Source organism: Schistocerca gregaria, chromosome 7 (genome assembly GCF_023897955.1).
Source record: "Schistocerca gregaria isolate iqSchGreg1 chromosome 7, iqSchGreg1.2, whole genome shotgun sequence".
Lineage (NCBI taxonomy): Eukaryota > Metazoa > Arthropoda > Insecta > Orthoptera > Acrididae > Schistocerca > Schistocerca gregaria.
In genome coordinates this window covers 38,610,810-38,682,898 of record NC_064926.1, presented here as the reverse complement: position 1 = coordinate 38,682,898, position 72,089 = coordinate 38,610,810, and positions in this window count along the sequence as shown.

The window sequence follows — 72,089 nt, the reverse complement described above, 5'->3', positions numbered from 1 at the left end:
CAAAAAGTTAACAGCACATAGAGGATGCTTCACTGAACAATTCGAGGTAGTGAACCTGGAGTCAAAGATGCCAGCTTACGAAGGTACCAAGAATACGACTAAAAACACATTACTGTGTACTTTTTTATTTACATTAGTTACAATTAACTGCAAATACCATCAATGACACAATGATCGTACCATTTCTATTGTACCTTACAAAATGTGCTGAGATTGACTGCCATGAACCTCAATGCAAGCATGACATCGGCGAATAAGAATCTGACGCGCCTTGACAAATGTTCTTCGTGTGTTTTTCCAGTCACATCACAGGCAGCTACAATTCTGGCAACTAATTCCATTTCTGTATCCAATGAGGTCTCATACACAAGTGACTTTAGATATCCCCATAGCAAATAATTAAGGAGATTCAGGTCAGGTGACCTCGCAGGCCATGGAATAGGACCTCCCCTTCCAATCCAAAGACCAGGAAATACAGGATTGAAATGGTTTCGGGCATCCACTCTGAAGTGAAGCGGTGCTCCGTCATATTGTACCCACATCCTCTCATGAACAGCCAAGAGTACTTTCTCCAACAGCTCAGGCAGAGCTCCTTGCAAGTACCCCGAGTACAGGCGGCCATTCAGACTTCCTAGTAATGAGGAGCGTCCGCTTTGTTTCCTTGCAGGAAATAAAAATTGTAAATAAACAGCACAGTACATGTGATGCTGGAAAACAGTATTGTTAGGCAAAGCGATAGAGAAGTTTACCTCCACATCTCCTCAAGATGGTTTCTCCGACCCCAGGTTCCCTAGCTTAAATTGTTCGGTGGAGCATTCTATACGTCCTCTTTCATTTCTGCACACTCTTACAGAAATACCCTGTATATGTTAGGTTCTGAATTGCCTGCCACGCAAAGGTTTCCTCATGCGACCAATGATGAGGAAGTCACTGAGTGCCTTATCACGAGAATACGGGGAGGGCCGAGAGAGGAGCTTTAAACGAAAATTTAATAACTCAAATACACAGATGGTAAATTGTTTAGAAGTGTAGTAGATATTGGTGGCGAGGTACAGAGAGAAGCAGGTTGGTATGCCGCTTGCACATCCTGTGATAGTGATGTGGTGCTGGGCGTAGTGTAGAGGCGTCGTCTCATGAACGAATCCTCTGCTGGTCCCATTGCGCATCAATGTTTTCCCTGGTCGACGGCAGAGATAATCTGATCCCTGAACTGGGGTTGGGTTCGGTGTCCATCTGGGCCTGAGTCCCAAATCCGCATTGCAGCTCAGAAAATGACTTCTTCATACGTTTCACAGTAGGTTCAGGGCGCAAGGGTGCCGCAGGGAGTAGTGGCCGCAGTTGATGGAAATCTCCGCCAGGTGGCATCTGTTGTTGGAGGGGAGCGGCATGGGAGGTGGAGGGGTGCGCATGCAGGAGAGGGAAGGAGTCTGTCAACGCTTTATCCTTTGCTGTCATCTGAAATTACTTCTGCAGCTGCATTTCAAACGTCCTCTTGAACGGTTCGCCTACAGTTCGGATGTAAGATGAAACGGTGAAGTCGTCAGGTGTTGATTTCTGTTCTTGCAGCACGAAAATATAATTTGGGTAGACGTTGATTGTGGGCTGTGATAAGAAACAATGTTACGAGGTGTATTTCAGCAGTGTTGGACGCTTTGAAGGACACAAACAAAAGTTAGTCCAGGTTCGAGTGGGTCTTGCGCACTGAGGGTTCCCTACAAACTTAATTATTTATACAGACAGTTAATCCATTCCAGGAATCGAGAATCTCGACGTTTTATGTCAGTTATCGACATCGAGACTGGCAAGATATCCGTACCAGAGATTTCAGTACTGTCGATAATGTTTTAATTCCAAGTTTAAAGTTGGAGAACAAATGACAAAACAACTTTTTCGTGTAGTATTGTTACAAAATAATTATTTTCTGACTTTTTACTTTAATTGTACTAGACTAGGAAACTGTTCTTCTTGCCAAATTTCATTATTGTAGATAAAGAAAAAGTAACCTACAGGTTTTGGTGACAGTTTGAGAATATTGAAATATGTCACATAAATGGATGTAACTTTTGACTGCAGTTACATAGAAGCTTCACTTTTTTACACCTTAGATCTTGATATGTGACATAAATTTCAACTTGATATGTCTACCCCACCGTACACCTTAATATGTGACGCAAATTTCAACTTGATATGCCTACCCCACCGTAGGCCTTAATATGTGACATAAGTTTCAACTTGATATTTCTATCAATTCCTGACGAAAATTGGGTCTTAACAGACGAACGGATGGACGGACGGACTGGCATGCAGTGATGATATAAGGGGTCCGTTTTTATCCACTGAGATGGGACCCTAAAAACCGACCGAGGGTTATTGGCTTACAGTGTTTGCGTTCACCTATCGACCATTTCACAATTACTTATTTTATTTTCGCTTCTGCCAACAATTCAGATTTTTCAACAATTTATCTAGTGGACTGGAAATTTACTTCCACTGCTTATCATGTCGTGTCTGATGTTAGAGATGGGCAGTTTTTTTTATGTTGTGATCCTTGGATCTGCTCATTTGTGTTAAATCTGCTTAAGGTACAATTCAGGATAAATCCTCCAAGGTGGGCACTACTAATTCCCTGGACCATCCTCCCCACATTCGAACGTAAGTTTCACCTTTAATGAAGCAGTTGACGATGGGACGTTAAAATCTAACATATTTCCTTTCTGTTGTACTCCATATCTCAACATTCGGTATTATACTGAGTAATGATAACTGTAATAAGACAATATTTCAGATATTAGCTTACCCATATGTTCTGATTGTTACAGTAACTTGAATGTACTCTAGGCTGTATGTTATATGACATTATTTCGAATACTACCAATAAACTCCACAAACCATAGATCTTGCTGCTATGAGTGGCTTGTAACTGAAAGATACAGATGGCTGTACCATAGGTGCAACTTTTTAGGAACGAAGTGGGGATGTTTATGGAGAGCTCAAGCTGACATATGATTCCTGAAGAGCCGCAGCAGCCTATTCAATAGTTGCATGGACAACAATATGGAAAATTGACTTATCTCGCCTTGTTATGTTAAGCAGTATGTCCTTGGAGTGTTAGTACTGTGAAAGGCTGCAACCAAGGGTACATAGAGCTCTGCTGTGTCCCTTACTGATGGTGGCACCCTCTTGGGTAAAGACTTCTCTATAAAAAAAAAATAAAAAAAGCACTTCCTGAGACACTGAGGAATGATCATTTTGGTAACAGAGGGAAGTGTAGAGGGTAGAACTAAAGAGAGAGACCAAGTCTAGACTACAGTTAGCAGGTGTTCACAGTGACCCTAATTCAGTAGTTATGCAGAGAGAGACAGGTTTGCACAGGATAGACGAGTGTGGGGATCTGCATTAAACCAGACATCCCACGAAAGATAATAGCAACAACGCCACCAAAATCTTTACTATTTTTTTTTCTTTTTGTGACTGGTTCCATGTGACACAACACAAATTTCTTTATAATGTAACCGCCTCATCTCAGAGCAGAACTTGCACCACACATCGTCCTCAGTTATTAGCTGGCCTACTCCACGCTCTGCCTTCCGCTACAGATTCGCCCCCTACAATTCCCTCTAGTACTATGGATGTTCTTAACATATTTTATATCATCCTACCCCTTCTTGTTGTTAGTGTTCCCCATAAGTTATCTTATCTGTCGACTGCGTAGAGAACCTCTTCACTCATTATCTTATCAGTCACTTAATTTTCAACATTCTCCTGTAGTACCACATCTCAAATGCTTCTACTCTCTTCTCTTCCAGTTTCTCCAAAGACCATGATCAACAACTATAGAATATTGTGCTCCAGATGTACTTTCTCAGAAATTTATTCCTCAGATCGAGGCCGATGTTTGATGCAAGTAGTCTTCCCTTGGCCAGGAATTCCCTGCTTGCCTCCTTCACGGGCTCGCTTTTCTTCTTAGCGGTCGACGAAATGTACCATCTGCCACATACCACGAGCTGTTGCAATAATGTTAAATTCGCAGCACAGGCCCACACGACTGACCAGTTCCACAGACAAATTTTAATCAATTTCCAGGTCCAATTCTAGCGGTCTGTCAATGGCGTAAGCTTGTTTGTTTCAATATCTTTTGAAATATTTGTGATTATAAAATCGCCTTATCACGATCTCTTTGATATATTTGTTGATATAGTAACCCACGGACATTCACTTCATGTGACAAATAAGCTGTAATTGTCTCTGGTCTATCAGTATTTATTTGTGGAAAAGTTCATAATAAATCTGCTAATAATGATTTCAATTGGGCTGCGCTATTTGTCTTAGTTAATGCTTTAACTTCTGAATATTATTGATCAGAGTTCTTTACTTAATGCGATACCATTTTTATATTAATATTGTATGCAGCGTAACTTATAACATTCAGAGATATTAGTATTGTCGCCAGTATCACATACATACATTAGTAGGCTGGCAGTACCGTGTTCGGTATCATTGGTGCCAATGAAGCCAGCGCTTTAGAATCGCAATATGGCGACGAGCGCCAAGGACGTGTCAACAGCTGTTTGTTTACTGATAAAATAGTCGTAAGAAATGGGAATAATCTGATATAGCTACGCTGCCTTTAGAATTTCTACATAATGGTCAACACATGCATCGTGTTTGGCAGTAATTTTTCGTGCGGCAGAAATAAGATTCGAGGGAAGGAACATCCCTCATTGCCAACACAAATAGAAACATCTGTCGGTGCCGGCCAGAGCGGCCGAGCGGTTCTAGGCGCTTCAGTCCGGAGCTGGGCGACCGCTACGGTCGCATGTTCGAATCCTGCTTCGGACATGGATGTGTGTGATGTCCTTAGGTAAATTAGGTTTAGGTAGTTCTAAGTTCCAGGAGACTGATGACTTCAGATGTTAAGTCTCATAGTGTTCAGAGCCGTTTAACCTGTTGGTCAACTTCAGCTTTTCTTCGAATCGCATATTCGTTATGAAAGGCTCCTATAAGTATAACGTGCTATTTGTGGTTAATAACAAGTGTCTTTATTCATCTGAATGCTATAACTATAATTACAGTCTGCTTTAAATGTGTGTATATGCAACCTGATGTTCTTCTCGCGATACGATTCTAACTTGTACGCAAATATTTGCATAGCTGCAGAACTTATTAAGACCATCTCGTGAAGTTTAAAAAGTCTTTTTGTTCCAGAAAATCGCAGTGGTACCATTAGCAAACTCCCTGTCGCCACTATCTTACCTCACCAAGCGTCATGCATCAGTAAAAGATGCATCTTTACCAGTTTAGTAATGTATGTCTGTGGTCAGTATTAGCTTCGCAATTATGGCAAAGATTGTTTCTGTCTTGTGAATACGAACTGTAACTCGAAGACTAGGTTTAACATTTATCTTATAATTATTCACATCGGAAGGGATATAAAGTTCGTTTAGTCTTAGAAAGATTTTAAGTAGCTCAGTTTTGTTTAAACTGCCATGAAATAAAGTTCACAAATCTCAAGTACGTAATGTCAGTACACCAGAGATCTTACTATCTCTTATTTAAGCTTGAAATGCGTAATAAATGAAAATTCAACGCTTCAACGCTTCGTATGACTGACATACAACTTACTTTTCAAATCATTCAGTCACAAACAATCTTCAAGTAAATCTCCAAAAATCTTCAAAATTATAATGTTATTTTGTTAAGACCTTTATTACAACAATCGTTACACCTCAGCAGTATTTCCGCGCATTAAGTGTGAACCACTAACATGTACAGATCTCATCTGGTTGTGCCTAAATCTTAACCTGAACTGTTTCCTTTCGTTACAATTTACAATTATTTGTTTCATTTGTTTCAATTATGACGTAGGGTCGTGCTAGTCGCTTCAGGAGGTCTTCTTTGGAAACAAGCTGTCGTTTTGACGTCAACGGTGCCCAGCAAAGAGGGCATCTGGATGACTGGAAGACTGATCCTTCTGCTACTGTCACGTGCCACGCCCGAACCATGAAGCAGAAAATGGAACAAACATCTCTTACAGTATCATATTACAAAACACAATATATAAGATCTTTTCATTTCAACATCATTAGGAAACTTTTGGCTACTTACAAGCCATGTGTTGCATGGCAGAGATTGCTCGATAGTACAGTGCACTAACCAATGTTTTATCACACCATGCTGATCTCTTTTCTGTACTTCTTTCAACACTCAACACGTGTTATTTTGTTTTCAGGGTAGCAGGTTTCCTTAATTTCGTGCTGCATAATTTTGAAGTTAATTTTGTCACTAATATCACTTCTACTACTCCACATCACTTTCTTCTTTCTTTGGTTTACTCTCAATGCATATTCTGTTCTCATTTATTTTTCGTGACATTCAATACGTTCTATAATTCTTATTCACTTTCACTGATAATAACTTAGTCATCGACTCATCTTATCATTGACATCCTTTCAACCTGAATCTTCATCCTATTGTTGAACCTTTAATTTATCTCCGTTATATCTTGAAACTTCCTGGCAGATTAAAACTGTGTGCTGGACCGAGACTCGAACTCGGGAACTTTACCTTTCGCGGGCAAGTGGTCTACCATCAGAGCTACTCAAGCACGACTAACGCCCCTTCCTCACAGCCTCACTTGCCCGCGGATGGCAAAGGTCCTGCGCTAGAGTCTCGCTCCAGCACACAGTTTTAATCTGCCAGGAAGTTTCACATCAGCGCATACTCCGCTGCAGAGTGAAAACCTCATTTTGGAAACACCCGCTATTTCTTCTTATATGGAGAGATTCAACATTAGGGCAAAAAGATTCTTGGTTATTGTTATATTAACCGTCTTTCCATATTGCTTTATTGTTCTCAGTATTTCGAACATCTTGTACCATTTTACATTGTCGAACGCTTTCTCCAGAGCGGTAGATCCTTTGAACATATCTTGCTTCCACTGTCTACTGAAAAGTCAGAAATGCATCTCCTCTGCCCTTATCTTTCCGAGAGACAAACTGAGCGTCATATAACTGATCCTCTGTTCCTTTCTCATTCTTATGTTGATTACTCTTGTCAGCAGCTTGGATGCGTTAACCATTGATCTGACTGTACGACAGTTCTCGCGGTAATCTGCCGTCGCTCAACTTGTTGGTATGTCCCCCCAAACTCGCACAATCTGTATGTCTAAAAGCTGCTATAACAATTTATTTTGTTGCAAATACTGCAGTTCCGACTATTAGTAATCGTCTGGTCTAAAAGCTGTGTGGCACAACTGAAAGAATCTTTTGTGGTATACGACGGCGACGGCCTCGTAACCTCTGTCTCTGGCCGTATTCCTCGGAACAGCAGCAGCTGGCTGCCGCCACGTCGCCGCCGTCTACATCGCTCTATCCAGCGCTAATGAGGACTCCCGCACGCCCAAGGCGTGTCGGATCTCACTTCTAAGCCGTCCTCTCACAGGACGTGAAAATGTACTTGGGCGAGGAGCTGGTGACGTCACAGCGTGCAGTTCTACTTCACTACATCTCGAAGCGTGAAACGAACAATCTGGTATGTCAGATTTTTGCCACGTGGAGGAGAATATGGCCATTGAGATGCTTCGTCAGATTTACGTCCCAAGCAGTACTTATACGACGCCATATTGTATTTAGTTGTTCTACATTTGGTGGCTTTTATTATTATAGAGCATGTGGTAAGGACATAAGCTGCTTCAAAGCATCAGCACATTGAGGATCTCAGGAAACCGTGTCATTTTAGGCACCATTTGTTACGATAAAATGACAGAAAACTAGTAGTTTAAATTTCCCATATTTGATGTTTTTAGTATTCTAACATTCATGGTGGTGTCTGTTTGTTCTATATCGTGTCTCCCTACCACTTTCGCGCAACGACGCTCTGAGCGTGTTTTTTAGGGAATTGATTAGTTTGAACCTAGGAACTGTTGCTGGTAAGGAGACGCCAGACCACACATGGCATGTAGAATTCAGAAGAGTTCAGTGAGACTAGCGATGATATAACCAAACACTTAAGGATCTCAGCGTCAGCTCCACTGCCTGTAAAAGGATATTAATACTAACTAAATTTAGTGGAAGGGGTTCAAGGCAGTTAAGTTTACCATTGGAACTTTTATTCTACTCACAAAACATTGTTTATAAATTGCACTATTGATAAAAGGAAGTGTTTTAATACAGGATGGTAAAAAGCAACTGTGTTCAACAAAAATTTGAACGAATATTCCCTGAATGGGTTTGCAAGTTCTACAATGGATCGAAGGATGACCTGTGCCATATCACATCTATAATCTAGGTTTAAATTAAGTTTCACAGAAGAGAAAACTATCAAAATGGTCTACAGTGACCCTCAATTATCTTTCATTACTTATCTAACTTGTCGTAAATTACAGTGGCTGATGTGACTTCTCAATAATTATATAACAGAAAAATCATCGATCTTCAGTTTTTTACTTCAAGAGGCAAATGTAAACACCATGAGCTTTAATTTACGATCGACACTAGTATTACGCAAAAAGGGGGTGTAACAGATGAGACTTCTGCAGTTCTGAGTGGAGCTGTGAGTGCAGAATCTCGTGGTTTACTGGCTTTTTATGCGTGAAAGTCATCGTTATGTGTCGCTGAAAGCGGTCGTTTTTCGCTGTAATACTAGTTTACAATAGGATAGGGATTTGAGAAGGTATGTCGTCTATTCTTCACCCATCTTCTTTCTTGGTCTCAATCTTGCGAATCTTCAACTTCTGATCTTCCTGCTTTTTCTCTGCTTCTTACTTGCTTCTTGGTTCTTCTCTGGGCAGGATATGGAAATATTTATTGATAACTAGTCGCTTTGAAGTTCTCCTCCTAGTAACAGTTTGATAAATTGTTTGGGAGCGTCATTTTTACTTTGTGGAAGTTCTTCTTCAGTTTCGTGCATCAGTGTGCTGTTTAATAGCAGTAATGTGACTTTTACACATATTTTTGCAGCCTTGCCCAAGCAGTCTTCTCGTTGGGCCGTTTTTTTGCTCGCTCCGTTCATTCGGGGCTCGGAGACTCTTCTGGCGTTCGGCATCCCATCGTGTCTTTGCAGGGCCCTGTCACTGTGCGGCTCCGCGTTCCATCCCAGCAGGGTTCTGCCTAGTGGGCAAATTTATTGCCCACTTTCTATACATGGGCCTTCTGTTGGTCTCGCTGTTCTTTCCTTTCTCTCGACGCTTCTACCTTGTAGGAATTGTGTCTTGCTAATTACGTTCTTTTCTTTCTTGATACTTCTCGTGTTTGCAACTTGTGGGTCATTGCATCTGGTCTTTGTTGGAGTTTTTACAATGGTTCTTACAAAAAGTTTTACTTATAATCCTCTAACATATGTCTAGCACCTACATTGTTTTGCACCTTTTTTAAAAAAGCTTTACAAATTTCGGCGCCCTTTCTATGTTTCCATTCTAAGATATTTTGAGTCTTAACGTCTACTCAAGAATCCTCAAATTCGTTTTTTATTTTTGTGTAGTGTCGTGGTGTATAGCATTTTAGTATTTAATGCTGTTAGACTATCTACACTTTATCCCTTCACCTTAATCTATGGTACTATTGGTGTTATTGAAACTACTTTCTTTTTCCCCCCTTCCTGTCTCTTCATTCTTCTTTCTCCTGACGATCTTATCTGCAACATAATCTTGAAATATTGTGCTGATTATTTACCAGTAATAAAATTAATCTTCAAACTTTTTGATATGGCTCACATGGCGAAGTCCTAAGGTTTTGCCTGTTTTGGGGTTCATTAGTTCCACAGCATTATCATGAGAAATTCGACTAATCATGACAGGTCCTTTGTATGCAGCGTAAAACTTATGTAGTTTGTGTTTCTGTTTGCTGGAGAGATGGTGTGTTTTTACAAATGCTTTCTGGCCTACTGAGAATGTTCTTTTAATTGCTGTTCTATCTCCTCTTTCTTTTCTTTTAATGGCTGTCTTTCTGATGTTGGAGAGTGCTGTTGCTATGACTTGTTTGTGCTGTCTACACGGTACAATAGGAAATCTAACATTTCCTCTGGTTATGTTTGGGGGTTCAATATTTTTAAGTACAGTAACTGGAGGTAGTAGTGTAGTGCAGTGTGGCATTTCACTTATTAATTCTTGAAAATCTTTAAGTTATATATCCCAAGTGTTGTGTGTTTTGCCTGCATATAATCAGCATAAAGTGTCTGTGTCCTTCATAGATCGTCTGCTGGATTTACACTAGGTTTTTACTTAGATAAGTAGATGGGTTTTATTTTGTGTTGTTTTAACATGTTCTTCCATTGCTCTGATTTGTATTGTGGGCCATTCTCAGAAATTATTCGTTCCACTCGACCTACTTGTCTGAGAAAATCTTGTCTAAATGCTTTACTTGTAGTAAGACCTGTTGCCCGTTTTAATGGTGTCGTGGTAACATATTTAGAAGTAAGTTCCAAAATGACAAATATGAAAATATACCCATTTTTGTGTGTGGGAGGGGCCCCATCAAATTTGTTGCAGCTATTTGTTTTAATCTTTTAGGGATTGTTAGAAACATAGGTGGTTTGGTTTGGAAAGTGACGTGTTAAGCCATCATACATTTTTTGCATTTGACTAATAGTGTTCTAATTCGTCTTTCCATATTATGAAAATGGCTTGTTTGTTTTATTTTTAAAAACCATTTCTTTGGTCCAGAGTGGCCATTTCTTAAATGTGTATACCACATGTACTTATTAATTAGTTCATCTGGGATGTAAATTAACCATTCATTCGTTGCAACATTTCGTGTAAAAAATAAAACATAGTTTTTTATGAGATAGTGCTGTCGAATGTCGAAAATCCTTACTTCTCCACTTGTGTTTGACTCCTAGTATTTCGGGATCCTTGTCCTGTTCTTTGCCTATGTTTTTCAATTCTGTCGTAATGTAGTTTTCGAAAGGTACTTGTTTCATATACTACATTGTAAACTGGTCTTCTGCTGCTTCCAGACCTATGTTATTGGATGCACCCTGTGGACATCGTGATAAAGATTCTGCTATTACATTCGCTGGTCCTGGTATGTGTGTAATAGTGAAGTCAAATTCTTGTGGTATTAACATCCATCTGGCTAACCTCCCATGAGTTAGTTTGGCGGATAACAGAAATTCTAATGCTTTGTGGTCAGTGTATACTTTTGTTTTTGTTCCGAATAGGAAGTATCGAAGACGTTGGAAGCCCCATACAATGGCCAATGCTTCCAGCTCCGTGACTGAATAGTTTTTCTCGCTTTTTGTGAGTACCCGACTGGCAAAGGCAATTGTTCTATATGATCTTAGCCCTGCCTGTTCGTATTCTTGGAACAAAACAACTCCTAAAACTGTTTTCGCGCTATCAGTGGCCATACAAAAATGTTGTGTTAGATCAGGATGTGCTAAAATCGGTGCTGTTGTTAGTGCGTTTTTCACTTTTAAAAATTCTTCATTGGCTTGTTTTCCAGTCAATGTACATAGGCGTGGTGTTGCGAGAGAGTCGATCGAAATAAATTTTTTATAGAATCCGGTGAGACATAGAAATCCTCTGAGAGTTTTCTTATTATGTGGAGTACAGAATTCTTTGATTTCCGTTAGTTTTTCTGGGTCGGGCATTACCCCTTTCTTGGAAATTATGTGTCCTAGAAATTTGACCTCTCGCCTTCCAAATTTGGATTTTGTTATATTTACTGTGACCCCATGCTCTTTCATGATCTGTAAAAACTGGGGGTGTAACAGATGAGACTTCTGCAGTTTTGAGTGAAGCTTTGTGCGCTGTTATGCGGCATCGCGTGAGGTGATTACCTTGTCGTTGGTAAGGCAGCTTCAGGGGGACAGCGGCCGGCGCAGCAGCCATCCAGCTCGCCGTCTCGGAACTAACTACCTTCTCCTAACTTCTCCTTGCTACCATTTACCGAAGTTGGTTTAAAGAAAACTATCTGGCTGTGTTTTCATCTGACCAATCAGGGTCTCAATGTTAACCTTAAGCTCCGCCTACAAAAATTCTGTCTATCCAATGAGAAACGTTATACTTTTCGTGCTGGGGCAATGTTTTTAAAGTTTGCAACGTAACAGAGACGCGAAAAAGTCTCACGCTAAAACTTACGACTGGTGTCGTCCTTTTAGCATTATCGTAAGATCTATACTGTTCTTCTGGAGGGCTGTATCTTTTAACATGAGCTTGTGGGTGGTCCTAGCGTAACAGAGACGCGAAAAAGTCTCATGCTAAAACTTACGGGTGGTGTGGCCCTTTTTGTGTTATCGTAAGATCTATACTGTTTTTCTGGAGGGCTCTAGCTTTTAACATGGGCGGAGGGGGGGGGGGGGGGGGGGTGGTCCTTGACATAACAAAGACGCGAAAAAGTCTCACTTGCAGCTGGCGTTGTCCTAGTGGTTATCTGGTGACGTGGGTGTCCAGTCCGTCCCCTATAGTAGGGCCTTCTAGCTTAATACGGTTCTGCTCTCGGCTTCTGTTCTCGTTTCTCCCCTCTGAACTGCGTCTGTCTCACAGTGGGAAGGTATGACATGCATTTAGGCATTCTTGTGTTAGTCTGTGGTATTCCATTTGCTCACTCGTTACTCGTATTACTTTGGTTAATTTAATGTCACGATTTATTCGGAAATATGTGACATACTACTGGATTTGCTTATCATATCAGGCTTTTCATGGATGGTGTTGGATTTGTCTGACACCTTACAGTATTATAACTTGTGTGCTATGACTGTATATCGTTTCAGTGCTAAAACACAACATAATCTATCACATGCACATCGTTCTGGGTGCAGTTTGTCATAGATAAATATCAAACAATGACATTTTAATGTACAGTCATTACGCAGTCTACACCATATGACTGAGGGGCTGCAGCTGTGACAAAGCTATAGCGTAGTTAACAGAAAAGATAGCATGTTCGTGTGAAGATATTTCCAAACTTTTTCACTTGTTTTCTAAAAGTTTCTAGGCCTTCCTTATTAATGTAATAGTCCACCTCTGCAGCTGAGAGATGCAAGCATAGTAGCCCAGCATGTTTTGTCGGAGAACTGACCATCCTCTGTAATAGAAAAACAGAGTCAAGTTTTCATTGACAGGACGAAATAGCTGTCATGTAACATCTGCACAGAACTGCTATCGACGAATGACAAAGATACTGGCAGATACACGTCGTCAGCACGGCTGACTGCTTTGCGGGGGAGCTGGGATCGATTGCCAGTACGGCTAGGGATTTTTCCTTTCTGGAAGGACAGGTACGGAGTGTACTCAGCGCGTGAGGCCAAGTGTGGAGCTACCTGACCGATCAGCAGCGGTTTCAAGGTCGAGCAGTCAGACAACAACTGGTAGTGTGGTGATCTGACCACGTGTCCCGCCTTACAGCATCTGATGACGCCATTAGTAGAGGATGACACGATGGTCGGCTGAGCCCAATTGGTCCATCTAAAGCCAGAACGCGGAATTTTACCTCGTTAACGTTATTAAATTAACTTAAGTATCACCTACGATAGTCCAACGTTATTTATGACAAATAACGTATTTGCTGAAATTATTGTCCAGTGAGTCAACGACTGGTGTGCTTTCCCAGTGGCCAGATATCTTGACCGCGGTTTTCTGTCAGAAAGCAAACACAGGCTACAAACAGAAAGTTTCATATTATGGAACTTTGTGTAAAACATATGGGGTAATTCAGCTGCCCCTCTCTGTGGGTTTTATGCATCTCTCAACGCTTTCAAATACCACGAACACGACTTCCATACTCTCCTACTAGCTATGTGCGAACTGTTAGTCTTAGAGAAAAAATGTTTGTTTAATTTTGTGCTGGGATGCGAATTCGCTGGAGGTCACAATTTTCGAGTTATTCAGGAAGTTGTCTCTTGAAAGTTATCTTTGTACGTAACTTGAAAACTATGGCCTCTAGGAGAAACGCTTTCCATACAACGTTAATTACAATGTCCTTCAAAAAGGCCCTGTTCATTTTTTCTGTGAGCTAATAGTTTGTGCACAGCGAGCGACAGAATATGAAAATCTTGCATGTGATATTTGAACGCACTGCGGGTTGCACAAAACCCAGCTGCAGGGGCCGCTGAATCAAGCTGCACACTGACGTGACACAAATCATGGGATACCTCTTAATAGCGTGTCGGATCTGATTTTGGTCCGTGTAGAGCAACAGTTCGGTGTGGCATGCACTCAACAAGTCGTTGGAAGCCCCTGCAGAAATACTGATCCATGACGCATTTACAGCCGAGCATAACTGCGAGAGAGTTGCCAGTGCAGGATTTTGTGGATGAACTGACCTCTAGATTATATCTTATAAATGTTCAATGGAATTCATGTCGGGCGATCTGGAAGGCCAAATCGTTCGCTCGCATTGTCCACAATGTTCTTCAAAAGTAATTGCGAACAATTGTGGTCTGACGACATGTTGGATCGTCAGTCATAAAAATTCCATCGTAGTTTGCGAACATGAAGTCTATGAATTCCTAAAAATGGTCTCTAAGTAGCCGGACATTCTCAGTGAATAATCAGTTCTTTTGGAACAGAGGCACTAGCCCATTTCATGTAAACTCGCCCCTGCTTACACAGTGCCTTGTCAACAACTTGAGCCCATGTCTTCGCGAGGTCTGCGCCACGCTCGAACAATACCATCAGCTCTTACCAACTGAAACCGAGACTCATCTGACCAGGCCACGATTTTCCAGTAATTTAGGGCCCACTCGATATGGCCACGAGTCCAATAGAGGTGCTGTAGGCGATGTCGTGCTTTTAGCAAAGGCATTCGCGTAGGGCGTCTGCTGCCATAGCCCATTGATATCGAATTTCACCGCACTGTCCTAACGGATACGTTCATCGCACGTCCCACGTTGATTTTTGCGGATGTTTCAAGCAGTGTTGCGGGTCTGCTAGCACTGAGAACGTTATGCAAGCCGCTGCTCTCGGTCGTTAAGTGCGGGCCGTCGGCCACTGCGCTGTCCGTGGTGAGAGGCGATGCCTGGTATTCTCGGCACACTCTTCACTCTGTGGATCTCGGACTACTGTATTCGCAAAAGATTTCCGAAATGTAATGTTCCATGCTTCTAGCTCCAACTTCCATTATGCGTTCCAAGTCTGTTAACTCCTGTCGTGTGATCATAATCACGGACACCTTTTGATATGAATCACCTGAGACAGCCCCGCCAATGCTCTGCGCTTTCATACTTGTGTATGCTATATTTCTACCATGTGTATATGTACGTGTCGCTATCCCATGACTTCTGTCTCTCTTTCTCCGTCTCTCTCTCTCTCTCTCTCTCTTCCACCTCAGGGTGCATACCTACCTGTTGGTTTCTATAGACTGCCTCGAGTTTGTGTCTCACCCTTAAATATCTTTTTCGGTGATGGTGAGCGATTTCTAAAAAAAAATTCCTCTTCTATTCGAATGAAATTACGAAATGAATCCCAGTACTGAGATCTGTTGTCTACCTTAGAGTGATGGTAGTTCGTACAACATCGAGAATATGAATATTAGGCATGCGAAAACTGAAATTACACATAATATTTTAAGTGTATTAAATTTAAAAGCGAAAATGAACTGGAGATTCAATAGAATTAACGAATATGTCCTAAGACTACTTCCCCAAGTTAGTTTCAGAGCATTTTGTAGTACTAGTAACTTGCTGTTCAAGCCATCAGCGAGTTGAGAATCATCTTCCTTATCTTCTCCGCCCTTTTTCGACCACCACTGATGGGTTACTGCAGCTAATTCTGGTCCTCAAACTTCTACTTTTCATTTTTTTAAACAAACGAAAGCAGCTGTACTTCATTGATCTAGCTACCGTGAACACAAATATCAAGGTTAAAATTGTCTCCTTGCTCAGGTTTACAAGTAAATAAGGTGTTTACATTTCACACTTATGGTGCTCCATAAGAGCTACACGCAAAGGCATTATGACAAGGGATCAAATGGTTCAAATGGCTCTGAGCACTATGGGGCTTAACATATGATGTCATCAGTGCCCTAGACTTAGAACTACTTAAACCTAACTAACCTAAGGACATCACACACGTCCATGCCCGAGGTAGGATTCGAACCTGCGACCGCAGCAGCAGCACGGTTCCGGACTGAAGCACCTAGAACCGCTCGGCCACAGCGGCCGGCGACAAATGATCCTCTGCCGTAAGTGAGTGAGGTGCGTGCTCCCAGTACAATGAGGTAATACCGCTGTACAGCAGAAGCCATTTACGCAACATAAAATCGAGTGAGCATTGTCGAATGCAGAAGCCAGAAACTAAACTAAAGCCCTCGAAATCAGCCTATGAAAGCCCAACGGGACCTACTGACCACCGTGTCATCCACCGCCCACAGGCGTCACTGGATGTGGATACGGAGTGAAATGTGGTCAGCACTCCGCTCTCCCAGCCGTATGTCAGTTTCCGAGACCGAAGCCGCTACTTCTCTGTCAAGTAGCTCCTCAGTTTGCCTCACAAGCGCTGAGTGCTCCCGGCTTGCCAACAGCGCTCGGCAGACCGACCGGTTGCTCACCCTTCAAAGTGCTAGCCCAGGCCGACAGCTCTTAACTTCGGTGATCTGACGGGAAACGGTGTCACCACTGCGGCAAGACCGTTGGCATGTAGAAACCAGACGCGATTTTAATTGTCGTTTGTCACGGCTGCGTTCTTTTGTGTTGCATTAGTTCAATGATCCTGAAGATGAACTAACTCCCATCTCGATGTGTTCGTGTAGAACAGTGGTGCATTCGGTGATGAGCACAGCGAGCGGTTCCACCAAGATTTTTCTCTCATGGAACAAAGGTTCGCAGGACCACAGACTACTGCTATGTTGGCTGCTATCTGTTGGGTGCTACAGAGAGATGCTCCAGACTGGACCCACAAGGGGAAGATAAAGAAACCGAGCGTAACTTGAAACGTAAAGTTCCAACTTACGTGTAACCCTAAACAAGGAGACAATTTCACTAGTGATATTAGTGTTCAGGGCATCTAAAATTGTATTGCCTGTCTACTTTCGCTTCTGCAAACAATCCACTGTGGACGAGTGTAATTTACGCCTTCCATTTTCGTAAAGAAATAGTGTGATTTTCGCGACAGATACAGCCAAGAACTGCCGCTGGAGAGCTCTGCAGTTGCGAGTCAAAATGAGTAACACTTTATATTCCGCCAGACGTAGCACGCCGTGTTAGAGCATGCAGCAACCACAACAGACAAAACGTCTGGCCTGCTCCCGGATGAGAAACACGTCCCTTCTGAGGACGTACGCCTCCCAAGGCCTCGCCCGAGACGCTGAGACGTCTCCGACCTATGCACACCATTACGCTATTATCATGTGCATCGCCGTGTCACTTTTCCAAGTTTACTAATTTCGTACTTGCGAGTAATTGTAGGGCCCGGCTTCAATATACACCACCAAGTTGTAACATTGTAAGGTGTCAGGCAAATCCAACACCTTACATGAAAACCCTGACATGATAAGCAAATCCAGTAGTATGTCACATAGCTCGGAATAAATCGTGACATTAAATTAACCAAAGTAATACGAGTAACGAGTGAGCAAATGGAATACCACAGACCAACACAAGAATGCCTAAATGCATGTCGTACCTTCCCACCGTGAGGCAGACGCAGTTCCGAGGGGAGAAACGAGGACAGAAGCCGAGAGCAGAACCGTGGGGAGGGGCTGGGCACCCACGCCACGAGCCTACCTGTACATCTATACAACCCGCACGTTTTAGCGTGAGGCTTTTTCGCGTCTCAGGTATGTCAAGGACCACCCCCAGCCCATGTTAAAAGCTAGTGCCCTCCAGAAATGCAGTATAGATCTTACGATAACACAAAAAGGGCCACTACCACCCGCAAGTTTTAGCGTGAGACTTTTTCGCGTGTCTGTTACATTAGGATCACTCCCCAGCCCATGTTAAAAGATACAGCCCTCCAGAAGAGCAGTATATATCTCACGATAACGCTAAAAGGACCACACTAGCTGCAGGTTTTAGCGTGAGACTTTTTAGCGTCTCTGTTACGTTGCAAACTTTAAAAACATTGCCCCACCACGAAAAGTATAGCGTTTCCCATTGGATAGACAGAATTTTTGTAGGCGGAGCTTAAGGTTAACATTGAGACCCTGATTGGTCAGATGAAAACACAGCCAGATAGCTTTTTTTAAACTAACTTCTGAAAATTGTAGTAAGGAGAAGTTAGAGGAGAGTTGCTTCCGAGATGGCGATGTGAGCGGAGCTGTGCCGCCGGCCGCTGCCGCCCTGACGCTGCTTAGACACCGACAAGGTAATGAACGCACGCGATGCCGCATTTTTGAGCGCATAAGGCTTCACTCAGAACTGCAGAAGTCTCATCTGTTACACCCCCTTTTTGCGTAATACTAGTGTCGATCGTTAATTAAAACTCGGGGTGTTCACATTTGCCACTTGAAGTAAAGATCTGAAACGCGATGATTTTTCTATTTTATAGTTATTGAGAAGCCACATCAGCCACTGTAATTTACGACAAGTCAGATAAGTTATTAAAGATAATTGAGGGTCACTGTAGACCATTTTGATAGTTTTCTCTTTTGTGAAACTTAAATTAAACCGAGATTATAGATGTGATATGGCATAGGTCATCCTTCGATCGATTGTAGAACTTGGAAACCCATTTAGGGAATATTCGTTCACATTTTTGTTGAACGCTGTTGGTTTTTACCATCCTGTATTAACACATTTCCTTTTATCAATAGTGCAATTTATAAACGATGTTTTGTGATTAGAATAAATTTCCAATGGTAAACTTAACTGCTTTTTCGACGTTATTTTACCAGCTAACTAAAAATAGGAAAGCCTTGAACCCTTTCCACTATATTTAGTTAGAATTAAGATTCTTTTACAGGGAGTGCAGTGGAGCTGACGCTGAGATCATTTAGTATTTGGTTATATCATCGCTAGTCTCACTGAACTCTTCTGAATTCTACATGTCATGTGTGGTCTGGCGTCTCCTTACCAGCAACAGGTCCCAGGTTCAAACTAGTTCCCTAAAAAACACGCTCAGAGCGTCGTTGCGCGAAAGTGGTTGTGAGACACGATATAGTACAAACAGACACCACCATGAATGTTTAGAACGTGTCAACTACAAATAAGTACATCAGATTATAGTTTCACTTCCTGTCGACGTCAAGTTCATTGCCGACCCATATCGACGACGTATATTGCGTATTTCTACCACGGAAGTGATTAAGATATTTTCAAAACGAAGCAAATACGTATAAAAATCCGTTTGATGTCTCAGGTAATTTTTTTTTCGTCACGCTGGGCCTCATGTGTTTATTCCACACTGAAGTATCCTCGTACTGACGATTGATTGAATACACTTTTAAAACAATAACTTTATTAACAAAACGAAACTCAGTTACAATGTCCTTGCATCAATATCCAAAAAACTACACCCAACAGAAATGTCTCTCCCGTGACATTGTTTGAGATGTTCTTGCACGACGATAGGTAGAGGCATGATATGCAGCATCGTGAAGACCTGGGACGTTACTGGGCTTGTACTGCCGGCGTATGACGGCTGACATGCTGCTGGTGGAGACCTGGACGAATTGCGCCGGGACTGCCGGCGTGGAGCGCTGGGATGAAAAACTACTGCTACCGCCAACTGGTAGCGCTGGAAACGCTGATGCAGCTAGACGGAACTTCTGGTACTGGGTGTGTGGATGTGACGAAGTGCTACCAACTTGGCTAGATTAGCTTCGTAGATGGTCTTCTCTATTGCAGTCTTGATAGGGGCACTGGACTTTCTGTCCTTTGGCCCTTATAAATTGTAGGTGAAAGTTGAGGTGTATAGTCACTTCGATAATCGCGCAAGAGACCCGAAAGTGTTTGTCATCGAACGCCGGTGTTCCTTCCGCGCTTGAACAGCTCATCGACCCCGGTATCAGAACGGATCCGGCATGATGTGCTAAACCCTGTCTGCAGCAACCAGCATACTGACCACAGTCACTGTTACGGGTGTCAGGCATTGCTTTTCGCGTCCATCCAAAATGGATTTCCGAATACACACTGATTGCTTCTTTGTTCGAATTGTGCCGTCCTCCACTTAAACCGGAACCCGTCGGTAAAGGCTGAATCGATGGTGACATATATAACTGTATAGGCTCGTGTACATCTTCCCTCGAAGTACTTGTTTTGAACGCTTGCTCAAGGTGAGAGACTCGATCATCTACTTTTGTGACGTTATTAGAGATGCGCTCGACCACGACCTCACCATCTTTTAGTCGACTGGTGACTGTCTTTGGGTTCTGATTCGCTGTTTGATACGCGATCGTACCTCCCCCAGCTACAGCAATCGCTATCTTCTTTGCTTGTGCCACTTCTATTTTAGCTAAACGAGTGTATCTTTTGCGCTATTTGCAGTTTGTTTGCTTCTGCACACGTTTTTGCTATTTTCAACATATTTTCCCCGAGTTCACTAATTTCAGTGGAAATTCACTTCGTAGGTTCTTGAAAATTTACATTTCGTGGCCTTTCCGTTTCCTCCCTCCTGTTCTCTGCCTCATTCCTCTTTTTCTCCGCATTGAGAACTTCCTCACGAAATTCTTCGGCCTCCTCTTCTCTATTCCTTCCTGCTTCCTCCCGTCTTTTATACGTTCCCTCTCTTTATCTTTCCGTCTCTCTAAGAAGAGGCAAAATAGTATCCCACAGTAGTTCATATGCCATACTGGTAACGGAGCATGCAACTCTGGATTCTCGCGCACTATTATGCTGGAACCGACTGACTGACCTCTTATCTGTTTCTAACGGGTTCTGGATTGTTACAATAGCTTCAACAGGTTCCCCACCGTGTCCCTGAACGGAATCCGCATTATCCTGAATGGAGTGTGTTCCCCGTTCGAGATTGGTCTCAGAGTGGTGATAAACACTGGCATCTGGACCTGTCTGCCCCGTGTTCTCGAACACCATCTCATGTGTTACAGTAACCACAAAAGCTTGAGTGACCGTGGAAGGTAAATAAATAAACGATAAAGGAAACTCAAGGATTAACATAGGCGCCAATAGCTTACTGCAGATCTAAGAAAATAATCTCAGGTAACTGAAGAGCGACAGAAAAAGAAACCAAATTGTATCAGTGTTATCTGTTGGGTACGAATCCTGTAATGACCGACAGTGTGGAAAGTAGCCACATGTTTGGTATCATGTGACTGATAAGTGAGTAAAGGGGACAGAACCAAAAGGGCATGCAAATCACACCCAAAAGAGTTTATATTGAATCAGTACAAGGTGTGTAACACAATCGTATAATAAACCAGATGTAAGTCCTTAATGGGGAGCGGGGGGAGGAGTCTGGCCTCAAATAATTTATTCGTTAAATTAAATTACAATAGTTGCCCTTCAGAAATGAAGGTGAAAAAGGATTCTGGTGAGAGTGACTATTCAGCATATAAATGCCATCCTAAGAAATTACAATTGCATTTATTTTCTTTAAATGGAACACATAATAGATCATGAATTTGCACCAGTAACAATCATGCATACTAAAGGAAATCAAACACGTAAATACTACTCACCTAAAAGAAGTGTTAGTTTTATGACGGCTCCCAAACCCAAGGTCCTCTGCCATACTTTTGGGGCAGCCACCACAAATTGTAGAAAGCGAAGTCACCAGGATGTAGCTATGTCTGTTGGAGGAAAAATAATTAATGACAAGAATTGCGCCAGCTAGAATGAAGAGATAACTTATCATTATTTCTGACGGAACGTGCAACAAGCAATACAAGCCCAAGTAATATCCAAGAGTAATCCGTATACTAAGCCTAGTCGAATACAATAGCAATGGCTCCGCTATAAACTCCACGAAAGGCTAGCAAAAGGCAATCGACAATAAACGGTCCGTTTTGGGGCCAGCGCTCCTCCTTAAATGCAAAAGGCAGAGGGCGGTGCGGACCCGAGATCAACCATGGCGAGACCTCTTCCGTCGGCGGTAACGCCCTGAGACGCCGTCGGCAGCGACAGAAACAGGCCAGCGCTGTCACGCTCAGGGCACGCGTGAGCGAGTTTGTTGGTTAGTTGGGTCCTTGGATACAACAGTAGTGTTGTTGTTGTTGTTGTGTGGTTTTCAGTCCTGAGACTGGTTTGATGCAGCTCTCCATGCTACTCTATCCTGTGCAAGCTTCTTCATTTCCCAGTAACTACTGCAGCCTACATCCTTCTGACTCTGCTTAGCGTATTCATCTCTTGGTCTCCCTCTACGATTTTTAACCTCCACGCTACCCTCCAGTACCAAATTGGCGCCAGCCGCGGTGGTCTCGCGGTTAAGGCGCTCAGTCCGAAACCGCGCGACTGCTACGGTCGCAGGTTCGAATCCTGCCTAGGGCATGGATGTGTGTGATGTCCTTAGGTTAGTTAGGTTTAAGTTCTAGGGGACTGATGACCACAGATGTTAAGTCCCATAGTGCTCAGAGCCATTTGAACCAAATTGGCGATCCCTTGATGCCTCAGAACATGTCCTACCAACCGATCCCTTCTTCTAGTCAAATTGTGCCACAAACTCCTCCCCAATTCTATTCAATACCCCCTCATTAGTTATGTGATCTACCCATCTAATCTTCAGCATTCTTCTGTAGCACCACATTTCGAAAGCTTCTATTCTCTTCTTGCCCAAACTATTTATCGTCCATGTTTCACTTCCATATAAATACTTTCAGAAACGACTTCCTGACACTTAAATCTATACTCGATGTTAAAAAATTTATCTTCTTCAGAAACTCTTTCCTTGCCATTGACAGTCCACATTTTATATCCTCTCTACTTCGACCATCATCAGTTATTTTGCTCCCCCATAAATAGCAAAACTCCTTTACTACTTAAAGTGTCCCATATCCTAATCTAATTCCCTCAGCATCCCCTGATTTAATTCGACTACATTCCATTATCCTCGTTTTGCTTTTGTTGATGTTCATTTTATATCCTCCTTTCAAGACTGTCCATTACGTTCAACTTCTCTTCCAAGTCCTACAGAATTACAATGTCATCAGCGAACCTCAACGTCTTTATTTCTTTTCCATGGATTTTAGTACCTGCTCCTAATTTTTCTTTTGTTTCCTTTACTGCTTGCTCAATATACAGATTGAATAACATCGGGGAGACGCTACAATCCTGTCTCACTCCATTCCCAACCGCTGCTTCCCTTTCATGCCCCTCGACTCTTATAACTGCCATCTGCTTTCTGTACAAATTGTAAATAGCCTTTCACTCCCTTTATTTTACCCCTGCCATACCTAGAATTTGAAATAGAGTGTTCCAATCAACATTGTCAAAAGCTTTCTTTACGTCTACAAATGCTAGAAACGTACGTTTGCTATTCCTTAATCTTTCTTCTAAGATAAGTCGAATGGTCAGTATTGCGTCACGTGTTCCAACATTTCTACGGAATCCAGACTGATCTTTCCCGAGGCCGGCTTTTACTAGTTTTTCCATTCGTCTGTAAAGAATTCGCGTTAGTATTTTGCAGCTGTGGCTTATTAAACCGATAGTTCAGTAATTTTCACATCTGTCAACACCTGCTTTCTTTGGGATTGGAATTATTATATTCTTCTTGAAGTCTGAGGGTATTTCGCCTGTCTCATTCATCTTTCTCACCAGATGGTAGAGTTTTGTCAGGACTGGCTCTCCAAAGGCCGTCAGTAGTTCCAATGGAATGTTATCTACTCCCGGGGCCTTGTTACGACTCGGGTCTTTCAGTGCTCAGTCAAACTCTTCACGCAGTATCGTATCTCCCATTTCATCTTCATCTACATCATCTTCAATTTCCATAATATTGTCCTCACCCTTGTACAGACCGTCTTACCCATAGTGAGATAAGCCTCTACATCCTTACATTTGTCCTCTAGCCATCCCTGCTTAGGCATTTTGCACTTCCTGTCGGTCTCAACTTGAGACGTTTGTATTTCTTTTTGCGTGATACATTTACTGCGTTTTTATATTTTCTCCCTTCATCAATTAAATTCAATATTTCTTCTGTTATCCAAGGATTTCTACTAGCCCTCGTCCTTTTACCTACGTGGTCGTCTGCTGCCTTCACTATTTCGTCTCTCCAAGCTACCCATTCTTCTTCTACTGTATTTCTTTCCCCCATTCCTGTCAATTTTCTTTTACGCTCTCCCTGAAACTCTGTACAACCTCTGGTTTAGTCAAATTATCCAGGTCCCATCTCCTTAAATTCCCACCTTTTTGTAGTTTCTTCAGTTTTAATCTACACTTCATAACCAATAGATTGTGGTCAGTGTTCACATCTGCCTCTGGAAATGTCTTACAATTTAAAACCTGGTTCCTAAATCTCTGTCTTACCATTATATAATCTATCTGATACCTTCTACTATCTCCAGGATTCTTCTATGTATACAACCTTCTTTTATGATTCTTGAACCACATGTTAGCTATGATTAAGTTATGCTTTGTGCAAAATTCTACCAGGCGGCTTCCTCTTTCATTTCTTACTCCCTATCCATATTCACCTACTACATTTCCTTCTCTCCCTTTTCCTTCTCTCGAATTCCAGTCACCCTTGACTATTAAATTTTCGTCACCCTTCACTACCTGAATAATTTGTTTTATCTCATCATACATTTCATAAATTTCTTCATCATCTGCAGAGCTAGTTGGCACGTAAACCTTTACTACTGTAGTAGGCGTGAGCTTCGTATCTATCTTGGCCACAACAATGCGTTCACTATGCTGTTTGTAGTAGCCTATCTGCATTCCTATTTTTTTATTCATTATTAAACCGACTCTTGCTTTACCCCTATTTGACTTTGTATTTATAACTCTGTATTCACCTGACCAAAAGTCTTGTTCCTCCTGCCACCGAACGTCACTAATTCCCACTATATCTAACTTTAACCTATCCTATTCCCTTTTTACATTTTCTAACCGTACATATGTTATCTGTTTTTTAACGAGAACAAAATCTCGCACAATCGCCTAGTATTTCTCAATTTCTTTTTTCTCTCCAAAATATTAATAACAAACAACTTAAGTAATTGTAAAAGCTTATACATCTGTGCATTACATTTTTCTTTTCCCGCTTTATACGTATTTCCTTTGGTTGTGTCATATCCTCGGGTCATCTGTACAGCACTAATAAATTTTCCTCTGAAACCGCACGCGCTCTGCAACGTAATATCCCATTCCCACCATTACTTCTTTATTTACGAGACTCCATTCGGTCTCGTGGGCTTTCAGATACTCTACGAGCTGGTTTCGTCGCAGTTTCTTCCAGAAGTTTGCACTCCTCGAGAAGGCCCGCGAAGGAAAAACAGCGCTTCGAAACCGCACGCATGCTGCGTATACATCATTGTTTACTGCCTCAGGAGGGCTTCCCGCCACACGGAGGCATCAGTGCGTCTGCACCTCTACTCCTCGCCAAGGAGCCGTGGAGAATTTCCTTTCCGTTCTCGCATATCGAAACCCTTCCGCGTCGATTTCATTTGACATTTTCTCGAAATTTCGATGATGGCACGTGTTTCACAAAAATTCGACGATGTCGTTAGTTGCAATATTAATTTAGTAGCGTGAGCCACACTCCTGGTAGAGGATAAATATTCATCGTTTTATTACTAACTAGTTTTCGTTCTTACTGGGACAGTTTGATATCCTGGAATTTGTCCAATGTACTGAGGAAAACGCTAAAGCCTCTCTCAGAGCCATGTCTTATTCTAAATTTGTTATTTCGTTTATTCCTATTTTCTGTCTAAGAATGATTCCTTGTTATGTTCTTTCAGATATTGGAGAGCCATTCCTTATCGTTATTACTGTTTGCGTTTTCTTTAGAAGAAATATACCGTATGTAATCCTTTATGAGTGAAGCAGGCTTTGAATACGTGAAGACGGGGGAAATACTGTACTTTTGTAGTGAGATCTGGGTGATCTGTCCTAGTTTGCCCTATTTTGGCGCTTGCTTTAATCCATATTGATGAGTGTGGATTTGAACAGGATGGCTGTGGTTCATTTCGCTTCCTTTTCCGTATCCTAATCGACCTGGTACTGTTAGGTATTCTCTTGGATTCAGTTTACAAAATTTCAAATACCTCCTTGCTACCAGGTAAAATTTGTAGCACTTTTGGCAGATTCAATAAGTAAGAAGCTGTTAGCTTATTCAGTACATGATACCCCACTTCTTCAGTCTTCTCTTATTTCTTTTACGTTTCCGCATTTGTTAGCACTTGTTATCGAACGTTCTGCCTCGGTTTTTGTTTCTCTGTAATATTTCCGTAATGGCAATGGAGTCTGTTGCAGAATAATAATCTGATACAAATGTTGCAATCCTTTTTGATCAACGGAGACCACTCGCCGAAAAGCAGACGTGTTGGGTCGTCGATAGGCACACACAAAAAGACAGACAACTTGCTTTCCCCCTACATCAAAGAAACTAACCACTTCCTCCACAGGTCCTCCACCATTCCCATCCCTTTACCTCCTGGATCCCTACTCGCCACTGTTGATGCCACCGCACTGTACACCAACATCCGTCAATCGCAATGCCTGCCAATATTGAAGACTACCTCTCACACATTCTTCGGACCCTAAACCCACCACCCAGTTGTTTATACAACTTTTTCCTGATTCAAACTGCTTCTCCTTTGAAAGAATGGTATACAAACAAACCCGTGGTACAGTTATGAGTAATCATATGGAGCCCTCCTACGGCAACCTGTTTATGGACCATGTAGAGGAAACGTTCCTAGCCTCTCAAAATCCCACACCCTTGGTCTGGTTAAAGTTGACTGATGATATCTCCATGATACGGATTCAGGGCCTTGGCATCCTATCTTCATTCTTTCATAACCGTAACACCTTCTTTCCTATCTACTTCATCTGGTCCTCAAACCAACGTACCGCCTTCTTGACGTTGACCTCCGGCTCTCTGATGACTCCATCCACACGTCTGTACGCATTAAAATCACTAACCATCAGCAGTACCTTCCATACCAAATAAGTCCTTCGCACACAGGCTATTCGTCATGGACTATGGATCTGCAGTGACGAGAATATCCTTGCCCACTAGCTGAAAATCTACCGAAGGTCTTCACAGGCAGGACCTACCAACGAAACACACCCCACAAACAGATTTCCCATGACATGTCCTCACACACACACATAATCCTCCCACTGCCCCATTCCCCATTGAAGAATCAACTGCGCAGAAGTGCCATCCTTGTCACCTAGTGTCACATTCAACTGGAGCAACTGAACCATCATGGCCTGAAATGAGGGACATCCTACCCAAGAGCCTCCTCAGCCCTCCAAAAGCGATGTTCCACCACCCTTCCAACCTACACACCATTCTAGTCCGTCCTTTTGCCAGTCCCACTCCCAACTCCTCCGTGTGGTAGATCAATGCGCAAGACTTGACCAGTCCAGATACCCAGCACTTCCTACTCCAGTCTTGTCACTGCATCTGATGCCAAGAAAACTATGAAAGCAGCCATATCATATATCAGGTGCGTCGCAAACACTGTACAGCTCTGTCGGTATTCCTATCAATCAATGTCCAGCAGGCCAATGACCACTGCCATACTGTTGCCGAGAATAAAGTTGACCAACCAATGCCACAACGTGCAGCCGAGCACAACAAGCCGAATTTCAGTGGCTGCTTCACAACTTGAGGCATCTGGATCAACCCCTGCAGCCCCAGCTTCTCTGAACTGCACAGACGGGAGTTATCCTTGCAACATATCCTTCACTCCCGTGATCGTCCTGGTATACATCTCGGGAACCCACTGTCGTCACCCTACACCCAACAGTTTCTCCTTCCTCTGTCCTGCAACCCTCTCCCAATTCACGTTCCCACGTTGCTGTCGGCGTGCAGCACTCCTCATCGTCTCTGACAGTAGTACTTCACATGCGTAGCCAGGCACCTGTCAACCCTCCCTCGTGCATTACTAACTCGAAAAACGACTGTCTCCCTCCGAGCAAGTAGCCACTGATCCCCAATCTCTGTCCCTGCTTTCCTTCGCTCTCTCCATCTACTCATACCCGACACAACCCCACCACAACCCAGTCCACGAGCCAAAATGTAGCACTGGCGTCGTTCGAGCAGCTGGTTCGACGTAGGGGCAGTGATGTGTGTGCTAGCGTGTGTGTGTTTTTTACGCTAGGTCGGAAAAGGATACTGTGAAAGCTAGGAAGCTTTCCTACTTTTTGTTTGTGCCTATCAACGATTTACCACTTATTTTTCTCAGTGAGTGGTCTCCCTTAATCCGAAAGTGTTTACAGCCCACCAAAACATTCTTAGAACATCTATCAAACTTTTGGGCGTGCGATTTGTTAAAGAGAACCTTAAAAAAAGTTTAAAAGATGACAAAAAACGATCTCGGAGTTTTTTTCCAAGCGGAGATATAAATTGTTACTTAGATGTTCTGTGTTTTAACAAACCGCTAAGAAACAATAACGATTCACCCTCCAAGGTCAGGTTACACTCTTCTTCCTTCGTTCCGGATTTGACCCGAGGAAGTGATCAGGAACGCACGAGCGCTAGTTTTTGAGACACCGTGATTATTACCTACAGGGCTTTTGACATAAAGACATGGTGGAAAAATGCAAAGGTTCACAATTATTCAACCATACACTTTCCCAAATTTCCTCATTTAAGTAAGCATATCTCACTTTCCGCCATGTAAGAAAGATCATTTCTTGCAGTAAAGAATATCCTGGCTGACAAATGCGTAGCCTAAATGAGACGAGTTTAGATTACTGATACTACGTATTTATCATATGGCTTTTAGTGCTGGGAGTCTCCAAAGAGATGCCCGGCACACCTTCAATGTAGCTTTTTCCATTTAAGTAGAATTTAAGGGAAAGGAAATATTACAGGAGAGAAAGGTTCCGTATTCGAAAGGAATTGCCCGTGGCTGTAACTGACTATCACCAGAATTTGTCTAAACTGAAAATGGGAGACCACAGAAAATCATGTCCAATGTTGGTGGTGGATGGATTCAAACCACCTCTGCTCCTGAATCCAGGTATTGCTAGCTCAGCGGCCCGACACGCAGAATTATCCCAAGTCGGCGGGGAATTTGGAAAAGCTGGTACGTATACATTGTTTTGAAACAAGATAAAATACATCGCAGCAAGAGGCTGGATTCCGACATCGCATGTTTTTCCTTTAATTGTGCATGTTTAGTCATTTGGTGGTGCACGAATGCACGCACATTTTAGGATTTAGTTGTTCTTGCAATTGTTCGCTTTAGTTGTAATATTTCAAGATCGTAAATAGTTTTTGGGCGAATTCAGGTAGCCTGCTGAAAAAATCTCTTTGAAACGAACGAACTGAAGAATGTGCTGTCATCCTGTACCCCCTCACTCCTACAAATCTATCCGCGTCGTTCCGTGTTGGAACTGGTTCTCATAAATAAGTGCCTCCCGGGCAACTCAGAGTTGGCGATATTTTGTCTTTTGGGCTACTAATTGTAGAATACTGAGCACATTTTTTTGAAGAAATGTATCCATCCCCATTTAGGCGATATTTCTGTTGATCAGAAATCCAACTGTTTTAATTTAGTATAATTTGCAATGATACTCATTGCTCTGCTACCTTGTGTAATACTGCAATCCCAAGATTGGACCAACCTCCAAATCACGAATCCAGTGCTAAGGTTAAGCTGCTATAGACAGGTAACTTGGCAATTACAGTAGTACTTACATACTTTTAACTTACAATAATGCTAGCCGATGAATCAAAATCGGTTTTCCTTTTCTTTCTTGTTGCAAACTTATCCGTAATTAGAAACTATCACAGCAGCACACAGCCTGGAAACAAACGGTAGCACTTACATTAAATTCAACTGTAAGTAAGAACTGAACTGATTAACAAAACAACTGAGATTCAACAAGACCAACGCCGGCCGCGGTGGTCTCGCGGTTCTAGGCGCGCAGTCCGGAACCGTGCGACTGCTACGGTCGCAGGTTCGAATCCTGCCTCGGGCACGTATGTGTGTGATGTCCTTAGGTTAGTTAGGTTCAAGTAGTTCCAAGTTCTAGGGGACTGATGACCTCAGTAGTTAAGTCTCATAGTGCTCAGAGCCATTTTTCTTGGTGGCCTTAATGAGAATCGACAGTGCGCATTCCTTTTTCACTGTATGATTGAAAATGTAAAGGTCTTTACATCTCACTGCGCAGCCAATAAGTCGTGTTTCATTACATTTAGGTGACAGGGAGGGTGCAGATGCCCTGGAACTTCCCCTCCTCCCCCCCTCCCCTCCCCGCCGTTTCCTTTGGCTAAGGCCTTGCATGTACGTACATATAACAGTGACATGCAACGTATGTACACCTGCAGTCGCAGTGTTTATCAAATGAATAACTGAACATAAATTTCTTATCTTTCGAACTGAGGAAGACGGTGCAACATTGAAGCAGCTACGCTCGTATTCATGAGGAGCGGCGTTCGAATCGCCCGCGTGGATAGGCAGGTTCACAATGTCCGTGGGTAAGCCGAATCACTGACTGCCAGGATGGTTCCTTTAATAAGATCATGGACGCTTATCTGCTCCATCTTTACTCAGTCCCAGCTAGTGCTTTCCACTTAGGCACCCCGGCGTCGAGAATGTGTGACCCTTATCTTTCTTCATTACTTCGTGACTTTCAAGAAACTTGAAGACGCTTCTAAAACAACTGGTTGTACTAATCGATGTAAAAAATTTTGAATAACGAGTCGTTTCTAAGCTATGTATAAGTTCTACTCCCCCTAGGAATCATGCTCTAAGTACAGCTACGTTGGAGGGGTATGTGTCAGAGAACTGAAAAACGAGTGGTTTCTGTAGAAGAGCAACAGTCTTTTAAGTAGTTTCAGGGGAAACAGTCTGGATGACTGGCTGAGTGGGCCTTGCAGCATCAACCAAACTGGCCCTGCAGTGCTGGTACTGCGAACGGCTGAAAGCAAGGGAAGCTACAGCCGCAATTTTTCCAGAGGGCATGCAGCTCTACTGGATAGTTAAATGATGACGGAGTCTTCTTGGGTAAAATATTACAGAGGTAAACTAGTCCCCCAATCAGGTCTCCAGATGGGGACAACTCAGGAGGATGTCGTCATCGCCGGCCAGAGTGGCCGAGCAGTTCTAGGTGCTACAGTCTGGAACCGCGCGACCGCTGCGGTCGCAGGTTCGAATCCTGCCTCGGGCATGGATGTGTGTGATGTCCTTATGTTAGTTCGGTTTAAGTAGTTCTGAGTTCTAGGGGACCGATGACCTCAGATGTTAAGCCCCATAGTACTCAGAGCCATTTGAACCATTTTAATGTCGTCATCAAGAGGAACAAAACTGGCATTCTACGGATCGGAGCGTGGAATGTTACATCCTTTAATTGGTCAGGAACGTTAGGAAATTTAAAAAGGGAAATGCGTAGGCTGCAGTCAGATACTGTGGGAATTTGTGAAGTCCTTGGAGGCAGGAACAGGACTTTTGGTCATGGGAATACAGGGTTTTAAATACAAAATTAAATGGGCGTAATGCAGGCGTAGCTGTAATAATCAATAAGGAATTAGAAGTACGGCTAAGCTACCACAGCCAACGTATTATCGTAGCCAAGATAGACACCAAGCACACGCCAAGCACCACAGTAGTTTATATGTTCCGGAGACGATGAACAGACTTAAGAAATGTACAATGAGATAAAAGAAATTATTCAGGTAGTTAAAGGAGACGAAAATTTAATTATGATGGAGGACTGGAATTCGACAGTAGGAAAAGGAAGAGAAAGAAAAATAGTAAGTGAATATGGAATGGGGGAAAGAAATGGAAGACGAACCCGCCTGATAGAATTTTGTACAGAGCGTATTTTAAGCTTCGCTAAACCTGGGTTTAAGATTCATAAAAGACGATTGTATATGTGGAAAAGACCTGGAGACACCAAAAGGTTTCAGATTGGTTATAGAATGATTAGACGAAGACTTAGGAAGCAGATTTTAAATTGTATGAAAATTCCAGTTGCAGATGTGGAATCTGACCACAGTTTATTGGTTATGGACTCAAGATTAGAACTGAAGAAAATGCAAAAAGTTGGGAAATTAAGGAGATGGGACCCGGATAATTTGAAAGAACCAGAGGCTGTCGAGACTTTTAGAGGGACCATTAAGCAACAGCTGACTAGAACAGGAGAAAGTAATACAGTACAAGACGAATGAGTAGCCTTAACAGGTGAAATAGCGACGGCAGCAAAGGATCAAATTGGTCAAGAAGAGAAGCACTACTACAAAACCATAGTTGACACAAGAGATATTGAATTTAATTGATGAAAGGAGGAAAACTAAAAATGCAGCAAATGAAGCAAGCGAAAGGAGATACAAACGTTTTTAAAAAAGTGAGTGACAGAAAGCGCAAAATGGCTAAGCAGAAATGGCCAGATAACATATGTAGGGATTTAGAAGCATATTTCACTAGGGGAAAGACAGATACCGCCTACAGGATACTTAAGGACACCTTTGGAGAAAACATTAGCAGCTGTATGAATATCAAGAGCTCAGATGGAAAACCAGTCCTAAGCTAAGAAGGGAAAGCTGAAAAATAACAAGAATATATAGAGGGTCTATACAATGGAAACGAACTTGAAGGCAATATTATAGAAAGGGTAGTGGGCGTAGCTAAAGATGGACTGGGATATATGATACTGCCAGAAGAATTTGACAGAGCTCGGAAAGATATAACTCGAAAAAAAGGCCTCGGGATAAACGACACTCCGTCAACACTACTTTTAGCCTTGAGAGAGCCAGCTATGACAAAACTCTTCCATCTGATGTGCAAGATATTAACTGTTGTGTTTTTTGCAGCTTTTTCACTGTCTGACAGTGATCTTTATCTAATTTTGAGCACTGTTTTCATACGATGTCTACAAATGTTCTTGGGTGAGTTTGGTGACGAATGTCTTTGCACGTAGCTGAAGGGCTTGTGGGAGATGCTTGTCGACAGACCTTTGCGTGGGCAGCCTCGTTCTTCGTCGAATTGTGCAACGGGATGTTGCTGTAGTTTGGTCTGGGCCTCATAATAATGTGGCCTTTTAGTGCTGACTCTCGTGGTTTTAAAACGTGTATATTTCTTCTTAAGCAACTGCACAAGGTATTTACTTTTTTGTAGCACTTCGCAGACTAGTTTACAATAGGATGGGTATTTGGAAACGTATACCTTGAAATATTTTCGCCCATCTCCTCTCTTCAACATGAGTCTTGGGACTCTTCATCTTATGTTCTTCTAAGCATCTTTATTTCTTCGGACTTGAACCTTGTCTCTTCCTTGGGCAGGATGTGGGATATTATTGATTACTACTTGCTTTAAAGTTTCTCATTTGTCAGTGTTTCCCTTGATTATTAGGACATGTAGTTCAGCATTGATTGACTTTCCTCCAGTTCTGTAGTTCAATGTAACATTGCAGTCTGATGGAGACAGTGCTATTTTGCACGTAATTTACTTTGCTAAATTGTGCCTCAGCCAAGCCGGGGTTTCCGCTAGGCGTTTGTCTGTACATGTTCATCACATCTACCGATTTCCGACCCATTCTGGTAATTCGTTCGTGGAGCGTCTTTCTTTCTTTTGTGTTTTTTTTTCTTTGTTTTTCTTAAAGTATACATCGCAGCAATTTAAACATTCTGCACTCTGTTCTTCTGTGCGTTGCTCGAGGAGTAGCAATTTATTTAGCTCACTTTATACTGCGCACCACTCAGATCTTAATCGCGCGGTCCCTAGAACGAAAAGTACCGAACGGTACCTCCTTACGACTGAACAGATCAACGCGAATCACTTTACTAGAGCTCCGTTTTTGGCAGAAACCGATGGCGCGCGAAGCGCTTCGTCTGCATTTCGTTATTCTAACGTTACTCAAATTAGTTATAAAAAGGAAATCTGGAATGAGTGGGTGATACCTTACTGTTGAGAAGATAGGTACCACGATTCTCAATTAAATCTTAATTATATTTCTAAAAAAATTAATAGATTAAAATCATAGATTCGATGAGCTGGCCCAAGGGAAACCCCTATATTTCTTATCGTGAAAGCCAATCACATTATCCGACTATTAAATTTGGGCAATTTGTCACGGAATCTGTACCATTGTACCATATTTTGCCGCACCGCACCCCTTACGTCACACGTCTACGCCGGCCGCGGTGGTCTCGCGGTTCTAGGCGCGCAGTCCGGAACCGTGTGACTGCTACGGTCGCAGGTTCGAATCCTGCCTCGGGCATGGATGTGTGTGATGTCCTTAGGTTAGTTAGGTTTAAGTAGTTCTAAGTTCTAGGGGACTGATAACCACAGCAGTTGAGTCCCATAGTGCTCAGAGCCATTTTCACACATCTACTAATGCAGTATCAACTAAACTATGAAGTGAAGCTTGCGGTAGAATATTGCGCCTTCTAAAGCCATAAATATTGTAGGTAAACAGTTGTTATTGGGACGACGTTGCAATTTTGGCACATTAAACGTCTACTGCTAACTAACATAAATTACTGTTTTACTAATTTAAATTACTACCTGCGCACACGTTGCGGTGGCTGATGAGAGCCACGCTGTTCACAGCCCTAATGTAAACCAACACCCGTTCAGCCCGCTCATTGGTAGGTTGCCTGGGACTGTGACGCCGGTGGCTGCAGTCCCCGCGCTGGTGTCACTCGGCGTTATCCTCGAATGAGTGACTAAATAAGGCACGCTAAGGCATTCAAAGTCTCCTCTGTTTTCGACAACCGCCTTGTTAATTGTTTAACTGGTGTGGTTCTCGTTTACTATCTCACTGTATAGCCGCTTCATCTGTCGTGCGACTCGTACTGGTGTGGCCTTGCCATTCGTAAGCTCTGTGAAAATGTGCCCAGCTGCTTAATGTTTTGCAGTGATACGTATGGACGGTCTTCGAGACGTTATTGCAATACCATTATGCCATATTTTCGAAATAACATCTGAGTTTACCGAAATTTCTATGTGGAACGTAATACATTCGCAGGAAGAAAAACAGAACACAGGTATATTGTCTGCCCCCTGGCAAAATGCGTGGATCACAACAGCGTGTGCTGGGGATGAGTATCCTCGAGGCTGGTTATTATTAAGATGGCAGACAACACCAAAATTAACAACTGCCACCGCCTGTGAGGCGCAGCTAGAGTATTAGATGAATAAGTTTTTCAGTTCGAAGTACACTGAAGACAGAAAAACGAGAATAATTATGACACCTATTCAAAAAGATAGCAGCCACATTAATTCCCCTCGCTCTTAGTTTACTGTATTTCGGTAACAGCCAATGCATCCACATATTATTTACAACTAAGCTTCGATCCCAAATACTAGTTAGTGGAAAGACAGGGAAACTCATTACTATATACTCTCCTGGAAATGGAAAAAAGAACACATTGACACCGGTGTGTCAGACCCACCATACTTGCTCCGGACACTGCGAGAGGGCTGTACAAGCAATGATCACACGCACGGCACAGCGGACACACCAGGAACCGCGGTGTTGGCCGTCGAATGGCGCTAGCTGCGCAGCATTTGTGCACCACCGCCGTCAGTGTCAGCCAGTTTGCCGTGGCATACGGAGCTCCATCGCAGTCTTTAACACTGGTAGCATGCCGCGACAGCGTGGACGTGAACCGTATGTGTAGTTGACGGACTTTGAGCGAGGGCGTATAGTGGGCATGCGGGAGGCCGGGTGGACGTACCGCCGACTTGCTCAACACGTGGGGCGTGAGGTCTCCACAGTACATCGATGTTGTCGCCAGTGGTCGGCGGAAGGTGCACATGCCCGTCGACCTGGGACCGGACCGCAGCGACGCACGGATGCACGCCGTAGGATCCTACGCAGTGCCGTAGGGGACCGCACCGCCACTTCCCAGCAAATTAGGGACACTGTTGCTCCTGGGGTATCGGCGAGGACCATTCGCAACCGTCTCCATGAAGCTGGGCTACGGTCCCGCACACCATTAGGCCGTCTTCCGCTCACGCCCCATCATCGTACAGCCCGCCTCCAGTGGTGTCGCGACAGGCGTGAATGGAGGGACGAATGGAGACGTGTCGTCTTCAGCGATGAGAGTCGCTTCTGCCTTGGTGCCAATAATGGTCGTATGCGTGTTTGGCGCCGTTCAGGTGAGCGCCACAATCAGGACTGCATACAACCGAGGCACACAGGGCCAACACCCGGCATCATGGTGCGGGGAGCGATCTTCTACACTGGCCGTACACCTCTGGTGATCGTCGAGGGGACACTGAATAGTGCACGGTACATCCAAACCGTCATCGAACCCATCGTTCTACCATTCCTAGACCGGCAAGGGAACTTGCTGTTCCAACAGGACAATGCACGTCCGCATGTATCCCGTGCCACCCAACGTGCTCTAGAAGGTGTAAGTCAACTACCCTGGCCAGCAAGATCTCCGGATCTGTCCCCCATTGAGCATGTTTGTGACTGGATGAAGCGTCGTCTCACGCGGTCTGCACGTCCAGCACGAACGCTGGTCCAACTGAGGCGCCAGGTGGAAATGGCATGACAAGCCGTTCCACAGGACTACATCCAGCATCTCTACGATCGTCTCCATGGGAGAATAGCAGCCTGCATTGCTGCGAAAGGTGGATATACACTGTACTAGTGCCGACATTGTGCATGCTCTGTTGCCTGTGTCTATGTGTCTGTGGTTCTTTCAGTGTGATCATGTGATGTATCTACCCCAGGAATGTGTCAATAAAGTTTCCCCTTCCTGGGACAATGAATTCACGGTGTTCTTATTTCAATTTCCAGGAGTGTATTTAAGCCTTTTCTCAATTCAGCGGCTGTCTGTGCTGTAGCTTCGAAACACGAGCTCTCTTTTCGTAATGTGAGCCCACTCAAGAAACATATCAGATTTGTAAATACATTCTCCCTGTAGGCTAATTTAGTTGTCCCAATTGTAGCAACATCACAGAATACCTTTAGCAATTCGCTGATTGCCAACTTACTTTCTGGTGTGTAATAGAATTATCTTGCTAAATTACCTTATATTTCTTGCGATTTGACATGTAACTAATTACATTCACTTACAGTGTGACATCGAATTACCAAATTTATGTTTTTGAAAAAATTATTTTTTTGTACCAATAGCTGTACAGTTGTAATTCTTCTCCACCGATTTCGGTACTGTCTACTATCTCCACAAGAGGTAATAATTTACGTCAGTTGGTCTATATCAGCTCATTATCATCTCCTGTGAAAATGGTAGCCAGTAGCGAAGCAGGTGGAAAATAAAGAAAACTGTGCAACTATTGACACAAAAAAGAATGATTTCTTCGAAATACATATCAGCTGCAGACAACCACTCAAAGAAATCTTTAAGTTTTTGAAGTCAGGAAGTTCATCCGATGAGAAACCTATCTAATTTCGTTTTTTATGTTACGAATTATGTCTCATATATCATTCAGGCCTTGAGAGAGCAGTGACTGTCACAGTTCACGCTGTAAAATGATGGCTGCATTATCAGTCGGTTCCAGTCTCGAAGGACACAAGCTTTTTACATCTGCTTTGACAGAGCTACAAGGAACTAGATAAAAAACAAAAAAGAAATACTTCTCCATCGAATGATTTCCCGCCACGTTCACTAAGCAGCAGATCTAAAGGTGAGGAACCTGTGGTATTGCAGAACTGATAACTTGGTAAGCAGTTTCTTTTTTTTTTTTTTTTTTTTTTGCTTCTGTCTACGTAATTTTAGCTTTATTTGTGAATGCGTAATTTTATAGGCGAAACTGTGGCACTAGTTAAATTGTAAATGGATTTGTTTGAGTCTGTTTATAGTATCACATTTTCATCGATACGACGTAGACCAACAATGATACTTCAGTGTGACACAGGACTGCATATGATATTTTACTTATTGATGGCAACTGTGACATGGTCATGTTACAGATACTTTATTTTCAATTAAGAGAGTCTGTATTCAAAGCAAAACGAGGATAATGGAATGTAGTCGAATTAAGTCGGGTAATGCTGAAGAAATTAGATTAGGAAATGAGACACTTAAAGTAGTAAAGGAGTTTTGCTATTTGGGGAGCAAAATAACTGATGATGGTCGAAGTAGAGTGGATATAAAATGTAGACTAGCAATGGCAAGAAAAGCGTTTCTGAATAAGAGAAATTTGTTAACATCGAGTATAGATTTAAGTGTCAGGAAGTCGTTTCTGAAAGTATTTGTATGGAGTGTAGCCATGTATGGAAGTGAAACATGGACGATAAATAGTTTGGACAAGAAGAGAATAGAAGCTTTCAAAATGTGGTGCTACAGAAGAATGCTGAAGATTAGATGGGTAGATCACATAACTAATAAGGAAGTATTGATAGGATTGGGGAGAAGAGAGGGTTTGTGGCAGAACTTGACCAGAAGAAGGGATCGGTTGGTAGGACATGTTCTGAGGCATCAAGGGATCACCAATTTAGTATTGGAGGGTAGCGTGGAGGGTAAAAATCGTAGAGGGAGAGCAAGAGATGAACACACTAAGCAGATTCAGAAGGATGTAGATTGCAGTAGGTACTGGGAGATGCAGGAGTTTGCACAGGATAGAATAGCATGGAGAGCTGCATCAAACCAGTCTCACGACTGAAGACCAAAACAACAACAGACACAAAACTTTCTTTCTGTCACCACACCATTAGTCTTTTTGTTGCAGCTCCGAAGAAATGTGATCAGCCTACAGCATTCCTTCGTCCCTTTCTTTGGAACTGAGAGAAATAAAACAGACCGAGTCTTGGGCTGACATAGTATTCAATACATTTTCTGATCAGCCAAGAAAATTGGACTCTATCTGTGCCCAGTGAAAAACAGCCCTCGCCTTCTAATTCCTGTAATGTATAAAAAAGATTTTGTGATTTTGATAGAATTCAGTACGAACGGTTTCAGAACGCTGCACATATCATTGACTCCACATAAAATACAAAGATTTCGACAAATATGCTGTTGAAAAACGCAGATTCATGAACAAACATACGATTATGTCTGAAGAAACAGAGACGCCGTGCCTTCGATACGTATTGCAACACATTACTTTTCTCGCACAGTTTCGGTTGAAAAAAATTCAGAATTTGTCGTGGGACACCGTGGAATATTCCTGCTTCAGCTCCTATAGTTTCATGAAGTTCCGATAGGCAACGCCGTCATACACAGCCTTCAAAATGATGTCTGTTATGGTGGTGCGTTCCAATCAGATGCCTGTCATTCAGCTTCTTTTGACGGAAAACCAGAGCATTTTGAAGATATTCGTAGGTGCTTGCAGAATGTCCAAGCAGCCTAAGCAATGAATAAAAGCACGGTGAGACGTTGGGCGAGACGTGTGTCATCATCGCAACGAGGTCGCGCAAACCATTCTCATCTCCCGCGTGCCGGCGGGCCGCACACAGCTGTTCCTCCTGTAGTGTTGGAACGTGTGGACACTCTCATCCGAGTTGATCAGCGGATAACAAACAGATGGCTCGCTGTTCAGCTGGAGGTATGCTGACACACTCATCCACTAGTTGAGGTACTCAAAGGTGTGTGGTGCCTACTGTGTTCCTCGCTGCCTAACAAAAGACCATAAGGAGCAACGAAGGACCATCAGTGCGGAATTTCTTGCGCGTTACGAGGCTGATTGAGACAGTTTTATGTCGAAGATAGACATAGGCGAAGTCACAGGAATTCTTCACTTCGAACCGAAAATAAAGAGGGTAGTCTACAGAGGGGCGCCAAATCACCTCTCCTCCGAAGAAAAAATTCAAGCTGCAACCTCGGCTGGTAAAGATATACTGGAGCGATAAACAAAGTGGCATAGGCATGCGTATTCAAATACAAAGATACGTTAAAGGTAGAATACGGCGCTGCGGAATTGTTAAATCGGTCACTGCTGCTACAATGGCAGGTGATCAAGATTTAAGTGAGTTTGAACGTCGTGTTATAGTCAGCGTACGAACGATGGGACATAGAATCTCCGACGTAGCGATGAAGTGGGGATTTTCTCGTACGACCATTTCACGAGTGTACCGTGGATATCAGGAATCCGGTAAAACATGAAATCTCCGATTTCGCTGCAGCCGGCAAAAGATCCTGCAATCACAGGACCAACGGAAACTGAAGAAAATCGTTCAACGTGACAGAAATGCAACTCTATCGCAAATAGCTGCAGATTTCAGTGCTGGGCCATCAACAAGAGTCAGCGTAAAATCCATTCAATGAAACATCATCGATACGGGCTTTCGGGGGCGAAGGCCCACTCGTGTCCCCTCTATGAAAACACGGCAGAAGGCGTTACGCCTCGCCTGGGCCCGTCAACACCGACTCTGGACTGTTGATAGCCGGAAACATGTTGCTTAGTCGGACGAGTCTCGTTTCAAATTGTATCGAGCGGATGGACGTGTACGGGTATGGAGACAACCTCACGAATCGATGGACCCTGCGTGTCAGCACTGGACTGTTCAGGCTGGTGGAGGCTCTGCAATGGTGTCGGGCGTGAACGGGTGGAATGATGTGGGACCCACGTATCGTCTAGATACAACTGTGATAGTTGACACGTGCGTAAGCATACTGTCTCGTCAACTTCATCTGTTCATGTCCATTGTGCATTCCGACGGTCTTGAGCGATTATAGCAGGACACCCTACACATCCAGAATTGCTACAGAATGTCTCCGTGAACAATGGCGAGTTTAAGAACTTCCGCTGGCCACCAAACTCCCCAGACATGAACATTATTGAGCATATCAGGGATGCCTTGCAACGAACTGTTCAGAAGAGATCTCCATCCCCTCGTACTCTTACGGATTTATGGACAGGATTCGTGGTGTCAATTCCGTCCAGCACCACTTCAGACATTAGTTGAGTGCATGCCACGTCGTGTTACGGCACTTCTACGTCCGCACGATATTAGGCAGATGTACCACTAAAAAGTACTACTAAAAGGTATTAGATAGATTATATAATGGTAAGACAGAGATTTAGGAACCAGGTTTAAAATTGTAAGACGTCTCCAGGGGCAGATGTGGACTCTGACCACAATCTATTGGTTATGATGTGTAGATTAAAACTGAAGAAACTGCAAAAAGGTGGGAATTTACGGGGATGGGACCTGGATAAACCGAAAGAACCAGAGGTTGTACAGAGTTGCAGGGAGAGCATAAGGGAACAATTGACAGGAATGGGGGAAAGAAATACAGTAGAAGAAAAATGGGTAGCTTTGAGAGATGAAGTAGTGAAGGCAGCAGAGGATCAAGTAGGTAAAAAGACGAGGGCTAGTAGAAATACTTGGGTAACAGAAGAAATATTGAATTTAACTCATGAAAGGAGTAAATATAAAAATGCAGTAAATGAAGCAGGCAAAAACGAATACAAACGTCTCAAAAATGAGATCGACAAGAAGTGCAAAATGGCTAAGCAGGGATGGCTAGAGGACAAATGTAAAGATGTAGAGGCATATCTCATGAGGGGTAAGATAGATACTGCCTACAGGAAAATTAAATAGACCTTTGGAGACAACAGGACCACTTGTATCAACATCAAGAGCTCAGATGGAAACCCAGTTCTAAGCAAAGAAGGGAAAGCAGGAAGGTGGAAGGAGTATATAGAGGGTATATACAAGGGCGATGTTCTTGAGGACAATATTATGGAAATGGAAGAGGATGTAGATGAAGAAGAAATGGGAGATACGATACTGCGTGAAGAGTTTGACAGAGCACTGAAACACCAGAGTCGAAACAAGGCTCCCGGAGTAGACAACATTCCATTGGAACTACTGACGGCCTTGGGAGAGCCAGTCCTGACAGAACTGTACCATTTGGTAAGCAAGATATATGAAACAGGCGAAATACCCTCAGACTTGGAGAAGAATATAATAATTCCAATCCCAAAGAAAGCAGGTGTTGACAGATGTGAAAATTACCGAACAATCAGTTTAATAAGTCACAGCTGCAAAATACTAACACGAATCCTTTACAGACGAATGTAAAAACTAGTAGAAGCCGACCTCGAGGAAGATCAGTGTGGATTCCATAGAAATACTGGAACACGTGAGGCAATACTGACCTTACGACTTATCTTAGAAGAAAGATTAAGGAAAGGCAAACCTACGTTTCTAGCATTTGTAGACTTAGAGAAAGATTTTGACAATGTTAACTGGAATACTCTCTTTCAAATTCCAAAAGTGGCTGGGGTAAAATACAGGGAGCGAAAGGCTATTTACAATTTGAACAGAAACCAGATGGCAGTTATAAGAGTCGAGGGACATGAAAGGGAAGCAGTGGTTGGGAAGGGAGTAAGACGGGGTTGTAGCCTCTCCCCGATGTTATTCAATCTGTATATTGAGCAAGCAGTATAGGAAACAAAAGAAAATTTCGGAGTAGGTATTAAAATCCATGGAGAAGAAATAAAAACTTTGAGGTTCGCCGATGACACTAATTCTGTCAGAGACAGCAAAGGACTTGGAAGAGCAGTTGAATGGAATGGATAGCTTCTTGAAAGGAGGATATAAGATGAACATCAACAAAAGCAAAGCGAGGATAGTGGAATGTAGTCGAATTAAGCCCGGTGATGCTGAGGGAATTAGATTAGAAAGTGAGACACTTAAAGTAGTAAAGGAGGTTTGCTATTTGGGGAGCAAAATAACTGATGATGGTCGAAGTAGAGAGGATATTAGATGTAGACTGGCGTTGGCGAGGAAAGCGTTTCTGAAGAAGAGAAGTTTTTTAACATCGAGTCTAGATTTAAATGTCAGGAAGTCGTTTCTGAAAGTATTTGTATGGAGTGTAGCCATGTATGGAAATGAAACATGGACGATAAATAGTTTGGACAAGAAGAGAATAGAAGCTTTCGAAATGTGGTGCTATAGAAGAATGCTCATATTAGATGGGTAGATCACATAAATAATGAGGAAGTATTGAATAGGATTGGGGAGAAGAGAAGTTTGTGGCACAATTTGACTAGAAGAAGGGATCGGTTCTGAGGCATCAAGGGATCACCAATTTAGTATTGGAGGGTAGCGTGGAGGGTTAAAAATCGTAGAGGGAGACCAAGAGATGAATACACTATGAAGATTCAGAAGTATGTAGGTTGCAGTAGGTACTGGGAGATGAAGAAGCTTGCACAGGTTAGAGTGGCATGGAGAGCTGCATCAGTCCAGTCTCAGGACTAAAGACCACAACAACAACAACAACCACTTTCTGTGACTGTTGAGAGTGTGACAGGCTTCTGGGTCTGAGAGTATGACTGTCTTCTGGATTTGAACGGGTTGTACTGTCTGATATCCTCCTTCATGATGCAACGACGAATTGTTAAGCGTATTGGACCGACCTACAGGCTAGACTCGCACCTTTGGGACCATACTGGAAAACAGGGTTTTCGAATCGTGAGTAAAAACAACTTGCTTTCGGAATACAACGTCTTGTATGACATATTGAACGCCCCCTCGCCTTATCACAAGCATTTACGTATAGGGATTATGTCATCAAAGAAGCCGATGAGATCAAAATGTGCATAAATGAACTTCTATTCGAACAGTGTCTGCAACCTTGGTGTCTTGGGCTTGCTACTTGAAGACAACGGGGAAAAATCAGCTATGTCATTCACCAACCAACGACATCAGCGTTGCAGTTAGTAATATTTAATCACACACACGACATAATATCTCTGGCATATCGAAGTGCTGTAACTCCTTGCCTAATATTTTACTGTGTCGTTATTTTATGGATTTCAAATTACGAGTTGCGACTGCTGAACGTGGAAAAATCGGCTACGAAATTTATTTTCATAGAATTCCCTCAAACAAAACAAAAACAACAAAAGTATTGCGTGGCAATGGTACTCAGAGATAGAACTGAGTTTCAGATGAACGTTACTGGCGTTCACGAAATTCCAGCTAGTAATTGACAGCAGAGCTTCTAACCCACGTGTGTGACGTCTTCAGCACTCGAAAAACTCGCTCTAGCTCACTGTCAGGACTCCGGCATACCTCTCGGGTCAAAGTAGTTTCCCGTGTTTTGACATCCCCTGATGCCCGTCAGAGAGATATGCACCACGGCAGAGATGTGCAAATGCGCCACTGCCGGAGCGGGCGCCCGTCAGTGCCCACGCTGCTTCCTGTCAGCCAGCACTTCCCCCTCCACATCTCTGCTGACGTCAGTCGTTTGCTAGCGACGCGCACGCGACAAAACGAAAATCGATCCAATCCCTGCACATAAAAAAAAAAAATTCAAATGGCTCTGAGCAAAATGGGACTTAGTTGCTGAGGTTATTAGTCCCCTAGAACTTAGAGTTACTTAAACCTAACTAACTTAAGGACATCACACACATCCATGCCTGAGGCAGGATTCGAAACTGCGACCGTAGCGATGGCGCGGTTCCAGACTGTAGCGCCTAGAACCGCTCGGCCACTGCGGCCGGCTGAGTGATAGTACAGTAAGAATAAACTATTACATAGATCTTAAAGCAGCCAAAACTGATCGTCCCTTCAGCGATCTAGAATTTGTGAAATCGTGTTTTGTTGATGCCGCAACAATCTTGTGTCTTAAGACTTCCAGCGCTGGAAACAGTTCCTCTTTTACGGAGAACCGTTTACAGACGCATCGAAGACGAAGCATACTACGTGGAAACGCAACTGAAAGATAAGGCTACACACGATTCTTTTTTTTTATGAACGCGTGCATGTGACGGATGTTTGCTTCGATTGCTGTATTCGCGATAGATGTTGACGCTGAGTTCAACTTGATGGAGGAGTTACTTGATTAAGTGCCAACGCACGATACAGCTAAAGTCGACGACTTATTTTCTTGCTCAGGAAACGCTATTTACACAACGACCTTTCTTGGGGAAAACCTTCGTTCATTGCAACACATGGAGCTGCTGCAATAGTTGGTCAAGGCACTGGTGAAAATAGAAATTAACACTTTTCAGTAAAATTACATGCATTAGGGTAGTAAATATCTGATAAAAAGCATCTACTCTGCTTATTACTTTATGTCTTTGTAGCATTTGTGAGCAGAAAATTCCGATTTTTTTTTTCCTTTTCTGTTGATCGCTGTACTGCCCTTCTTCCCCCTCCCCATGCCCCGTTCTCTACTGAACTGAATGACATAATTTGGAGTGTTCAATAGTGCTTATAATTGCTATCAAACTACACAATGGATTACTCTGTGGCGGTGCAGAACTCATTACGACAATAGGCAGTGAAGAGGCTATTCTTTATTCCTTTCTTTGTCACTGCGCTGCGTTTCTATAGAACTGCACACGGCCATTCGCCTGTCTGACGTCTCTTGTTGTGATCTAAAAGTGTGTACCTGCCTTTAGTTTTTCGAACGAAGGTGGAATGATACACTCACGCTCAGAAGAAAGCGGATCATGAAGTACGAGCTGGTGAAACAGAAAAAAATGAAAGTAAATTTCACTCAGAGAGGAACATAGGCACACAACTCGGGTGTTTTAGAATGTAATCACTAGGTACCGTGCAACAGGCGAAGCCTTGTGCGACGAAATGGCGCAAAAGAGCATACTCACTAGCGTAAGTTTATTTACTGTTCTTCACGACAGCATCATCATTATAAGCTAACTATTTTTACTTTTTCATTCGATGGCATTTTTGTGTGACACGTGATCGGCCTTTAAGGATACTGTCGTTGAATGCAACAAATGCAACTCCTGCAATGATTGCTCAAATACTATGCACACGTTATATTGTAAATATTAATAGCGTTGTTGTGCTGAAATAATAACGACGCCGCAAAAAACACGAACGTGACTCCACACTTGGGCGTCAGCTACCGGGTGTGTATTATCGGCGGCCTTAAGTCCCGTTCGCGAGAAAGAGAATGCGTGCTACCTTCGCATCGTGTCTGCAGAGCAATACTCATGGCGGCGAGAAGCTCGCGCGCCCAACCCTGCATTAAAGGGCTCGAGAAACCGTAGCGGGTAGCGTTCCGCTTACCCGTAAATCGTAAATCACTCCGTAATTTTGTTAGCAGAGCGTAATATACTGCCTACATGTGGCGAGAGCACAGAACACTATCGATACGCGAATACATATTAAGCATGTGTAAAGGTTTGGCAACCACACGCCAGGTTAGCTGAGAGCGCTAACAGGCTCGGTCCTGGACTCAGGTAGGCATGCCGGCCCCGGGTCGAATCCGCCCAGCGGATTAAATGACGACGGTCGGTGTGCTGGCCAGAATGGATGTAGTTTTTAGGCGGTTTTCCACATCCCCCTAGGTGACTACCGGGCTAGTCCCCACGTCCCGCGTCCCGCCTCAGTTACATGTCTCGCAGACATCTGACCACTTTCGCACTATTCCCTGCATTACACTAGTCGCAGACACTTGTGGTACCCTAATTCCGTCCTGGGGGATACGGGGTGGCGGCACTAAGGGCATCTGGCCACCCATTCCACTAACATTGCTACATGCAATTAACTATCTGACCCCCAGCCTATCTGCTGGAAGAAAGACACAAGCAAAAGGAAAGAAAGGACTGGCAACCCCTATTGTGCCAAAACTACAGAAAATTATTCATTCGGTGTAGAAAAACTATAAAATTCCTCACTCAATGAAAAACAAACTCGAAAGTCAGCTATTCTAGTTATTTACAGCATTTCAATTTAAACTGTTGAATTATGCACAGCAATAGTACAGTGTTACAAACAGTTATATGTATTGAACATCATCATGCACATTTTCTGGTTGGTCATATTTGCCTATTCTGAAACCAACCAATTTAAAGTTATGTGCAGAATCTTCGTAGTGGTCGTCCTGTTCTTATTCTACTCGTACCCTTGGGCCTGTAATTATAGGTTTTCCTAAGTAACCATACTTAAAAGATGGTCATCCCATTGCTCATTGCACAGTGTAACCTTTCACACTCTTCCTAATATATAAAGGTTTTTCTCTTATCTCATTGTTACTGTTATTATGTTCTAATTTGTAGACTGCCAAAGGTTTTAGAATTCTGATTTCTGCTACTTCAATTCTCTGTAATTGTTTGGGGTTAAAATCCATACTTTGGATTCGTAAGGTACAGTCAGAGTATTATATAATTTAAGTACTGTCTTTTCTCCATGAGCGTTCTCTTGGCCGTTCCTAAGATGCTTAAGGACGTTTGTAGTTACTTTCCAGGATCGTTATTATGAACGCAAGGTATGTCACAGCCTAGGTACACTGAAGAGCTAAAAAAACTGGTACAGTTGCCTAATATCGTGCAGAGGTACCGCGAGCACGCAGACGTGCTGCAGTACGTCGTGGCATCTACTATACTAATGTCTGAAGTAGTGCTGGAGAGCACTGACACCACGAATCCTGCAGGTCTGTCCATAAGCGTACGAGGGGGTGGAGATCTTTTCTGAACAGCTCGTTGCAAGTCATCCCAAATATGCTCAATAGTGTTCATGTCTGGGGAGATTGGTGGCCAGCGGAAGCGTTTAAATTCAGAAGGGTATTCCTGGAGCCACTGTGTAGCAATTATGGATGTGTGGGACGTTGCATTGTCCTGCTGGAATTGCCCAATTCTGTCGGAATGGACAATGGACATGAACGGTTGCAGGTGATCAGTCAGGATGCTTACGTGCGTATCACCTGTCAGAGTCGCACCTAGACGTATCAGGGGTCCCATATCACTCAAACTGTACATTCCCCACGCCATTACAGAGCCTCCACCAACCTGAACAGTCTCCTGCTGACATGCAGGGTCCATGGATTCATGAGGTTGTCTCCATACCCGTACACGTCCATCCGCTTCATACAATCAGAAAAGAGACTCGTCTGACCAGGCAACATCTTTCCAGTCATCAACGTCCAGCGCCGGCTTTGATGGTCCCAGGGAAGGCGTAAAGCCTCATGAAGTGCTATCATCAAGGGTACACGAGTGGACCTTAAAATGTAACCAGGTCAGAAGTCCAGCTCCAATGTCAAATCTAACCTAACTTCTCATAACAACTCAATTCACCAAATCTAACGCAGCAATCCCATCATTTCAGTTTTAACATACCACAGCTGATCGTACCGTGTATTACGTTTTTGCAGGTGATAACTTCGCTGCAGAAAGTCTCTGGTCACTACCATACGTGCATAAATTAATCTGTTAACAACACTTGTTTATTTGTCACAACTTTACAGGCACCAGAACAGACCAGCTAGTCCTCCAACCGCACTCAACCCTCTTAGCCTTTGGAGAAGGTGTATTTATACATCTTTTAACAATAATGTTCTTTGACATTATTATGTTATTTCATATTTGATGTTACAATTGCAATAATTTAATCTAGCAAAAACTGACATTACAGAGTTTTAGTATAGATTAAAACGAGTACAATGACAATGCATATTTCCGAAATTAACGATCTTTGACAAGTGCAGTTCTGAAATATATATACAGTTAACAATTAGGTTCTTATTATTCAGTCCGCAACATTCTCGAATATCTTTATGTAATTTAATTAATTATGCGATTTTATGTAACAATTTTAGGCTGGTAATATTTGTACAACATCAAAGTTCCTATTCAAACGTTCAAAATGACTTTTTACAACATTTGAAGACTGAAATGCGGAATAATTACGTACATCACAAAATCCTTAAACCCTGTAACAAAAGATGAATGAATCGTTCTTCTAACATTATTTACGATACAAATTGTCTCCAGTTTAAACGAATGTTCTCTATAGAATGTTCCAAAATATTAATTACTGGTTTCATTATAGATTTTTAGTTGGTAGTTTCCGTACGAATATGTTGTCCTGACTAGCAAAGATACATAAATGTTAAACTTTTCCAAAATTAATGGTTTACACAATTAATTTGCGTTTGGTAAACAACGAATTTTCCTAATTGAATTGTAGTTACAAAACTGAATGAAAAAGGTTACTAACATTTATACACCGTTAACACTGATTCCAGAACTTGTTCTTTCTCCGAAATTCATATCAAAGTGATAATTACTTACCCTAACTGCCCATTACTTTACCTGATTAAGAACATACATTAACTGGTCTGGGACACAGTTCAAGAAATTTCGTTAAAACTATTTCACACTGTTGCACTAAGTGACCTTATTCACCAAGTGTCCTCATATACTACCTACATCTGTTTTAGCGTGTATCGCATACTACGAAACCTGCTGTATTGGGTACGCCACATGACCCACTACAGCCTGTTTCGTTACATCTTTCGGCTTCGAAAGCCCATATCGATGGTGTTCCGTTGAAAGGTTTTCTCGCTGTCACTTGTTACTGGCCCAGCTTTGAAATCTGCAATAATTTGCAGAAGTATTGTACTTCTGTCACGTTGAACGATTCTCTTGGTCCCACTCTTGCAGGATCTTTTTCCGGCCGGAGCGACGTCGGAGATCTGATGTTTTACCGGATTCGTGATATTCACGGTACACTCGTGAAATAGTCGTACGGGAAAATCCCCACTTCAGTGCTACCTCGGAGATGCTGTGGCCCATCGCTCGTGCGCCGACTGTGACATCACTTTCAAACTCACTTAAACCTTGATAACCTGCCACTGTATCAGCAGTAACCGATCTAAGAACTGAGCCAGACACTGTTTGCCGCATATAGGCGTTGCCGACCGCAGCGTCGTGTTTTACCAGTTTACGTATTTCTGTATTGTAATACCCATGAACAGAATAATTTCTTTTGCGCTTCAGTGATTTGAGTAAATGGACTTGTTCCAACAAGTTCTTATCAGTTGTGATTTTACGTGTAGGATGTTCTTTTCTACAAAAGGCCTTAACTTTAATTTCCTTTGTTCATGCAGTTAAATTACATTGTTTCGCCGTCACACATAAAGACAATACAGCTCGTTGTAGATTGTGTTACGTATCCGCCAATTTAACCTGGTCATCCGCAAAAGAGAGTGTACAACTTGGCACTGAGGAATTTATATTATCCAAGGTTTCTTCAAGAAGGATGCTGTTACGTCCGAGATACTTACTTACGTCATTGCCAACGGCATTATCTCGTTCAATATAATGTTTACCGCCAAATGACAGAAGTCAAGTAGCGCCTAGCGAAGCTGGTACTTGGTGGATAGCGCCCCCTCATTCCGGCAAAGGGAAAGATGGGTTGTCAAGTCCCGCATCACCAGCGCTCGCGCCAATGTGCTGCATTACATCCCAAACCCCTCGGCAGTGTCTCATGGAGTTTGAACGTGTGACTCTGTTGTGGTGATCCCCCTGCCAGATGGGAACGTTAAGCTCTGCGGCTCCATTGACAGTATTCGAGAGGAGTATGTGTCTGCGCCAGGTCTCACGCTTTCCCTTCTCTCAGCATCATACACCTCAAACACGAACCACAGTATACACACACATACACACACAAACAAATTACAGTCATCTGCATGTAGCAGGTGTACTTATCACACAAGTATCATAATTTGCGAAGGAATGGTGCCAGCATACTCGAAGAATAGGAAACATCCCAATTAGTTCCCAATTAGATAGCTGAGCATATCCCTCGGGGTTCCCCAGCCATTCATGCCGTACGACTTAACAGTTTTTTTCACTTCGGACATTATAAACATTTTGCGTATCAGGAATTAAAGCGAAGCAGTTATGATGGAGATGGGTTAAACATCACAAAGCATCATTACATACGCCCCTCGAAGGTGAACAGGTATTCCACAGAAAGAAATTTTTGTTGGTGAATATAATGCCTGACAAAATATGAAGCATCCAGAAGACATCGTCGCACGTCAGTGGAACTTTAGAGCTGTACTTCCCTGCACACGCAGAATTGCCGTCAGAGTGCGTTAGTGCTGTTCATGTTGTAACATTACAGGACATATTGGGACATATTGAAGTATTCGATACCGTAGGCTTTTAGGGGATGTCGATACAGATATGCAAAATGTAAAGGGAAACTTTGGTGATGTTTAAATATTGTACTGTGTCAATATTAGGACATTTTGCACAGAAAGAACAAAAATAGAATTAATGTAAATATATATTAGTGTTAGTAACATATTTTCAGTCAATTTTGTAATTATATTTCATTTTGTAAAAGAAAGACTCACTGTTTGCTGTAGTTCTGATTAATTGTATAAATTATCAGTTTTGAGCTAAATTATTTCGTATAATATGGACAAGATACTTTTAAAAACTCACCAGCTAAAGAGAAAGTCTGTATATGAACGTTTAATGCACACTTCTGGAACTTTCTATGGAGAAATTCTATATTATGATCGCAAAAATACGAAAACTTGTGAAAACTGTTTCATAACCTAATTTCGAAAGACGATTTGTATCAAGAAATATTGCTAAAAAGATGTATTTACGTTTTTAAACACGATTTAAATCATTTTACATATAAATAGTTGTTGTAAATCACTCAAGAAATATCCAGAATCAAATGTCAAGATATTTCTGGAAACATCGGTACAAATCTGGTGAAGGTTATCCAGAAGCTGGTAGAAAAATGTTATAAAATCTATTTGGAAATTATGCTTGTAAGAATTTATATGTACTGATCCTTTTACTTATTTTAATCTGTACTAAAATTCTGCAATGTCTAATTTAGTTTTAAGTCGTGAATTGCTATCGTATTGTAAACAAAACATTGTCAAAGACTCTCATTGTTTGGAAAGATATTAATACACCTAGGAGTTGTCAGTTCAGTTCGGATATGCAGTGCGGTTAGCTCTGAGAGTCAGTTGTTGAGTCTGTGAAGTCTGTCAGTTCTGTTTTGTAAAAAAACGTCTGTAATGAAGAATTACTTGTTGTCGTCAATATGAACTGAAGACCTTTTGCACGAAGCAGACACCTCCTAATGCAACGTTTCAATTTGGTTGAGGAAGCTGGGATCGCCATAAGTGCAAACAAATTGAAGTGGAACGTTTCAATTTGGTGTTGAGGAGCTGAAATGTTATAATGTTTAGTGTTGATACCAGACATGGTAGAAAATGTAAGCAGGGGGTAACGGGGAGGTGAACAACGTCAAAAAATGGTTCAAAAGATTCTAAGCACTATGGGACTTAACGTCTGAGGTCAACAGTCCCGTAGACTTAAAACTACTTAAACCTAACTAACCTAAGGACATCACACACATCCATGACCGAGGCAGGATTCGAACGTGGGATCGTAGCAGCAGCGCGGTCCCGGACTGAAGCGCCAGGAAACGGCTCGTCCACAGCGGCCGGCTGAACAATGCCACAAGCTGAGTGTTCACTGTCAAGGACAAAGAGATGTCGCAAAATCGTGTGAGGCAGCGTCATCAGCACCTAACAGAGTTTCAGAGGCAGCCTAATTGTGGGTCCCATCTGGCTGAGATGCCGAGTCGTGCTCACCTGATGTTGGACTGCTTGGGCACATAAGGGCAGGCATACTGGCTGTCAAGGTTCTAGTGTATACCAGAAGTTTTCTCCACTGCCACAGTGTATTTTAGTGAAACCTCTGCTCAATAAATTTTTTTTCATATATGAACGTATGCATCTACTCATACGTAGCGAAAATGTCACACTAATGTATGTATGCCATGTTTATGAGATTTTTGTGTTATTTATATGTAACAGGAACTGCTTTGCTCCGATACGAGAAACATAATCTCTAGCGTTTATTGAGACGGAAGCGACTGATCAAAACGAACAGCTGAAGTTGAATCGACGTGTCTGAAGTATAAAGATGGACGGAAGGGACTTGTCGGTTTTTGAACAGAAAATGAGTTGTATTTTCACGGAAGAAGTCACTTAATTTGTGAGATAAAGAGATTTGATCTTGTCAGCCTGAGAAAACTCAAGAGAGAAGAGTACAAGAGACAAGTCTCAAGGCAGAAGGTATTAGTAAGAATACTGAAGCAAATGACAATAGACTACCGAATATTATGAGACGTCAGAAAGAAGGGTAATGCATGCGGCTTTTATCGCAAAACGTGAGTACACATTGCATTAACGAAGACTCCAAACAAAATTGTTAAAGGCATTGTTTTCATTCATAAAAGGGGAGAGACTGTGAACTAGTGCGTGGTGTGGTATCTGTTATGATTAAACGTGAATGTTTACTGATTTGTGTCTGAGTACAATGAGAGTAACTGTCAGGACCAAGTAATGCGTCAGATATGAAGGAGAAACATAAATAAACAGCCGTGTTATGTTCGAGTGTAATGACTTTTCTGGAGAAGACAGTCGTGTGAAACCCAGCTCGCGCTATACGTCCACGAGACTCAGAGGGCGATAGATACGGGTTCCCAGGTAGATGCCGTATTTCTTCACTCCCGCAAGGCTTTCGATACAGTTCCCCACAGTCGTTGAACGAATAAAGTAAGAGCATATGGACTATCAGACCAATTGTGCGATTGGATTGAAGAGTTTCTAGATAACAGAACGCAGCATGTCATTCTCAATGGAGACAAGTCTTCCGAAGTAAGAGTGATTTCAGGTGTGCTGCAGGCCAGTGTCTTGGACCGTTGCTATTCACAATATACATAAATGACCCTGTCGATAAAATCGGAAGTTCACTGAGTCTTCTTGCATATGATTCTGTGCTGTATAGAGAGGTTGTAACAATGGAAAATTATACTGAAATGCAGGAAGATCTGCAACGAATTGGCAGGGCATGGCAATTGGATCTCAATGTAGACAAGTGTAATGTGTTGCGAATACATAGAAATAAAGATCCTTTATCATTTAGCTACAATATAGCAGGTCAGCAACTGGAAGCAGTTAATTCTAAAAATTATCTGGGAGTACGCATTAGGAGTGATTTAAAATGGAATGATCATATAAAGTTGATCGTCGGTAAAGCAGATGCCAGACTGAGATTCATTGGAAGAATCCTAAGGAAATGCAATCTGAAAGAAAAGGAAGTAAGTTACAGCACACTTGTCCTCCCACTGCTTGAATATTGCTCACCAGTGTGGGATCCGTACCAGATAGGGTTGATAGAAGAGATAGAGAAGATCCAACGGAGAGCAGCGCGCTTCGTTACAGGACCATTCAGCAATCTCTAAAGCCTTACGGAGGTGATATATAAAGTCCAGTGGAAGACTCTGCAGGAGAGACGCTCAGTAGCTCGGTACGGGCGTTTGTTGAAGTTCCGAGAACATACCTTCACAGAGGAGTCAAGCAGTATATTGCTCCCTCCTACGTATATCTCGCGAAGAGATCATGAGAATAAAATAAGAGAGATTAGAGCCCACACAGAGGTATACCGACAATCTTTCTTTCCACGAACAATACGAGACTGGAATAGAAGGGAGAACCGATATACTCAAAGTACCCTCCGCCACACACCGTCAGGTGGCTTGCGGAGTATGGATGTAGATGTAGATGTAGACGCCACATTATTCGCACAAATTTTATGGGGTTGTCCATTGGTGCACTTGAAAATTGCATCAATCTGTTCGACAGACCAGTAAAACCTTTCCTCATACTATATCCTGAAGGTTTAAAGAATTTTTTTTTAGGAGGATAGTGGGAAGATGCGACCTTGGAGTTACCAGAATTATTTTTAAATTACTATTTCGTTTACGAGATAGACACTGCTGTATTCCTAACAGAAATAGTGGGAGGACTAGCCAGACATGGACTAAACCCACTGAAGGCTCTGCATGGTGAAACTAAATAAGGCTAAAGATCTTCTTAGAAACTCATGCATATGTGGTTTACATTTTGTAAAAAAATGATTAAGATCAACTATTTACAATGTGTGTACTCTGCATTTTATAACTGTAATATACAGACCTAAAGATATAGGTGAGAAACTTAGAATTGGAATCACCATCCACCATAGCAACTATCAGACAGAGCGCAAAGAAATAAAAAAGTAGAGGAAATCAGCAGGTTATAACTTAGTTTTTTAAAAGAACACAAGTGTGAGAGTGACATTCGCCCACTCGTTTTCTTTTAAAAAAAATACCCAAATCCCGCTGATTTCTTCTGCTATCGTCAAAATTTCATATCTACCAAACTTATTTTTATTTAAAAAACATATATTTTATTATAGAATACAAAAAATAAGAGGAATGAATATTTTTCTTATTACGTTCACTTATCATAAAAATTATCTTCTTTATAAAAAAGATGAATGTAAGAAAACAAATAAGAATAGTTTTTACTTGTTCTATTCCTTATTCAACATTTTCCTAGTTCTTTCTCCTTTAACAGCCATGAGATAGTTATGAATCGTCGCTTGTTAACGATTCTACCACATTCACGTAAAACTTTTATTTTCATTTATTTAATTTTACATTCCATACAAACACTAAAATATCCACCTATTCGAAATTTATCTTTATAAAATACAAAGAGATTCGATAATCTATTTAAAATTATATGTTAAAAGTCTGTACTGTATATTGTATGTCAAATTCTTTTTACCATACATTACTGTAAACACAAGTGTGCCATTCGGAATTTCATCATTAAAAGTTGGACAAATTTTCATAGTTGTCTACTGGCTTGTAACAATTGATTTTTCTAGGAGTCATATTAATCACATAGATACGATAAATAGTTGTGAAATTATATGGAGTTATCTCAGTGGCTGCGTTGAGTAGTATAATTTGCTCAAAATCGAGAATTGCATCTTAAGCTTTCAGAAAATTGTTTGGATGCTTAAAATTCTATCCCCCTCGACCCCCTCCCCACTACCTCCAGACAGGTCTCAACTGGGACTCACCTAAAAAAGATTCCACTAGTTGAGTATCGCTCAGACAGCTACACATGTAGATTAGCCTTCCTCCATTGGTTGTACTCGGCATGCCTACGTTTTTGTGCCATATTTTGATGTACACTTAGATGAAACAAATCACGGGGCATCTCCTAATATCGTGTCGGACTTACTTTTGCCCATTGTAGTGCAGCTGCTTGATGTGTCATGCGCTCAACAAGTCATTGGTATTCCCCTGCAGAAATATTGAGCCTTGTTGCCTCTCTAACCGTCCATAATTGCCAAAGTGTGGCCACTGCAGGATTCTGTGTACGAATTGACATCGCGATTACGTTCCATAAATATTCGATGGGGTTCATGTCGGACAAACTGAGTGGTCAAATCAATCGCCCGAAGTATTCAGAATATTCTTCAAACCAATTGTGAACAATTTTGGCCCTTGACATGGGTCACAGCCATCTATAAAAATTCCATCGTTATTGCGGAACATGAAGTCTATGAATGTCTGCAGACGATCTTCAGGTAACTGAACATAACCATTTGCAGTCAGTGATCATTTCAGCTATATCAGAGCACCCACTCCATTTGATGTAAACACAGACCTCACTATTATGAAGCCATCACTATGTTGTACAATGACCTGTTGACAACTTGGGTCCATGGCTTCGTCGGGTCTGCACAATACATGATCGAGCGAGATGGCACACTGGTTATCACGCTGGATTCGCGTTTGGGAGGACGACTGTTCAAACCCAAGGTCGGCCATCCTGATTTACGTTTTCCGTCATTTCCCAAAAACGCTTCAGGTGAATGGCGGGATGGTTGTTTCTAAGGACACTGCTAACTGCCTTCCTCATCATTCCCTAATCGATGGGACCCATTGCCTTTGGTTCCTTCCTCCCAAACAACCAACTAACCAACTGCAACACTCGAACCCTACCATCAGCTCTTACCGACTGAAATCGCGACTCATCTAACTAGACTCCGGTTTTCCAATTGTCTAGGGTCCAACCGATATGGTAAAGGATCCTGGAGAGGGGCTGCAGGCAATTCGTGCTGTTAGCAATGGCACTCGCTCCAGACGCTTGCCGCTGTGGCCCATAACGCCAAATTTCGCAGCACTACCCTAACGGATACTTTCGTCGTACTCCCACATTGATTTCAGCGTTTATTTCATGTAGTGGTATTTGTCTGTTAGTACTGACAACTCTACGCAAACGCCGCTGCTCATGGTCGTTAAGTGAAGTGCGTCGGCCATTACGTTAAACGTGGTGAGAGGTAATGACTGAAATTTGGTAGTCTCGCCACACTCTTGACACTGTGGATCTCGGATTATTGAATTCACTACCGACTTCCGAAATGGTATGTCCCATTCGTCTAGCTCCATCTATCATTCCCCATACAAAGACTCTTAATTTCCCTTGTACGGCCATAGTCACGTCGGAAACTTTTTCACATGAAAAACCGAGTACAAATGACAGCTCTAGAAAAACACTGCCTTTCTATATCTTGTGTACATGAAACATTCCCCAGCTGTATATGTGCATACAGCTGTCCAGTGACTTTTGTCACCTAAGTGTAATCCTGTGGGTTCTATCAACGTAGCGGACGTCACAAATTGAAGTAATATTAAAGATGAGATACGGCAAAGAGAAAGCGAATTCCGCGATGTTGTCTTACATGAGAACATTTGGTTGAAGCCTGTTTCACAGTCCGATGTGCTCACCGGAAACACAAACAAAAATTGATTTAAGGTTTTCAGAATGTCCTCATCAATGTCGTCTATATAATCTGTGAAACATTTGAAAAATAAAGAAGTAACCATTCAATTTTTTTTAGATTTAATTCCCCTTCCCATTATGGGCTCTTAATGTCACAGGGTCATTTTTATTGTCCAAGTACCAATCCCTTCCAGGAAGGGTTTGAATGTTCATCATAATTACAAATCAAAATTTGCCTGATATTGTCACTAAGGCTTTGACAGATCTGCTTTATATTAATTTAGGTGATCATTCTGTTTCACTCTCTTCTGAGAACCAGAGAAAGTGTTTCAAGCGTCCTTTTGAAACAGCTTTGTTTGCTTCCTTCATATAAACACCTGGCATTTCCTGGCAGTGCCTCCTACTGACCTCGTAATTGCCATATATGATTTGGTAACATTATCACTGTCTTTTGGAGATACTGTTAAGGGATACTAATGTTCAAGTACATCAGAAACCAGGGTAACGTTGTGCACCAACTCAATGCTTGACAATGTTTTCTGCAATCCCCTAAATTATTCCCTTACATTACATTTTCTAATCATGTCATTAGAATATAAATTAAAATGAGTATTCAAAGCCTGGTAGGACTTCCATCCTGCCTGTGCTGCTCTAAAGTTTGAGGTCACACAATTTCCTCAGAATACTTTAGAATTCCTTGTGAAGTTCTGCACCTAATTTTTGTGCAACAGTTGACAGCTCATGTTGGTTACTTGAAGACTGATGATACAATGCATGTTGCTTGTTAAAAAAAGATAACATCACTCACACCAGGAGCCACTTCATATACATCTGCATCAGCAAACTTCAGTTCATTTCTGTGTTATGAACAGTGCAATTCGAACAGTTCATTGTACTTTTATTCTTATGTCTTCTAAAACATCTGAATTCCTACATAGTCTTACAATAGCACCATTAAGGCATGCAGAAATCAAATTATAAAAAAAACCTTGAAGAAAAACAATGCTTTGGGAGACATTGTGAAGTGAGTGATATCCAAGAAGTTCCATCATTAATGAGCTGACTTATAATAAGAAAAAAATTATTGTGAACCACATATGTCAATTCACCAATGAATATAGAGATCCTGGAATTTAGCAATATTATGCACGAGCAGAGCTATATCCTCATAGTGTCCGCAGTCCACAATGCCTTCTATAATTTTGGCACAAGTGAGTTCACTATGTAGTGTTTTGCCCATTTTGAGAACATTTTGAATTCGCAAGTCTATATGATTGTAAGATTCTAAATATACTTTATTAAGTTTTGAATTAAACATGCAGTAGTAGTAACTTCATGTAGGTTCTGGCATAAAGAGCATCCTTTAGTCAAGTTTCAAATTTACAAATCCAGAACTTCATTCTGCAGTTCACCCAAACAAAAAATATAATTTCCACATATCAAAAAATTTAAAAAAATACATTAAAAAATACAGTGGAGGAAAACATGATCTCTCCTAGGGGTAAAGTAGCTTATATACGACGCACAACAGCCCATTTACTTTATCCCTCACACCCTTGTATTGATGATGTGACACAGAAATTGCACCATGATTGAAAATTACAGGCACCAAAGAAACTTTGCTGTTAGGATTGGATGAGTTATGTTAGGTTAGATTAGCTTACATTAGGTTAGGCACCACAGCCCAATTACTTTATTTCTTAGACACTCATATTGATGATATGACACAGAAATATACAGATTGAAAATTTCAGGCTCAAAGAAATTTTTTCTATAAGGGACTAATCCAGCTACTGTCACTGCATTGAATCTTCTGGGACTATAGTAGCTTGAATAAGATGCATCACATCCCATTTACATTATGTCTCACACTCATAAACTTGAGCTGTTTAAGAGCTTACAGAATTATTGTAAAGAAAATCTCAAATTCATTAAAAGAAAAAGTCAGGATTGTTTAAAACTTATTAAAACTCGATAACTTGAATTGGACAATCTTTATTTATCTTTTTTTGCCTCAATAAACAAAATTTAATTTTACAAGTTTATGTAGTTTATCGTCATCATCTTTAAAAATTTAAAAACTGTGGAAAGAATCTTAAGACTTCAAAAGTTATTTGGCGGATTTCCACAATTCTTATGAAAAAACATCGTTTCTTCCATTGTAATCATAGATATTTAGTAATTTCACACAATTCAATAAAGAAGAATGAAGCATTTGATTATTTTTTCGATTAGTTTGGAAAGCAACAAAACTAAAATTCTGTTGAATTAGTAACATCTAGGTCGAAATTTTTTTTCCCTTGAAGTCCAGCAAATTCATTTATTTGAAGTTCAAAGAAAGAAGCTAGAATTTATAGATTTTTATTTCTTTCTTATTCTAGTTCAAGTGAAAATTCTAATTCATATTTAACAACAAGAACACGAATTTCCATACTTTTTACAACGCTTTTGCCTTTTTTTGGAAGAGTAGAATTATCATTTTCAGTAGTCCAACCAAGAATAGAAACTTCTTGGTCTTCTCTCAAAATCCAAGTAAAAATTACAATTAAATCATCTTCAAACATAATTTCTTTATAATTTGTAAGAAATCCACCAAATAATTCTAGTGGATAAGAGAATTCATTTTGCTTAGTTTTAATTTTTCGATTGTTAACAATATGTCCTTTCATATTTAATTCATTCAAAAGAGAAGTTAAGCAAATAAGAGCTGAAGAAGAAGTAAAAGGATGTTCACCTCTAGACAATATATTGTTTCCTTTTTTGACTGTAACAATATCAAACAAATTTAAGATATAATTATCAATAATTTTAATAATTGATTTTCTATCATATGGAGAAAAACAGTACTATCTGTACGTATAACAGCAAAAGTCATATAAAGTTGGAAGCAATTAGGATTAACCCTGCCATCACCAATATTAACAATAATTTCAGTCTCCTTTTTGGGAAGATTTAATTATTTTTAGGCTTCTCCTCCATAGGAAATGAGTAAAATTGATATATCTCATTTTGGTTTGTTATTTATGGAAGGAAAAAATTTAGTAGTTCATTTTTAAAACAACAGTTACCAGAGCACCATTGAAGTGAATGTAGTTATCATTTTCATCAGTTATGGCTATCACTAAATTGTGAATAGTATCAGAAATTAGAATTATTATAAGATTATTTGGTTCATAAATTATTGCACCTCCAACTTCAGAATTTGACTTGAATGAAGAAATAATATTAGTTACTCAATGACAATGATAATTTTGTTTAACAAACATAACGCCAGCCAAATTAAAATTTACAGTTATTAACTCAAATGAATAATTATAGGAACATCTTTAGTGACAATCCTGATTAAGCTCAATAACTTTGTTATTAGATCTTAGCCCACTTGCAATTTTCTTTTCTTTTATACAATGTATATTTTTACCACTTTCAATATCAATTTTATCTTCTGTAATATAAATATTTTGATTTCTTGAATGAATAAATTTTTCTTACTGTATTCACCAATAAGAATTTCTATTCTTCTCCATCACAGTGAAGTTATTACTTTTCACTGTGATGTTTGGAGTTAAAAAAGTTGAGCATAACACAACCGGTGAAACAGTTTTTAAATTTCTTATTGGAACAGTTAATCTTTTTTTTAGAATAGAAGATTTATCGCTCAATTGAAACAATCTACTCATTTATATCAGTAAACATCATACAAATAAATGACAGATTCTGAGCCACAAGTGACAATTCCAAAAAAGAAATTAAAAATAATGAATAGATTTATACCAAATTCAATCTCATGTGTACTAATTGGACCAAGGAGATGTCGAAAAACAACATTAATGGTACAGTAGAGCGTCGATTATCCGATGTAATTGGGGGACATGGGTGTTCGGAAAACTGGTTTGTTTGGATAATCGAACTGAACATGTTTATTTGCCAAAAAGAAGTACTGTACAGTAAATTAATCATAAAACAGGCATCTCTTTTAGTATTACAAAGTAACATTCAAAGCCAACTTCAGTAGGAATATATGATATGTGGCACAGTTTATTAAACAAACATATATACATGTTGTTGTTGTGGTCTTCAGTCCTGAGACTGGTTTGATGCAGCTCTCCATGATACTCTATCCTGTGCAAGCTTCTTCATCTCCCAGTAACTACTACAACCTACATCCTTCTGAATCTGCTTAGTGTATCCATATCTAGGTCTCCCTCTACGATTTTTACCCTCCACGATGCCCTCCAATACTAAATTGGTGATCTCTTGGTGCCTCAGAACATGTCCTACCAACCGATCCCTTCTTCTGGTCAAGTTGTGCCACAAACTTCTCTTCTCCCCAATCCTATTCAATACTTCCTCATTAGTTATATGATCTACCCATCTAATCTTCAGCATTCTTCTATAGCACCACATTTCAAAAGCTTCTATTCTCTTCTTGTCCAAACTATTTATTGTCCATGATTCTCTTCCATACATGGCTACACTCCATACAAATACAAATATATACATATTACATACGCATTTTGCATGAACAATACACACAGTATACAAAATTAATGTGTTAAAAATCCTTTATTTTGATCTGTCTAAGCAAGCCTACACACTTACTATCAGCTAAGTCATGTACTTTTTTTGTTACAGATATCTCAAACTGGTCACTTGCATCTTGGGCTTCAAACCATCGCCAGGCAGTATCTAAACAAGTGAACACCTCGGAAGCTGTTGGTATATTTTCATCTTCACTTTCTGGGGCACTGATTGATGAGATGCTGGTGGTATCATCTTTATGAGTGACGACATTTACAATCTCGCTGTCCTGCATTATTTGATGTCCTGGATCTGCGTCATCGATATTCTTTCATTCATGAACGTCTTCTTCATCACATTTGTGGCAATTAGTGCTTGGTTTGGGAGTGAGAGAGATGATGGACGGTAGGGTGGGAGAGTAACAGGTGCGAGCGAGTACACAGTTTGGTTAAACGGTCGTTCGGTTGATCAATGTTCAGATAATCGACACTCTACTGTATTTATATTCTAGCACCAGGATGGTTCAATTGGAAAAATTATACATTTGTATCTTCATTCAAAAAGCTTAGATCAAATCAACCAAATATCAAGAATTTATAAAAAATGTGGAAAATTGATCATTTAATGAATGAAAAAAATGGCAGTTTCATTTAAAATAATGATGAAATTACTCCATTAGATAAATGTGAAAAAAATTCAGCTATTGTATTTGATGATTTCATTCTTGAAAACCAGGATATACTTGGACATCATTTTACTAGAGGAAGACATAAAGGAGTAGATCGTTTTTATTTGAGTCAAACATATTCAAAAATACCAATACAAATAGTTAGAGATAATTTAAATTTTTAAAATATTTTTAGGCAAGATGATACTAATTTAAATTGCATTAATATGAATTTGTTAGAGATGATTTAAAGTTTGATGATTTTAAAGAATTGTATAGCAAATGGGGGGAAAAGACAAATTCGGTTTTGTCATGATTGATATGCCAAGAAAAAATAATGAAGGTAAATACAGAGGAAAAATTAAGGGTTTTTTTGGACATTGAAGATATACAGTAAACATAAAACGAAAAAACAGAAATATCAAAATGAGCACTTAACGATAAACATAAATGGCGAACACAAAATAAAAAACGATTATCATGATTTTATTCTTAATAAATATTCGCAAAATATGACACAGAATTACTTAAAAAAGTGGGACAAAATTAAAAAATGAAAGCACAATAAAGAGAAGAGTTTAAGAAATGGAAAAAAACAACCAAGAACAGAATATGAAATATTTAAAAATGACGATCAACTAGTTATCGATACAGTAGAAAAAGTTTGTGAAGGAATCGAACAATAAGGTGACAAATTTTTAAATCAATTGAAAAAATAGAAAAGTTGAAAAACAAATGGTTCCTTATAATCAACATAATTTAGAAAAATTTTGTGATATTCAACAATAAAACATTATGAAAGCAATAAAATAAATTTCACATTAAGTGAATCAGAAATAGAACATTTATTGAATGAATGTCAAGAAGAAGTTAAAATCAGTTAAAGGACAAACAACAAGCAAGTGCACCATCAGAAACTGTTAAAAAATCAACATTATAGAATATGTAAATCATAGAGAACAAAAATTTTTTGGATTGAGGCCTGTTTATGCATTCAAATTTGTTGGTAACTTTCAGTGAAATTTGAAGGAGATAGATCCACAATTAGCGATAAAACATAAGAAGGAACTAATGGATTAATAATCCTTTAACAAAAAAAAAAACAACTTCAGATGATATGAATAAACTATTTGCTGGTTCTCATTTGTCAATTTATGCAGATATATTTATTCAATCAGGAGCATTATATTCTGACAGTAATCTGAATAGAATAAAATAAGTGAAGGTAATAAATATAAAGACAAGATAAAAGAAATAATCGATCTTTACCTTTCCAAAAAATTGTCAAATTCAGAGATAGACGAAACAGTTGGTGTAGGTTTAGTGAAAAAAATTTCAGGAAAACCATCCAAATATATTTGGAAAGACTTTATTTTGATATTCAGAAAAGGTTAACAAAACTGATAGAATAACAAAATCATTTGATGATTTTAACTTTGAGTTTATAGAATCATATGATGATTTTGATGAATTTTGTCTACTGGATGTAAATAAAACTTTTATGAATGTTACTTAAAATTTAATGATGAAGAAAGCACTTGGAAATTTAGTTTCATAATATAGAAAGTGTTGAAGCTTTTTTGTTACCTTTTAACCTCTCCATTTTGCAGTGTTTTAAATCTTCTAATTTTTTTATCTTCTTTATAAATATGTTTGAAAGCTTTATCTACTTTTTATGTTCCAATAACTATGCAACATCTTTTGCTTTATACTATGGTCCATTATTTTCAACAATAACTATTAAAACATTTTTGTTTTTATAAATGATTTTATTATTTTTTATATCCACATTTATATAAAAAATTTAATTATTTTTTTTAATTTTTCGTTATAATGGAAAAGGAAAATGAAATGATTTGTCAATGTGTAACTAAGAAAAAAGTCTGTATCTAACATAATTTTCCACAACTTTCATCTTTCATTTTTCCTAAGGCTTTCTTGTTTGGTTGCACAGTTCTATAAATATTGTCTTTTGAATAATCACTTGTATAAAATTAGTTAAACATTGTCTTCATATCTTTATAGGAATCTGTAGTTCTTATATTCTACACAAAAGAATCAGTATCCATATAACATAAGTCAATATATTCCTGACATTTTGATTTCATAACATTGTAGTGAAAATCATACATTTTTATATCTAGAATATTCATTCCAATATAATTTGGTTTATGGAACATTATTTTTATTGTCTTACATGAACTACTACATTTTCTGCAGATACTGTAGTATGCTCATAATTTTGTTCTGAAACATGATTTTTATATTTTGCCTATTTCAAATGTTTTACATTGTCTTCCCAAATGCAAAATTATTCATCAATTTGTAGAAATCTTTTTCAAAATCGTTTGTTGCCCTTTTCTTCATTTCTGTATTAAAATCAATATATTTATTTCAACCAACCCAATTGTTCAAATGATAAGTTTCTGTGAGTTTTGTTTAATTTCAATCCAAGATTTAAATATTGTTTACGATTTCTACAATGTAAAACGTATTGTTCTTTGTTGTTCAAAGTTGTTAGTAATTTATTTCCTCCTTCTGGAGCCAAAAGTAAATCTTTATGTAATTCATGGAATTTTCTTAGATATTTTAGATCAGCTTCGAAAATATAACCATATCTATAATCATTTGAAAGTTCAAGTATTTTGTTCTGCACTATGGTATTTTGGCCCCATCCACTGGAAATGTGTGAATGGCAAAAATTGAGACATTAGCCAACCATTTTTGTGACAAAAAAAACAGTCATACTATATGGTATATAATCGTTTCATCTCGATGTGCAATGATTACACAACCGTTACGGAGGATCCTCCTGTGGGGATGTGAAAATAGCTGGCGTGGAGGACATGGGCGTGGACTGCGGATAGGTGGCACTAGGTGGGAGTCCGTGTCAGCCAGAGTGTGCCGAGACAGTCCGCGCATTTGTGATAAACACTGTGACCGGGTGTCGCAGTGGTTAGCGCGAGTTCCTTGTAAGCACAAGGTGCCGCATCGAGTCATGGTCCAGCATATATTTTTCACTCGCCGTCGCTGATTCTGCATAAAATCCCGATGCAGCTGATATCATCAGTTCGTTCTCTTTCCTTTGTCTCCTCCCCCCCCCCCCATCCACCGTCAATTTACATGGCATCAGTGAATGTTTACATGGGATTAAGCAGTATACAGCTGACTTTACAAAGGGATATATAGTGGCAATAGATAATCTGAGACAGAGCGTTATTCAAAACAACATAGAGTCTTACATTCACACACCGACTCTCAGTCGCTGTCGAATATTTGGCGGTATCGTCTAGTTCATGTAAAGCTATTCTGACCCTTAATGTAAGAAACAGACAATCAAATATGTTTTCCTTAATTATTTGTTACTGGGAATCCATATTTTTGTAAATTACTGTAAACTGAGTCATTCACGTCAATATATTTCAATGAAGACTGCACTGGACAAATTCGCACCCATGCACAATTGCAGTAACCTTACACGAGACAATTCACATTACACTTTCTGTCCAGTCATTACTTTATGTTCAGATTGTTCAGTGAATTTCTAATCGTTTAACCACTCTTAATGTCTTAATTTATACTAGCTACATTGAACACAGTTCTTGTTGTTTAAATGTTATTGTAATTTTATAGCTGTCATTATTTATTTCTTAAGTGTGACTGCACGTATGTGTGCAGATTTAGTTCATCTCCTGTCACCATGGCAACAGTAAGACAAAGCCATATACTAATTCAGCGTAGCATTCCTTCAGATCTGAATTACTTTGATGTAACAGTATCAGATTTGGGGATAATATTTCGAGACCGTTAGTACTTAGTCAGTCAGTCCCTACGTAGATAACAGGGAGTGTCCCAGTAACGTACACAAGGTGGTTATAGCTAAATATGCTTTGTTGAATCACACCATACGGAGACACGTCTAACAACGAACACGACTCGGAATACTGCAGTCTTTGGTTAAGCCACAGATATTCCACTTATAGTACGTCGTAATGTAGGAAGCCATCGGGTGTGATTTCTGGTCACGGTTCATAGTGATTTAAGGAAGTCTGACGCCACAACGATACTTCACGAATATCGTGGTTCCTCATGCATTGCCTCTCTTATGATGGTATCGTTGCTGTTCTACAACAGGGCAATACTGTTCCTCATGTCGGACATGTGTCTACGAATGATGGTGAAGTACTTCTGTGGCCAGCAACAATGCCACATCTGTCTCCGATAGAATATGAGTGGAACCAGCTCGGTCGTGAACCCTGTCTCCCTGTCTCAGTGCCAACGACCAGGATATCATGGACCAGCCACAGCAGTCGTGAGCCAGATTGCTTCAACAGAGAATAGGACATCGTTACGACACCCTCCCTAACCGAATCAGTGCGTGTAGCCAGTCCAGAGAGGGTGGAACGGCATGCGGTTAAATGGGCTACTAACGCCTAATTCTTTATAAATTTGACTCTATTTTGTAGTCACTGTAATACCGCTGCACAACCTCTGAAACTGCGAGGTTCCAGTTTGTTTCCCCCTTGCCTTCAGCGTGCTTCACTATTTCTGTCAGACTGTGGAGTTAGGAAGTACTCTCTGCCATGCACTGTAAAGAGTCTTGTTGTGCAAGTTTGTGAGTCACGTGCCTCATCTGCTTATCCTCCTCGCTGAATGGCTCTACGTTTTTAAACTTTATCTGTAATCATAAATAAAGCACGTGTGTACCAGTTATTGGACACGTACTGGGCTATGAAATGACACTTCTCAGTGGTAAAGTGTACAAAGACGCGTTGGTTTAAGGTGTAACACAACACATTATCCTGTAAAGTTACATCGCACTATTACTGCAGCGGTTTCCGTTAAGCACTGTTGGTTGATTGAAAGTCAGTAATTATCATGACCATGGTAATAAACGTCTGTTATTATTGCTAAAATGTCTTTATAACAGTCACACTGCAACCATTGTGCTGGATGGTGTAGACTTAGAGTTTATCGATGTGACAAATGGAAGCAGGCAAGGTTGTATACCGTCACCACAGCTGTACAACATCAACGCGGAGTATGTTGTCAGAGAGGAACTGGATGGCTGCGACGGCAAAATTTCATTTGGCGGCAAGAAAATAACAATCTTCGCTTTGCAGACGAGAATAACCTCATTGCAGGAAATAAGGAGGAACTTAGTGATATGGTCTCCAGAACGAAAAGCATTAGTTACGTTTCGATCTAGAGATAAACATGAAGAAAAGCAAACTAATGGTTATTAATCGCCAAGGTTTAGATCAAATTCTAATTACAGGATGCTTAAAGGATATGAAAATCGTGAATGATTGTCTATGTCAATGATCTCTATCAGTAACATAAAAAAAAAGAAATAAAACGAAGAGTCGTCATTGGCCGGGCCGCAAACTCACTAAAACCTGGTATAACTGGGCAGTATCGGAAACAGTCAAGATGCACCTGGTGCAGTCGTCAGTGTTTCCTGTGCACGACTGCGATACCTGGACTGTGAAGGCTGCTGACGAGAGCCGAACTGGCGCCTTCGTGGTGTGGCGTTGGCGGAAGATGTTACGTGCACAGTGCACAGAAAGAAAGAACAATGCTTCCATTACAGAAGAACTTAGCATCGCAAGAACTCTGTCATTCCGCGTCAGCCAAACATCCTTCTACATCTACATCTACATCCATACTCCGCAAGCCACCTGACGGTGTGTGGCGGAGGGTACCCTGAGTACCTCTATCGGTTCTCCCTTCTATTCCAGTCTCGTATTGTACGTGGAAAGAAGGATTGTCGGTATGCCTCCGTGTGGGCTCCAATCTCTCTGATTTTATCTCATGGTCTCTTCGCGAGATATACGTAGGAGAGCAATATACTGCTTGACTCTTCGGTGAAGGTAAGTTCTCGAAACTTTAACAAAAGCCCGTACCGAGCTACTGAGCGTCTCTCGTGCAGAGTCTTCCACTGGAGTTTATCTATCATCTCCGTAACGCTTTCGCAATTACTAAATGATCCTGTAACGAAGCGCGCTGCTCTCCGTTGGATCTTCTCTATCTCTTCTATCAACCCTACCTGGTGCGGATCCCACACTGCTGAGCAGTATTCAAGCATTGGGCGAACAAGCGTACTGTAACCTACTTCCTTTGTTGTCGGATTGCATTTCCTTAGGATTCTTCCAATGAATCTCAGTCTGGCATCTGCTTTACCGACGATCAACTTTATATGATCATTCCATTTTAAATCACTCCTAATCCGTACTCCCAGATAATTTATGGAATTAACTGCTTCCAGTTGCTGACCTGCTATTTTGTAGCTAAATGATAAGGGACCTATCTTTCTATGTATTCGCATCACATTACACTTGTCTACATTGAGATTCAATTGACATTCCGTGCACCATGCGGGAATTGGCTGCAGATCCTCCTGAATTTCAGTACAATTTTCCATTGTTGCAACCTCTCGATACACCACAGCATCATCTGCAAAAAGCCTCAGTGAACTTCCGATGTCATCCACCAGGTCATTTATGTATATTGTGAATAGCAACGGTCCTATGACACTCCCCTGCGGCACACCTGAAATCACTCTTACTTCGGAAGACTTCTCTCCATTGAGAATGACATGCTGCGTTCTGTTATCTAGGAACTCCTCAATCCAATCACACAATTGATCTGATAGTCCGTATGCTCTTACTTTGTTCATTAAACGACTGTGGGGAACTGTGTCAAACGCCTTGCGGAAGTCAAGAAACACGGCATCTACCAGTGAACCCGTGTCTAAGGCCCTCTGAGTCTCGTGGACGAATAGCGTGAGCTGGGTTTCACACGACCGTCTTTTTCGAAACCATTGCTGATTCCTACAGAGTAGATTTCTAGTCTCCAGAAAAGACATTATACTCGAACATAATACGTGTTCCAAAATTCTACAACTGATCGACGTTAGAGATATAGGTCTATAGTTCTGCACATCTGTTCGACGTCCGTTCTTGAGAACGGGGATGACCTGTGCCCTTTTCCAATCCTTTGGAACGCTTCGCTCTTCTAGAGACCTACGGTACACCGCTGCAAGAAGGGGGGCAAGTTCCTTCGCGTACTCTGTGTAAAATCGAACTGGTATCCCATCAGGACCAGCGGCCTTTCCTCTTTTGAGCGATTTTAATTGTTTCTCTATCCCTCTGTCGTCTACTTCGATATCTACCATTTTGTCAACTGTGCGACAATCTAGAGAAGGAAGCACAGTGCAGTCTTCCTCTGTGAAACAGCTTTGGAAGAAGACATTTAGTATTTCGGCCTTTAGTCTGTCATCCTCTGTTTCAGTACCATTTTGGTCACAGAGTGTCTGGACATTTTGTTTTGATCCACCTACCGCTTTGACATAGGACCAAAATTTCTTAGGATTTTCTGCCAAGTCAGTACACAGAACTTTACTTTCGAATTCATTGAAAGCCTCTCGCATAGCCCTCCTCACACTGCATTTCGCTTCGCGTAATTTTTGTTTGTCTGCAAGGCTTTGGCTATGTTTATGTTTGCTGTGAAGTTCCCTTTGCTTCCGCAGCAGTTTTCTAACTTGGTTGTTGTGCCACGGTGGCTCTTTCCCATCTCTTACGATCTTGCTTGGCACATACTCATCTAACGCATATTGTACGATGGTTTTGAACTTTGTCCACTGATCCTCAACACTGTCTGTACTTGAGACAAAACTTTTGTGTTGAGCCGTCAGGTACTCTGTAATCTGCTTTTTGTCACTTTTGCTAAACAGAAAAATCTTCCTACCTTTTTTAATATTTCTATTTACTGCTGAAATCATCGACGCAGTAACCGCTTTATGATCGCTGATTCCCTGTTCTGCATTAACTGATTCAAATAGTTCGGGTCTGTTTGTCACCAGAAGGTCTAATATGTTATCGCCACGAGCCGGTTTTCTGTTTAACTGCTGAAGGTAGTTTCCAGTTCGTTGAGCACATTTTCAGAACAGAAGAGAGTAATTTAGAAAAAAAAAGAAATTAATCTGACAAGGCAATATCGAAGAAAGATGCCTGCGAGAGGGAGCAGGAAGCAGAGGGTTGGATCAAGGAAAGAAGACTATCAGACTACCTCTTCACATTCGATTAAGAAGAGCTGAAGATTGCTGTGGACGGAGATGTCCAGTCGAAGATTCAGTTAGTTAAGAAATTAATAAAGAAATGCTTTAACCGGCTAATGACGATGAGTGTGTTACAGGAATACAAAACTTTACAACTTCATTTGTATACGAAGCTAAATGTGAAATCTCAACTGCACTCTTAGTTCTACCATGCATAGGTAATAATGATGTTGAGAGGATGCAGTATGTGAATAGAATAGGGAAGAAAACAATTAGCTGTACCAGATTGCGACACTATCCGTGAGTTTGTTTATTGGGAGTTTTGAATTATTCAATTGGCAATCAGATCTTGCCCGAGTAAATCGCAGTGTTACGTAGCAGACTTAAGATTCACAAACTTGCTAACAATTTATTCAACAAATACCGAGAAAAGAATTTTTATATAACTCTAAATTTTAAAAGTCGGATAAGAAATAGCTTGTGCTAGTGTTCCAGTGCAATCATAAGAACGGATGGAGGTATCGTCCTCTTCAACAGCTCAAAATTTACTTAATGGTAGGGGTTGGGCTGGCAAGGACACACCAGGAGGAAGCTGCACTAACAAAACTGGCAACACATCAGTCAGAATCTCACCCTGTAATCAAAACAAGATATAGGTAGCATTGCAAAACGAATCGGTAACATGAGCCGAAATTGTGTCAGCCTCATCACTAAACAGGTGAAACGGTGTTCTGTTTCCAGTGCCAGTTAGCCTGTCTAATAGCTTAGAGCAACAAAAAGATGGTTCCAATGGCTCTGAGCACTATGGGACTTAACATCTAAGGTCATCAGTTCTCTAGAACTTACAAATACTTAAACCTAGCTGACCCAAGGACATCACACACATCCATGCCCGAGGCAGGATCCGAACGTACGACGGTAACGATCGGGTGGTTCCAGACTGAAGCGCCTGGAACCGCCCGGCCACACCGGCCGGCTTTCCAGGAACAACCAAGTTCATTTGCAGTGTCCGAATTTGAAAATTTAAATTGATTTCATAATCCAGTCATATTAAGAAATACACTACTGGCCATTAAAATCGCTACACCATGAAGATGACGTGCTACAGACGCGAAATTTAACCGACAGGAAGAAGGTGCAGTGATATGCAAATGATTAGCTTTTTAGAGTATTCACACAAGGTTGGCGCCGGTGGCAACACCTATAACGTGCTGACATGAGGAAAGTTTCCAACAGATTTCGCATGCACAAACAGCAGTTGACCCGCGTTGCCTGGTGAAACGTTGTTGTGATGCATCGTGTAAGGAGGAGAAATGCGTGCCATCACGTTTCCGACTTTGATAAAGGTCGGATTGTAGGATATCGAGATGGCGGTTTATCGTATAGCGACATTGCTGCTCGCGTTGGTCGAGATCCAATGGCAGTTAGCAGAATATGGAATCGGTGGGTTCAGGAGGGTAATACGGAACGCCGTGCTGGATCCCAACGGCCTCGTATCACTAGCAGTCGAGATGACAGGCATCTTACCCGCATGGCTGTAACGGATCGTCCAGCCACGCCTCGGTCCCTGAGTCAACAGATGAGGACGTTTGCAAGACAAC